Source organism: Oncorhynchus nerka, linkage group LG28 (genome assembly GCF_034236695.1).
Source record: "Oncorhynchus nerka isolate Pitt River linkage group LG28, Oner_Uvic_2.0, whole genome shotgun sequence".
NCBI classification, from domain to species: Eukaryota; Metazoa; Chordata; class Actinopteri; order Salmoniformes; family Salmonidae; genus Oncorhynchus; species Oncorhynchus nerka.
In genome coordinates, this window is record NC_088423.1 from 53560675 (window position 1) to 53632763 (window position 72089).

Genomic DNA, 72089 nt, shown 5'->3' on the forward strand with positions numbered 1-72089 from the left:
GTCATTGAATACTGTAGCGTTAAGACTTCCCTTCACTGGAATTAAGGGGCCTAGCCCGAACTTTGAAAAACTTCCCCAGACCATTATTCCTCCTCCACCAATCTTTACAGTTGATACTATGCATTGGGGCATGTAGCTCTTTCTTGGGAAACAGCAAACCCAGATTCGGCCATCAAGACTGCCAGATGGTGAAGCGTGATTCATCACTCCAGAGAACGCGTTTCCACTGCTCCAGAGTCCAATGGCGGAAAGCTTTACACCACTCCAGCCGACACTTGGCATTGCACATGGTGATCTTAGGCTTGTGCTGCTCGGCCATGGAAACTCATTTCATGAAGCTCCCGACGAACAGTTCTTGTGCTGACAATGCTTCCAGAGGAAGTTTAGAACTCGGTAGTGAGTGTTGCAACCGAGGACACACAATTTTTACGCGCCTCTGCACTCTGTGTTACCATTCTGTGAGCTTGTGTGGCCTACCATTGAGCCTTTGTTGCTCCTATACGTTTCCACTTCACAATAGCAGCACTTACTGTTGACCGTGGCAGCTCTAGCAGGGCAAAAATTTGATGAACTGACTTGTTGGAAAGGTGGCATCCTATGACGGTGCCACGTTGAAAATCACTGATCTCTTCAGTAAGGCCATTCTACTGCCATTGTTTGTCTCTGGAGATTGCATGATTGTGTGCTCGATTTTATACACCTGCCAGCAACGGGTGTGGCTGAAATAACCAAACCCACTAATTTGAAGGGGTGTCCACATACTTTTGTATAAACACTATTGTTAAAAAGTTTGGAGTCACTTAGAAATGTCCTCGTTTTTGAAAGAAAAGCACATTTTTTGTCCATTTAAAATAACATCAAATGGATCAGAAATACAGTTTAGACACGTTGTAAACGACTATTGTAGCTGGAAACGGCAGATTTTTTTGTGGAATATCTACATAGGCGTTCAGAGGCCCATTATCAGCAACCATCACTCCCGTGTTCCAATGGCACGTTGTGTTAGCTAAAAGGCTAATTGATCATTAGAAAACCCTTTTGCAATTATGTTAGCACAGCTGAAAACTGTTGTGCTGATTAAGAAAGCAATAAAACTGGCCTTAAGTCTGGCCTTAAGCAATAAGACTGACAAGTTTCAGAAGAAAGTTTTGTTTCTAGCCATTTTGAGCCTGTAATCAAACTCACACATGCTGATGCTCCAGATACTCAACTAGTCTAATGAAGGCCAGTTTCATTGCTTCTTTAAATCAGCACAACCGTTTTCAGCTGTGCTTACATAATTGCAAAAGGGTTTTCTAATAATCAATTAGCATTTTTAAAATGATAAACGTGGATTAGCTAACAATGTGCCATTGGAACACAGGAGTGATGGTTTCTGATAATGGGCCTCTGTACGCCTATGTAGATATTCCATTTAAAAAATCTGCCGTTTTTTAGCTACAATAGTCATTTAAAACATTAACAATGTCTACATTGTATTTCTGATCAATTTCATGTTATTTTAATTGGCAAAATTTCTAAGTGACTCCAAACTTTCCAACGGTAGTGTATAGTGTATGTTCATATACAGTGGTGTAAAACAAAGTCTTTGGTGATGTTTGTGACATGTCAAATAAAATTCAGTAAAAACACAGGAAGCATCTCTTGAGCACCAACCAACACGCCAGCCTGACAGCTTCCAGAAGTCAATAAATAGCATATCACTCACTTCATATCATATTAACATCATACAAACAAAGCTGTCACTGTATGTCACATGCTATTCCCTATGTAGTGATCTACTTTTGATCAGGACCCATAGGGCTGTAGTCAAAAGTAGTGCGACATATAGGGGATAGGGTGGCATTTAGAACCCATTCATTGTGTACCAGTGGTTGAAGTGGGCCGGTGACATTCATTTAGAATGGGACAGGTAAAAAAAGAAGTCACCATGTTTAGAAAATATAAAAACTCTTCATGCTAAAAAAACTCTTGAAACCCAACATACAAAAAAATATATATTGAAGCTGTTGTCCTACATAATAACATGGTAACGGATAAATTGAACTCTGGAGCTAACAACTCAAACTTATTTCAACAGGGATGTCGTTAAGTGTACTCTACTAACTACACATACAGAGTATGCCGTAAAACTACACCTGTTTGTTTGTATGTGTGTGTTGGCACCAGTGTGTGTTACTGGTACCAGGGGGTCTTGCGGACCCAGCGCAGGGTGAAGCCTGCATCGGTGCGGATCTTGATTGAAGCAGCCTCGGCCTCTCTCACGGTCTCCTTCACTGACAGCATCAGGTTCTGGGCATTATGGACCAGCATCTCTGTAGCCTGGATGTTGGAGGGAGAGAGTGAGAGAGAGGTTAAACACTGTGGCCATTGGGGGAGCAAGGGAGTTGAAACAGGTTTGAAAATATATAGAGTGCCTTCAGAAAGTATTCAGACCCTTGACTTTTTCCACAATTTGTTAGGTTACAGCCTTATTCTAATATCGATTAAATTGTTTTTATCCTCTACACACAATACCCCATAATTACATAGCAAAAATAGTTTTTTAGACATTTTTGCTCATTTATATATTATATATATATATATATATATTATATCACATTTATATAAGTATTCAGACCTTTTACTCAATACTTTGTTGAAGCAGCAAATACAGCCTTGAGTCTTGGGTATGTATTTGGGGAGATCTCTGCAGATGTTCAATCGGTGTTCAAGTCCGGGCTCTGGCTGGGCCACTCAAGGACATTCAGGGACTTGTCCCGAAGCCAGTCCTAAATTGTCTCGTTGTCCTGTTGGAAGGTGAACTTTCCTCCCCAGTCTGACATCATGAACGCTCTGGAGCAGGTTTTCATCAAGGATCTCTCAGTACTTTCCTCTGTTCATATTTCCTTCGATCCTAACTAGTCTCCCAGTCCCTGCTGCTGAAAAACATCCCCACAGCATGATGCTGCCACCACCATGCTTCACCGTAGGGATGGTGCCAGGTTTCCTCCAGACATAATGCTTGGCATTCAGGCCAAAGAGTTGAATCTTGGTTACATCAGACCAGATAATCTTGTTTCTCATGGTCTGAGAGTCTTTAGGTTCCATTTGGCAAACTCCAAGCGGGCTGTCATTTGCCTTTTACTGAGGAGTGGCTTCCGGCCTGATTGGTGGAGTGCTCCAGAGATAGTTGTCCTTCTGGAAGGTTCTCCCATCTCCACAGAGGAACTCTAGAGCTCTGTCAGAGTGACCATCGGGTTCTTGGTCACTTCCCTGACTAAGGTTCTTCTCCCCCGATTGCTCAGTTTGGCCGGGTGGCCAGCTCAAGGAAGAGTCTTTGTGGTTCCAAACGTCTTCCATTTAAGAATGATGGAGGGCATTGTGTTTTTGGGGACCTTCGAGGCTGCATACATTTGTTGGTACTCTTCCCCAGATCTGTGCCTCGACACAATCCTGTCTTGGAGCTCTACGGACAATTCCTTCATGGCTTGGTTCTTGCTCTGACATGCACTGTCAACTGTGGAACCTTGTATAGACAGAGTGTGTGCCTTTCCAAATCATATCCAATCAATTGAATATTCCACAGGTGGACTTCAATTAAAGTTGTAGAAACATCAAAGGATGATCAATGGAAACAGGATGCACCTGAGCTCAATTTCAAGTTTCATAGCAAGCTGTCTGAATACTTATGTAAATAAGGTATTTCTGTTTTTTACTTTTAATACATTTTTTAAAAATTGAAAAACCTGTTTTCGTTTTGTCAGTATGAGGTATTGTGTGTAGATTTGCTGAGGATTTTTTTTCTTAATTTTCTCTCTCACTTGTTCAGACTCCTCCTCGCTGATGTTGGTTCGTCCCAGCATGGTGGCTTTGACTGTTGACAGGATCTTCAGCTGAGTACTGATGGTGGGGATACGCTCACACACCTGGATACAAACAGCATGTTACAGTACACCCCCTGAGTGAGTGAGTGTGCGTGCAGGTGCGTGTTTGTATGTGCGTGCTTGAGTACCTGCAGCAGGTTGGTTCTGATGCGTCGGTCAGTACACTGCTTGGCCACCTCTTTGGCCAACCGGGTGACCTCATCCGAGGCTTTGGCAATGTCTTTAGCACACTGGATCATAGCCCGCTTATTACCGCTGCCGCCACGTACCAACCGAGACATCTCAGCCATCAGCAACGCCATCCTCTTGGCCGCCGCAATGATGTCATTTCCCTGTGGAGGAAGGGGGAAGGGTGAAGGGTGTGATGGGGGAGATTGGGGGGAGGGACAATGGTAAAGAGGGAGTTAGTATTGTGGATGGGTGGGGTATTCCTGAATGCATCTGACGTGTTTCACGTTCCACATCTCCATGCCTCTGTGTTAGTCTTTCATACATGTATGTTCTCAGACATTGATCTTCAGTGGTTGACGATCATGTGTAATGAAAATGTGTAGTCCAAAAGTTAGTTTTCTTGAGCTTGATTTAGAATGTTTTACAACACTCAGGCATGCACGTTCACACACACTCACATACATCGCTGATAGCTTATACCATGTGATGATGGTCAGGTGGAGGTTAATATTTATCATCAGGCAAAGCAGGAAGTGTCATCCTACCAACAGCAGGCAGCTAGGAACACTACATCACCCAGAAAGTATTGAGAAACTGTCATCCTTGGCTTCACAGGTTGGACAAAGGCAGAGTCAGAGCGTCTGGCTCCTCCTCTAAACCACTTAGTTACCCAAGGGAGGGACTTGAGAAGCCAGTATCAGTTTATCCAGCAGGTGCAACAAAGGTGCCATTCCAACAACAATCCTCACAGGCAACCTTAACCCCAACAACGCAATGTAAACACAACTGTGTGTCAACTAAGTGTCCAGGAGTAATGCAGCAGCCATAGCTGATTGGATGTCCCCATGGTTACAGCAGGATGCAGAGCCGAGAGTTTCCATAGTAGCGGTGCAGATGGGATGCAGTCAGGACGTAGTCTACACCTTTCTGAAAACGCAATCCTAGTAAATTACAAGTTCCCATAGTAACAGTAAATTACTTGTTCCCATAGTAACAGTAGGTTACTTTTTCAACAGCAGGATGCAGAGGGGATGCAGTGGCCAGTACCTTGCTGGACCACTTGCGCGCCTCTTGATGAAGCGATTGTGCGGCGGCTAGGATGGGTTGATTTACTGCATTGCCGTTAGACGGCATCATTAACAGCTCTGGCTCATAGTCATCCTCACCGTCAGTAAACTCGTCTTCATCATCTACCTCTACACCCTCCTCTTCCTCAGGCTGGGGGTGGGTGAGGAGAGGAGGGGAGTGGAGTGGAGTAGGAGGGATAGGGGTGAGGAGAGAGGCGGAGGGACGAGGAGAGTGATAAGATGGGAGGCAGCATGTAGAAAGTAGAGCGTTAGTATGACAGGCACTGAATGGAGAGGACAAGAGGAAGTCTACAGTCGGGAGGAAGAGGAATGAGAGAATGGAGGGGAAAAAGCGATACTACCACTGGGGGAGAACGGAAAGAAGAGAGGAGAAGAGGCAGACAGTTCTATCAGGGAGGAGAGAGGAGGGGAAGGAGGAGTTGGGCTAGGCAGGTAGCAATGAGGAGAGCTGTGGTAGGGGGAGAGGGAGTCAGCCTGGGCTACAGTGTTCATTTAGATACAGGTACAACATTATTCTATAATTGTTTCAATGTTGTGTAGCAGACAGAAACCAAACCCATACTGACTCTGACAGAGAGAGAATTGTGTTTTTGTCCATACACTGTAAGACTGTTCTGTTCTAGTCCTCTTGTTTAGGGTTAAACAATTCCCGTAACTTTCCCAAAATTCCCAGGTTTTCCGAAAATCCTGGTTGGAAGATTCCCGGAATCAGAAAGGAATAAGCAAGAAATACGGAATCCTACAATTTCTGGAAAATCTGAGAATTTTGGGAATTTTTAGTAAAGTTAAGGGAATTTTGCAACAGACACCTTTCTCAGATGACAGTTTCCAGTTTTCGTCTGAAATTGGAATCAGCTTCCAGATCTTCATATTTCAACAACACAGTTGTGTTGGAGAAATCCCTTTATTGCACAACTCAGAGTAGAGACACACAGGACATCAGAGAAAGGCATCTGTCATACCCAACCACTCCACATGTCTCCTATATCATAACCATAACCCCTCCATAACTCTCCTATTTGTCATAACCAATCCTTCCTCTGTAGATATTAATACAGTAGCTGAAGTAAAACTCTGCACTAAACCCAATAGATTACATTACCACTGGAACTAAGCCTGCATTACCACAGTAATACCACTGGTAGGGCCTACTAGCACAGCTAAACCGTATACAGTAGGTCTACTCCTGTCTGAGAAATGCATGAACACCTGCACTAACACACATACACACTAGCACATACTTACAGCTGCACTAAAGCTAATGGCTAGCACCCTAACACCAGAGCAGTGTATGTATAGTGTGTGTGTGTTTGTGCTGACCTTGCTGGACCACTTGCGTGCCTCATCGTGTAGTTGCCTAGCAGCCACCATCATGGGCTCACTGAGCAGCTCTCCTGCCTTCTGCTCTGGAAAGTCTTCATCTTTGTCTCTCTCTTTCTCCTCTGGAGGTGGGGGGCGGGGTGGGGCACCTCTCCCTCTGGTAGGGGGGGCTTAGGCGGGGCCTGCTCCTGATCACTCACCTGGAGAGGACAGACGGACGGACAGAAAGACGGTTGGACGGACGGAGAGATGTAGGCCCCCTCTAAGCCCCAGATAGCATTGTTTTTCTTGTTTTAATTAACAATGCCTGACGCTGAAACAGTTCAAGAGTTTGTGTAACACTGCGTGTGTGTGTGTTTGTACTCACGTGTAGCTTGTCTAGGTCTGGGGGTGGAGGGGGGAAGTCTGGTTCCGGGAGGCTGAAGGCTTCTCTGACCTTCCCAACAGCAGCCAGAATTCTGAGGCAAGAATCTAAAAAGGCCTTCTGAAGGGCTGAGTGGGAGAGTATGGGCATGAATTACAGTCAAATTCTGTACATACAAGTGGCAGAAACAAGGCATATATGTGTGCGTGCGTGTAAGTACCTGGGTACTGTATATTTCCGGCCACAGCCTTAGCGTCTATAACCATAGGTGATATAGTGTGGCTAAGTATATCTGATGCACGTTTCACTGCTTCTCTGAACCATGGATCCTCTGAGTTCTCCACCTCTCTCTTCGCTACCAGAAGTACGCGATTGGCTCGCCGAGCTATGCTGGTCGCCCCGGCAACTAGCATCTGTGGCTGTACATTTGCTATGGCGACACGACACTTATCGATGTCCTTCTTTATCGCCTCCTCAGACGCATCCAGCAGAGACTTGGTGTCTATGGCTTCATCCACCAGACCTGCACACACACGCATGCAAGCACACAGACACACAAAGAGACATGAGGAAGAGTGAAACATACAGTATACAGCCTTCAGAAATCTTTGGGTGTGTGTCCACGAGTGTGCGTGTGTGTGGTTGCGGTTGCATATGCATGCATGCGAGTGTGTGTGTGTGTTACCAGTGAGTTTCTCTACATTGTCGATCCACTGGTTCTTCATGGTGTCAAAGTGTTCGTAGGCCGCCTGGTTACCTGGATTCTTCAACAGGATACGAGCTGCGGAGGTCACCTGAACACACACTCATAATCAACATCATTGTTGTGTCTATCTAAAGACTAAGTCCGTGGACACACACACACGTACCTGTGGAGTGAGTTCTCTGGTGTGTTTAACGGTAGCCTGTATTCCCTCAACTGTGTTTTTATTAGCTGATCCCACGGCCGCCGCCTTCTCCGCTGTTGCGCCCAGGCGACCCGCATGGGCCTCAAAGTTACCAGCACGCTCATCAAACACCTGCAACACACACAAATTAGCCTCTACAAACACTGACCGTAACGCAACACAACGTTGTAGAAAGGAAATATACATATATAGACATACACACACATACCTCTTCTCTGTGTGGGGCCTCTGGGGGGGCAGTCGCAGACACAGCCAGTAGTTTAATGGGGGTGGTGGTGTCACTGAACACATCGGATACTTCCTGGGTCATGACTTCCTGCATACGACCCTTCAAGTCCTGACAGCATGGATATTTATATCAGTACATGTTTTTTACATTATGTCTAATGTACAGTCGTGGCCAAAAGTTTTGAGAATTTTTCACAAAGTTTGCTGCTTTAGTGTCTTTAGATATTTTTGTCCGATGTTACTACGGAATACTGAAGTATAATTACAAGCATTTCATAAGTGTCAAAGGCTTTAATAGAGTCAATATTTGCAGTGTTGACCCTTGTTTTTTAAGACCTCTGCAATCTGCCCTGGCATGCTGTCAATTAACTTCTGGGCCACATCCTGACTGATGGCAGCCCATTCTTGCATAATCAATGCTTGGAGTTCGTCAGCATTTGTGGGTTTTTGTTTGTCCACCCGTCTCTTGAGGATTGACCACAAGTTCTCAATGGGATTAAGATCTGGGGAGTTTCCTGGCCATGGACCCAAAATATCAATGTTTTATTCCCCGAGCCACTTGGTTATCAATTTTGCCTTATGGCAAGGTGCTCCATCATGCTGGAAAAGGCATTGTTTGTCACCAAACTGTTCCTGGATGGTTGGGAGAAGTTGCTCTCGGAGGATGTGTTGGTACCATTCTTTATTCATGGCTGTGTTCTTATGCAAAATTGTGTGAGCCCTCTCCCTTGGCTGAGAAGCAACCCCACACATGAATGTCTCAGGATGCTTTAATGTTGGCATTAAGTGTCTTACGTGCCAACATTAAGTGTCTTACGTACTGACCACACCGCTCAAGCGCATGTTGATTTTGTCCACCCACACCAGACGCAATCAGTCCACGCAGGATGAAATATCAAAACAACTGGTCGAAAAGCATTAAACATTTATGGCAATTTAGCTAGCTAGCTTGCTGTTGTTCGCTATTTTGTCCTGGGATAGAACATTTAGTTTTTTATTTTACCTGAAATGCACAAGGTCTTCTACTCCGACAATTCAGCCACAGATAAAAGTGTGAACCGAGTTCGTAATCTCTCCATCAGGCTTCTTCTTCTTTGGACTTTATATGGTGGTTGGCATGCAACTGTAAGGTGCATTACCACCAACAACTGGACTGGAGTGTGGACCTCAATTCATCGTTCAATCACCCACGTGGGTATATGCTGGAGATTGGAGAGGCGGGACTTGCAGCGTGTCAAGTGTCACAAATAGAACCAAGTTCTATTTTAGTTGATGCGCAATGATTGAATAACATGTATGTGTACATTTATTTTGCAACGCACATGATGTGGGTATCCTGTGGTTAGCACATAGGGCTTTGGGCTGCAACAGCTTCAATGTGCCTTGGAATAGATTCTGCAAGGACCTCTACTGGAGGAATGCAACACCATTCTTTCACAAGAAATTACATAATTTGGTGTTTTATTGATTGTGGTGGGAAAAGCTGTCTCAAGTGTCGCTCCAGAATCTCCTAGAAGTGTTCAATTGGGTTGGGATCTGTTGACAGAGACACACACCAACACTTTAAACACCGTATGCTCCTTCGAGACTCCTCTTTCAAAGTCACTGAAATATCTTATTCTAGCCATGGTAGCCAAAATAATGGGCAACTGAGCATTTTTATACATGACCCTAAGCATGATGGGATGTTAATTGCTTAATTAACTCAGGAACCACACCTGTGTGGAAGCACCTGCTTTCAATATACTTTGTATCCCTCATTTACTCAAGTGTTTCCTTTATTTTGGAAGTTACCTGTATCTTTGCCCATCACTGCGTGTGTGTTACCTTCAGACTTTCCTGTAGTTGTAAAGCAGTAGCTTTAGCCTGCGGGGCTTCGGCCTCTCCCCTCCCCGCTATGTCTGCCAGTGATGTCATCAGCGCCTCGTTGCGATCGCAGCAGACAATCATGTCCTGCCGGTACGGCCCCCCCAGCCCTCCAGCCAACCGGCGGCCCTCCGATAACAAGCCCCGGATTGCTGCCTGACCTTAAGGGTAGAGTAATGCATGTGTAACACACTGGATTTGATATACTTTGTTGCAAAACATTTCCCATTTCAAAACGTTTTGCTACGGTGTGCACTAATGCGACTCAGAGTTCATGGCCATGTCTCAAATGACATGATAGTACAACTTTAGTATTGTAAAACGATATACAGTGAGCTCCATAAGTATTGGGACAGTGACAAATATTTAGTTGTTTTGGCTCTGTACTCCAGCACTTTGGATTTTAAATGATGCAGTGACTTTGAGGTTAAAATGCAGACTGACAGCTTTCATTTTAGGGTTTCATCCATATCGGCTGAACCGTTTATAGTCCCCCCTAAAATTGGGGCCTATGTGCAAAAAGTGCAGTAGTTTCTAAACAGTTCACTCAATATGTTAGTTCAGTTCACTCAATAAAGCTGACAGTCTGCACGTTAACCTCAGTCATTGTATAATTTCAAATCCAAAGTGCTGGAATACAGAGCCAAAACAACAACAAATGTGCCACTGTCCCAATACTTTTATGAGTTCACTGTACAGCACAACAGCTTTATGGTTCAGTTCTCTGTAAAAGTAGTTACCTGCGTTGTGCTGTGGCCGCTCACACACTGCACTCAGACGGCAGCATGGCAGAAACAGAGTCCAACATAAACACACATGCACATAGGGGTGTGCAAAATAAATATGGACACTATACTGTATTATCCTCTCCTTTCCTCTCCCCTGGTTTCTCCTCTCCCCACATCCCCTTCTCCCTCCCTCACTCACCCACACCCCTGTCATCCTGTCCAGGGTTGCTGACCCAGCGTAGGGCCTGCTCCATCTTGCCTTGCAGAGTGATGGCTGGTTTGGCAGGCCTCATGTTGGCCACCGCTCTGTTGGTCTTAGCCTGCAGGGTCAGGAGAGCTGCTCCAATGAGTTTACATAGCGCACGCACCTCTGGACTGTCCCCTTTACCCCTGAGATACAGGGAGAGATAGAAGAGAAGGAGAGAAACCGAGACAAAGTGAAAGTGTGAGGGCGAGAAGAGAGAGGATGAGGACAAGAAAGAGATAAGCCTTTGTCACAAAGTGCTTTACAGTAGTCTGTCCAAGACAACAAAGAGCTAGCAGAAGCACAGTGGCAAGGAAAAACTACATAGAAGGAAAAAATCTATAGCGGTACCAGGCTCATTGGCCTCCTGGGAAGAATTTTGTCAGGACTTCAAGTGGAGGGATGACGATGACGCCGACGGAGATGGGAGCATCGCGACTAGCTCTTAGGAAACGCTGCAGTATTTTGTTTGTTTATCTGCTCTTTTTTACGTTATTAGCTCAGGAATTGTTTTGTGTCGTTACATACAGCCGGGAAGAACTATTGGATATTAGAGAGGAGGTAACTCACCAGAACTTCCAGCATTACGACTTCGCTGGAGCAGATCGTTTTTTTGCTCTCCCCAGAGCAATTGAACTTATTCCAGAGGCTGACCCAAAACAACGCTGGCGGAGGAGAGATACTCAGGGACGTCTTCTGGTCCGACTTAGGAAGTGTGCACACCACCTACCACTCCCGAGTATTTTACTTGCTAATGTCCAATCTCTGGATAATAAAGTTGATGAGCTCAAGGTGAGAGTTGCTTTTCAGAGAGACACCAGGGATTGTAATATACTCTGCTTCACGGAAACATGACTCTCTCAAGATATACTGTCTGGCTCTGTAAAGCCAGTTGGCTTCTCAGTACATCGCGCCGACAGGAACAAACATCTCTCCGGGAAGCAGAAGGGTGGAGGTATATGTTTTATGATTAACAACTTATGGTGTAACTGTGAGAACATAAAGGAACTCAAGTCCTTCTGTTCACCCGACCTAGAATATCTCACAATCAAATGCCGACCGCACTATCTCCCGAGATAATTTTTTTAAATAATAGCCACAGCGGTCTATATCCCCCCAAAAAACCTATACCACGACGGCCCTCAAAGAACTTCACTGGACTTTATGCAAACTGGAAACCACATATATTGAGGCTGCATTTATGATAGCTGGGGATTTTAATGAAGCAAATTTGAGGAAAAGGCTCCTGAAATTCTATCAACATATTGATTGAAAAAAAGCTGTCTCAAGTGTCGCTCCAGAATCTCCCAGAAGTGTTCAATTGGGTTGGGATCTGTTGACTGAGACACACACCAACACTTTAAACACCATATGCTCCTTTGAGACTCCTCTTTCAAAGTCACTGAAATATCTTATTCTAGCCATGGTAGCCAAAATAATGGGCAACTGAGCATTTTTATACATGACCCTAAGCATGATGGGATGTTAATTGCTTAATTAACTCAGGAACCACACCTGTGTGGAAGCACCTGGTTTCAATATACTTTGTATCCCTCATTTACTCAAGTGTTTCCTTTATTTTGGAAGTTACCTGTATCTTTGCCCATCACTGCGTGTGTGTTACCTTCAGACTTTCCTGTAGTTGTGAAGCAGTATCTTTAGCCTGCGGGGCTTCGGCCTCTCCCCTCCCCGCTATGTCTGCCAAATTTGAGGAAAAGGATCCTGAAATTCTATCAACATATTGATTGTTGTACTGGCGCTGCTAAAACTCTAGAGCATTGTTATACTACCTTCCAGAATGCATATAAGGCCCTCCTACGTCCTCCATTCGGCAAATCGGCCCACGATTCCATCTTGCTGCTCCCCTCCTATAGGCAGAAGCTCAACCAGGAAGCACCCGTGGTAAGGACTATTCAATGCTGGTCTGACCAATTGGAATCCACGCTTCAAGATTGTTTTGATCATGCGGACTGCCGCATTCCCAGAAGACTGGGAATATGAAAGAATACAAACAGCGTAGTTATTCCCCCCGCAAAGCAATCAAGTAGGCTAAATGTCGGTATAGGGACAAAGTTGAGTCCCAGTTCAACGGCTCAGACACGAGACGCATGTGGCTGGGTCTACAGACAATCACGGATTATAAAAGGAAAACCAGCCACGACGCAGACACCGACGTCTTGCTTCCGGACAGGCTGAACACCTTTGCTCGCTTTGAGGATAATACACTGCCACCGACACTGCCCACTATCAAGGACTGTGGGCTCTCCTTCTCTGTGGCCAACGTGAGTAAGACATTTAAGCGCGTCAACCCTCGCAAGGCTGCCAGCCCAGATGGTATCCCTAGTTGTGTCCTCAGAGCATGCGCAGACCAGCTGGCTGGTGTGCTTACAGATATATTCAATCTCTCCCTATCCCAGTCTGTTGTCCCCACATGCTTCAAGAAGGCCATCATTGTCCCAGTACCTAAGAAAGCAAAGGTAATTGAACTAAATGACTCACCTCTGTCATCATGAAGTGCTTTGAGAGACTAGTCAAGGATCATATAACATCTACCTTACCTGTCACCCTAAACCCACTTTAAATTCCTTAACACCCCAATAGATCCACAGACGATTCAATCGCCTGCACACTGCACTGTCCCATCTGGACAAGAGGCATACATACGTATGTAAGAATGCTGTTCAATGACTATAGCTCAGCATTCAACACCATAGTACCCTCCAAGCTCATCATCAAGCTCGAGGCCCTGGGTCTCGAGCACGCCTCCAACTCAATCATCAAGTTTGCTGACGACACAACAGTAGTAGGCTTGATTATCAACAACGATAAGACCGTCTACAGGGTGAGGTGAGGGCTCTGGGAGTGTGGTGCTAGGAAAATAACCTCTCACTCAACATCAACAAAACTCTGGAGATGATCGTGGACCTCAGGAAACAGCAGAGGGAGCACCCCCCTATCCACATCGATGGGACCACAGTGGAGAAGGTGGAAAGCTTCAAGTTCCTCGGCGTACACATCACTGACAAACTGAAATTGTCCACCCACACAGACAGTGTGGTGAAGAACGTGCAACAGTGCCTCCTCAACCTCAGGAGGCTAAATACATTTGGCTTAACACCTAAAACCCTCACAAACTTTTACAGTTGCACAATTGGGAGCATCCTGTTGGGCTGTATCAACGCCTGATATGGCAACTGCACCGCCTACAACCACAAAGCTCTCCAGAGGGTGGTGCGGTCTGCCCAACGCAAACATTCCGCCCTCCAGGACACCAACAGCCCCCGATGCCATAGGAAGGCCAAAAAGATAATCAAGGATATCAACCACACGAGCCACTGTCTGCTCACCCAGCTATCATCCAGAAGGTAAACTATTGTACGTTATTTTAGTCACTTTAATTATGTGCAAATATTGCATCACCCATATCATATGTATATAATGTATTCTATACTGTGCCGTTGTATCTTAGTCCAATGCCACTCTGACATATGTATATATTCTTAATACATTCCTTACTTAGATGTACGTGTATTTTGGGTATATGTTGTGAAACTGTTAGAGCACTGTCGGAGCTAGAAACACAAGCATTTAGCTACACCCGCAATAACATATGCTAAACATGTGTATGTGACCAATACATTTGATTTGGATTTAATTTGAGTGTCCAGGCTTTCCCTCCGCTTGAACTCCTGAAACTAAGTCTACCTTGAGCAAGACCGAGGCCTGGGCAATACTTCCCATGTACCATGCTCTACATTTGATGACACCAGGGCCCAGCTTAGCGCAGTGCGCACAGCTAGCAGCATCAACGAGCTGCCAAAGTGTGGTCTTTTTTATTTTATTTACTTTTATTTAACTAGGCAAGTCAGTTAAGAACAAATTCTTATTTTCAATGATGGCCTAGGAACAGTGGGTTAACTGCCTGTTCAGGGGCAGAACGACAGATCTGTACATCGTCAGCTCAGTGGTTTGAACTTGCAACCTTACAGGATACTAATCCAATGCTCTAACCACTAGGCTACCCTGCTGCCCCGTCTACGCCAAGGCAAGTAGCACAGAGCTGATGGGAGTCAGACTGGGACACGTAGTGGCCGCAATTGCCGGGGCGAGCCTTGTTAGGCTTGCGTCACTTCCTCTCCCCCTTGATCGGTACGCTGGAGGATATAATTTTGACCGGACAGACGAAACCAATGGAATTACCGGGGAGGAGGCTAGTTAGCAACACCACATGCTGCTGCTTTTCGCCAGGGAAGTCGGACAAGACAAGGGGGAGGGGGTGTTCACAGCTGTGACTATTACTGACGAGAATTCTCTTGGTAGGTAGAATGGCCGACATTTGATCGTAAGGAATTCTAGGTCAGGTGAACACCATGAGTTGTTCATCATAAAACAGAGAGGTGTTTATCTCTGTCGGCGCGATGCATGGAGAAGCCGGGTGACTGGACCAATTCCGACAACATATCCTGAGAGAGCCATGTTTCTGTGAAACAGAGAATGTTAGAATCTCTGATGTCTCTCTGGAAGGCAACCCTTGCTCGAATTTCGTCTACCTGTTGTCAAGAGACTGGACATTGGTGAGTAGTATGCTCGGGAGCAGTGAGCGATGTGCCCGTTTATGAAGCCTGACCAGAAGACCGCGTCATCTGCCCTTTCTGCGTCGCTTTTGTTTTCGGTCAGCTGCTGGGATTAGATCCACTGTCCTGGGTGGTGGTCCGAAGAGATTATCTGCTTCGGGAAAGTCGTATTCCTGGTCGTAATGTTGGTAAATTGACGTTGCTCTTATATCCAATAGTTCTTCCCGGCTGTATGTAATAAGACTTAAGATTTCCTGGGGTAACAAATTAAGTAAAAAAATAAAATGCTGCATAGTTAACTAAGAACTCGATGCTAAGCGACCATCATTGTTGGCACCATTCTATATCAACTTGTTGGGAAATGTTAGATTACTTGTTAGATATTACTACACTGTTAGAACTAGAAGCACAAGCATTTCGGTACACTTGCATTAACATCTGCTAACCATGTGTATGTGACCAATAAAATTAGATTTGATTTGGGAGTAACGGGAGACTGTGTTTTTTAAATGGTACGGTATCATAGTATGACTTTTTTCTATTTCATTTTTTTGCTTTATGAGTAGTGCGTGACCCTAAGGTGGCAACACATACATTTTAAGTGATTTCCATGGATTCTTTCAACTTCAACCCCAAAAATGTTTCTGCATTTTCATACATTTCTGCATTTCCTGCTGTAATTTGAGATAATTTCCACGCTGCCACTTAGGGTTGCACGATATGGGAAAACAACCTAAGCCAAATGTTGCAATTGCAATTTGACTTAAGGTTTAGAGCAAAACACTTGCATGAACTGTTGGAATCATGGACATAGAATGATTATTCTAATCCTATAGTTAGAATTTAATAGTGGGCACTTAATATAATAGTGTTGTTTGACATGACAACTAATTGAAATGTCAGGGAGGAGATATTGTGACAGGGTAGGAACCAAAGTGTGGACAAGCTGGCTAAAAGACTACTGTAGCTCTGCTGGAGTCACTTTTATTGATAACTTTGACACCTTCTGGAAACAGAAGATACTCAATAGGAATGATGAAGTCCATCTAGACAATCTGGACCCTCTCTTTCTAAAATGATCCACCGCAATTGTTGCAACCCCTATTACTAACCTGTTCAAACTCTCTTTCGTATCATCTGAGATCCCTAAAGATTGGAAAGCTGCCGCGGTCATCCCCCTCTTCAAAGGGGGTGACACTCTAGACCCAAACTGTTACAGACCTATATCTATCCTAGCCTGCCCTTCTAAATTCTTCGAATGCCAAGTTAACAAACAGATCATCGACCATTTCGAATCCCACTGTACCTTCTCCGCTATGCAATCTGGTTTCCGAGCTGGTCATGTGTGCACCTCAGCCACGCTCAAGGTCCTAAACGATATCATAGCCGCCATCGATAAAAGACAATACTGTGCAGCCATATTCATCAACATGGCCAATGCTTTCGACTCTGTCAATCACCGTATTCTTATCGGCAGACTCAACAGCCTTGATTTCTCAAATGACTGCCTCGCCTGGTTCACCAAGTACTTCTCAGATAGAGTTCAGTGTGTCAAATCAGAGGGCCGGTTGTCCAGACCTCTGGCAGTCTATGGGGCTGCCACAGGGTTACATTTTCAGGCCGACTCTTTTCTCTGTATACATCAATGATGTCGCTCTTGCTGCTGGTGATTCTCTGATCCACCTCTACGCAGACGACACCATTCTGTATACTTCTGGCCCTTCTTTGGACACTGTGTTAACAAACCCCCAGGCGAGCTGTTTGGCCCTGTCCAGGGGTATCATCGGATGGGGCCACAGTGTCTCCTGACCCCTCCTGTCTCAGCCTCCAGTATTTATGCCGCAGTAGTTTGTGTCGGGGGCTAAGGTCAGTTTGTTATATCTGGAGTACTTCTCCTGTCCTATCCGGTGTCCTGTGTGAATTTAAGTATGCTCTCTCTAATTCTCTCTTTCTTTCTCTCTCTCGGAGGACCTGAGCCCTAGGACCATGCCTCAGGACTACCTGACATGATGACTCCTTGCTGTCCCCAGTCCACCTGGCTGTGCTGCTGCTCCAGTTTCAACTGTTCTGCCTGTGATTATTATTATTTGACCATGCTGGTCATTTATGAACATTTGAGCATCTTGGCCATGTTCTGTTATAATCTCCACCCGGCAGAGCCAGAAGAGGACTGGCCACCCCACATAGCCTGGTTCCTCTCTAGGTTTCTTCCTAGGTTTTGGTCTTTCTAGGGAGTTCTTCCTAGCCACCGTGTTTCTACACCTACATTGCTTGCTGTTTGGGGTTTTAGGCTAGGTTTCTGTACAGCACTTTGAGATATCAGCTGATGTACGAAGGGCTATATAAATACATTTGATTTGATTTGGAGTGCGTGCTATGGGTGGTTGCTGCTATGGTGACCAGTGAGCTGAGATAAGGCAGGGCTTTACCTAGCAAAGATGTATAGATGACTTGGAGCCAGTGGGTTTGGCAACAAATATGCTCCAGCAGGTATATTTCACTGGTCACCCCCAAAGCCAACTCCTCTTTGGCCGCCTTTCCATCCAGTTCTCTGCTGCCAATGACTGGAACGAATTGTAAAAATCCCTGAAGCTGGAGAATTATATCTCCCTCACTAACTTTAAGCATCAGCTGTCAGAACAGCTTACCGATCATTGCATCTGTACATAGCCCATGTGTAAATAGCCCACCCAACTACCACATCTCCTTATTGTTATTTATTTTTTGCTCCTTTGCACCCCAGTATCTCTACTTGCACAACCATCTTCTGCACGTCTATCACTCCAGTGTTTAATTGCTAAAATGTAATTATTTCGCCACTATGGCCTATTTATTGCCTTACCTGTCACGTTCTGACCTTTATTTCCTTTGTTTTGTCATTATTTAGTATGGTCAGGGCGTGAGTTGGGGTGGGCAGTCTGTTTGTTTTTCTATGATTTGGGGATTTCTATGTTTCGGCCTAGTATGGTTCTCAATCAGAGGCAGGTGTCATTAGTTGTCTCTGATTGAGAATCATACTTAGGTAGCCTGGGTTTCACTGTGTGTTTGTGGGTGTTTGTTTCCGTGTCTGTGTTTTTCACCACACTGTACTGTTTTGGGTTTCGTTCATTCCACGTTTATTGTTTTTGTATTCAGTTGTTCATGTGTACTATTTCTTATTAAAAGAACCATGGACACTTACCACGCCGCATATTGGTCTTCTGATCCTTTTCGCCTCTCCTGAAGAAGAGGAGGAAATCCCTTACATTACCTCCCTAATCTTACTACATTTGCACACACTGTATATAGACTTTTCTATTGTGTTATTGAATGTACGTTTATTTATCGCATGTGTAACTCTGTTGTTGTTTTTGTCGCACTGCTTTGCTTTATCTTGGCCAGATCACAGTTTTAAATGAGAACTTGTTCTCAACTGGCCTACCTGGTTAAAAAAAAGGTGAAATAAAAAAAATACAAATCATCTTGGCTTCTGGACTCTGTCCACGCATTTCAAGGCTGCATTGAAACAAGGTCTTGGATCATTTACCAGTCAATCTCAGTTAACCCCTACCATTGTGACAATGAGTCGTCATAATGCTGCATCAAATGTACATGATCATAGGGGCATTGGCAAACACAATGTAAGTAATTTAATTTATGTACCCCTAATTGCACCGAATACATCTGTTTATCCTACAGCTATCATAAGCCGTAATCATGAGGCTATAAACCAGAGTTACACTGTTAGCACTGAGGCGGTGTGCAATAGTAGGACGACCACTTTATGCAGCTCACCCTGCACTATCAGCTCCAATGTAAATAACATGAGTAAGTCTACCTCTGATAAGCTTCCCAGTAAAAGCATTAAAAATAATCAAGCAACCCAGGAAAGTGCAAAAAATTAGCCCATATTAACATATGTAGCCTAATTAAACAAGATCCATGAAGTCAATAACTTGCTTGTAACAGAAGATATTCATATTCTGACTATCTCTGAAACTCACTTAGATAATACCTTTGATGATACAGTGGTAGCAATACATGGTTATAACATCTACCAAAAAGACAGAAATGTCAACAGAGGTGGTGTTGCGGTCTAGAACCACATTCCTGTAAAACTTAGAGACAATCTAATGTTAAATACTGTTTAAGTAATATGGCTACATGTTCATCTGCCTCACCTAAAGCCCATTAGTGTAGGAAGCTGCTATAGACCAAGTGCTAACAGTCAGTATCTGGATAATATGTGTGAAATGCTTGATAATGTATGTGATATCAACAGAGAAGTATATTTTCTGGGTGATTTTACATATTGACTAGCTATCATCAATCTGCCCACTTGGAAAAAACGTCAAACTGTAACAAGTGCCTGCAACCTGGATCAGGTTGTCAGTTAAGCTAACAGTAGTTACAAACAGCACATGAATTAAATCATCAACATGTATAGATCACATCTTTACTAACGCTGCAGATATTTGCTTTAAAGCAGTATCCAAATCCATAGGATGTAGTGAGCATTTCACTAAGGTCTACACCTGTTGTATTCAGCGCATATGGCAAATAAACTTGTATTTGATCACAATATAATAGCCATATCTAGGAAAACCAAAGTTCCAAAGGCTGGGCCTAATATAGTGTATAAGAGGTCATACAATAAGTTTTGTTGTGATTCACATGTTGATGATGTAAATAATATTTGCTGGTCTGTGGTGTGTAATGAGGAGCAACCAGATGCTGCACTTGGTGCATTTATGAAACTACTTATTCCAGTTACTAATAAGCACACACCCATTAAGAAAATGACTGTAAAAACTGTTAAATCCCTTCGATTGATGAAGAATTGAAAAATTGTATGGTTGAGAGGGATGAGGCAAAAGGTATGGCAATTAAGTCTGGCAGCCCAACTGATTGGCAAACGCACCGCAAATTAAGAAATCATGTGACTAAACTAAATAAAAATAAACTACACTATGAAACAAAGATAAATTATATTAAGAATGATAGAAAGATATGGGGCACCTTAAATGACATTTTGGGGGAAAAAGCCAACTCGGCTCCTTCATTCATTGAATCAGATGGCTCATTCATCACAAAGCCCAATGATATTGCAAACTACTTTAATGACTTTTTCATTGACATGATAAGCAGACTTAGGGATGACATGCCAGCAACAAATGCTGACACTACACATCCAAGTATATCGGACCAAATTATGAAAGACAAGAATTGTACTTTTGAATTCCGTAAAGTCCGTGTGGAAGAGGTGAAAACATTATTGTTGTCTATCAACAACAACAAGCTACCGGGGTCTGTCAATCTGGATGGAAAATTACTGAGGATAATAGCAGACGATATTGCCAATCCTATTTGCCACATATTCAATTTAAGCCTACTAGAGGGTGTGTGCCCTCAGGCCTGGAGGGAAGCTAAAGTCATTCAGGACCATGCCCCAGGACCACCTGACATGATGACTCCTTGCTGTCCCCAGTCCACCTGGCCATGCTGCTGTTCCAGTTTCAACTGACCTGAGCCCTAGGACCATGCCCCAGGACTACCTGACATGATGACTCCTTGCTGTCCCCAGTCCACCTGGCCATGCTGCTGTTCCAGTTTCAACTTCCACCTGACTGTGCTGCTGCTCCAGTTTCAACTGTTCTGCCTTATTATTATTCGACCATGCTGGTCATTTATGAACATTTTAACATCTTGGCCATGTTCTGTTATAATCGCCACCCGGCACAGCCAGAAGAGGACTGGCCACCCCACATAGCCTGGTTCCTCTCTAGGTTTCTTCCTAGGTTTTGGCCTTTCTAGGGAGTTTTTCCTAGCCACCGTGCTTCTACACCTGCATTGCTTGCGGTTTGGGGTTTTAGGCTGGGTTTCTGTACAGCACTTTGAGATATCAGCTGATGTACGAAGGGCTATATAAATAAATTTGATTTGATTTGATTCCGCTACCCAAGAATAGTAAAAGCCCCCTTTACTGGCTCAAATAGCCGATCAATCGGCCTGTTACCAACCCTTAGTAAACTTCTGGGAAAAAATAGTGTTTGACCAGATACAATGCTATTTCACAGTAAACAAACTGATAACAGAAATTCAGCATGCTTATACACCTTGACTATTGTTCAGATGTTTGTGTGCCACAAAATAGGACTTAGGAAAATTGCAATTGACTCAGCACGGCTGGCTAATATGCATGTCAATCTTTCCTGGCTGAAAGTGGAGGAGAGTGACTTCATCACTACTTTTATTCATGAGCGGTATTGACATGTTGAATGCACCGAGCTGTCTGTCTAAACTACTGGCACACTGCTCGGATACCCATGCATACCCCACAAGACATGCCACAAGAGAACTCTTCACAGTCCCCAAGTCCAAAACAGACTATGAGAGGCACACAGTACTACATAGAACTCTATTCCACATCGAGTAACTGACGCAAGCAGTAAAATTCGATTTTTAAAAACACCTTATGGAACAGCAGGGACTGTGAAGCAACACAAACATTGGCACAGACACATGCATACACACACACACGATAACATACGCACTATACATACACATGGATTTAGTACTGTAGATACAGTGGGGAGAACAAGTATTTGATAACCTGAAAAATCGGCAGTGTTTCCTACATACAAAGCATGTAGAGGTCTGTCATTTTTATCATACACTTCAACTGTGAGAGACAGAATCTAAAACAAAATCCAGAAAATCACATTGTATGATTTTTAAGTAATTAATTTCCATTTTATTGCATGACATAAGTATTTGATTTATCAGAAAAGCAGAACTAATATTTGGTACAGAAACCTTAGCAATTACAGAGATCATACGTTTCCTGTAGTTCTTGACCAGGTTTGCACACACTGCAGCAGGGATTTTGGCCCACTCCTCCATACAGACCTTCTCCAGATCCTTCAGGTTTCGGGGCTGTCGCTGGCCAATACGGACTTTCAGCTCCCTCTATTCTATTGGGTTCAGGTCTGGAGACTGGCTAGGCCACTCCAAGACCTTGAGATGCTTCTTACGGAGCCACTCCTTAGTTGCCCTGGCTGTGTGTTTCGGGTCATTGTCATGCTGGAAGACCCAGCCACGACCCATCTTCAATGCTCTTACTGAGGGAAGGAGGTTGTTGGCCAAGATCTCACGATACATGGCCCTATCCATCCTCCCCTCAATACGGTGCAGTCGTCCTGTCCCCTTTGCAGAAAAGCATCCCCAAAGAATGATGTTTCCACCTCCATGCTTCATGATTGGGATGGTGTTCTTGGGGTTGAACTCATCCATCATCTTCCTCCAAACACGGCGAGTGGAGTTTAGACAAAAAGCTCTATTTTTGTCTCATCAGACCACATAACCTTCTCCCATTCCTCCTCTGGATCATCCAGATGGTCATTGACAAACTTCAGACGGGCCTGGACATGCTCTGACTTGAGCAGGGGGACCTTGCGTGCGCTGCAGGATTTTAATCCATGACGGCGTAGTGTGTTACTAATGGTTTTCTTTGAGACTGTGGTCCCAGCTCTCTTCAGGTCATTGACCAGGTCCTGCCGTGTAGTTCTGGGCTGATCCCTCACCTTCCTCATGATCATTGATGCCCCACGAGGTGAGATATTGCATGGAGCCCCAGACCGAGGGTTATTGACCGTCATCTTGAACTTCTTCCATTTTCTAATAATTGCGCCAACAGTTGTTGCCTTCTCACCAAGCTGCTTGCCTATTGTCCTGTAGCCCATCCCAGCCTTGTGCAGGTCTACAAATTTATACCTGATGTCCTTACACAGCTCTCTGGTCTTGGCCATTGTGGAGAGGTTGGAGTTTGTTTGATTGAGTGTGTGGACAGGTGTCTTTTATACAGGTAACGAGTTCAAACAGGTGCAGTTAATACAGGTAATGAGTGGAGAACAGGAGGGCTTCTTAAAGAAAAACTAACAGGTCTATGAGAGCCGGAATTCTTACTGGTTGGTAGGTGATCAAATACTTATGTTATGCAATAAAATGCAAATGAATTTACTTAAAAATCATACAATGTGATTTTCTGGATTTTGTTTTAGATTCCGTCTCTCACGGTTGAAGTGTACCTATGATAAAAATTACAGACCTCTACATGCTTTGTAAGTAGGAAAATCTGTAAAATCGGCATTGTATTAAATACTTGTTCTCCCCACTGTATGTGGTAGTGGTGGAGTAGGAGCCTGAGGGCACACAGTGTGTTGTGAATGTATCGAAATCTTTTTTAAATTGTTTAAACTGCCTTCATTTTGCTGGACCCCAGGAAGAGTAGCAGCTAATGGAGATCCATAATAAACACACAAAATACAAATACAAAGTGTTTCCTAGGGGACCCTATAATCTTTGGCTACATTGAATGTTTTCTTTTAGCTACTTCTAATTCACTTTGATACTTAAGTATATATAAAACCAAATACTTTTAGACTTTTACTCAATTACGATTTTACTGGGTGACTTTCACTTTTACTTGAGTCCTTTTCTTTTAAGATATCTTAACTTTTACTCAAGTATGACAATTGGGTACTTTTTCTACCACTGACATTTATTAGGTAGCTAGCCAGTTAACTTGCGATTAGCATTAGTGGCTAATAAAGTTTCGTCCCAACTTGCTAAGAAAAGACAAACTAGCTGTTTACAGATGTAAGAAACACAAATGTATAGCGTAATTATAGAATGCTAGTGGATTTATATGAAGAAGCAAAGTGAAAATAGCATCATTGTCGTCAACATTGTCACATGCAGACTGAACGCAACTGTTTCGTGGTCGAAGAACAACAAATGCACTCCTTGTGTGACATAGGGCAGGGCTAGGTCTGTGTGGAAAGCAGCATGGAGAAAGAGAGAGAGGACTCAAGTAGCGAAGTAAACTATAAAAATAGACGTTACACACAGCGTATACCATTTAACAAATCAAACATTCAAATAGGGGTATAGAAGTAAAAACACAAACTAGTCAGTGCATCAATACCGGTATATCGTAAAATATGGTATACCGACCAGCCCTATTAAAATGTACATATTATTGGTAACAGAAAACATAGCTGAAGAATAACTGTAGATTAAATCATGTTGTAATTGGAAATTGCACACCCCATGTAGGCTACTGCCCCTTTAAGAGCTAGAATAGATTTTTCTACGTTGTGATTCTCACCAAATATGTTGGTGTCTTCTCACACTATTCAAACCCCACAAATAAACAGCTTAGCCTAAAGATCACATATTGAAAACAAATCAATTGAACTAAAAACTCCACACATATTTTGGAATTTCTGTGCCTCGCTAATCAATAGGCTGTTTTTTCAGTGAACCTGCATATCATCATCTTCACTCTTATGTGGCACATGTGAAAGGGTTTATTGCAGGGGAAATGGTGTTGCAGTAGACTAGTGTGTGGTGTGGGAATAATTACAAAATAATTACAAGCGAACCTGGGGAGCTTTGTGTTCACATTGCCCTAAAAAAATGGAACCGGACTGCGGAATTCAAGCGAACCGACCTCAGACCACCTCAGACCTCTGAGATAGTCTCAGTTTGATTCCTTTCGGGGGCTCTTTTGAGGGGTCTGAGTTCCTTTGGAGTGTTCACACTGCACAAAAAAAAGTGAACAAAAATGTATGTGAAAACACCCCGAGATGTCAATAGCAGTCAGCAGGCGCTTTAAAACTAGGCAATTCAGATCAATCAAATTGTTCTTAAACTTTGTTGTCTTGTCTACTGTTGACTTTTTAATCTGGGCTGTCTCCAAACCATCCCAAAGAAAATATGATTTGTGTGTGCACGTGTCCACTCCACATGTGTTGAACCTACTAGTGGGCAGACAGACTCAGCCAGACAGGGCTCCCTGGGAAGGGAGAAGGTTGCAGCATGTGCCTAAAACTGACAAACTGACAATCACACAGATGACAACATTTATACACAGTGTGGCCTGCAAACAGACAACAGTAGTTACCCATAGTATGGCCTGCAAACAGACAAAATATACACACAATACAAAATAGACAACAACAGTTACACGCTTGAAAAAACAGGCAACAACAAAGAAACAAAAAAATGTACCGCTTGCGTAGCTCCACTAGTCGTGCGGTGAGCCCCGCAATCTCATTGATGGATCTCTGGATGTCGTCTCTCTCGAGGAGGTCTTCGCACAGGTCAGCGATTTTTTGGGCATTGGCCAGCAAGGCTCTGATGTTTTCTGCACCCTCTGGACCCCCATTAGGATCTGCCAGCCATGCCTATGAGGCAGACACATATACTCTACATTTTAGGTTTTGTCCTTTTAATATTTAATCTGATATTTCGACCAACCCAGAAACAAAACGTCAAATATTGGTATGTGTGTGCTGACCTGGGCAGCATCCAGTCTCCTAGCGAATGCCAGTTTAGCTTTAGTTAAAGCCTCGAGCCTGTGGGTGGCACCGTCCACTTTCCCAAGCAGCAGGTCCAGACCCTGAGAACACTGACTGGCCCGCTGAACACATGGTGGAGACAGACCATGTCCTCTACAGGAGGAGATTATACACACACACACTTTAACACTTAGCAGGTTTAATGTATTGTAAGATTGTCATGACCATGTACGACACCCTTATAATGTGTTAGAATCAACTCAACATGATTCCAACTAAATACCAGCCATTAGAAAGTTGAAATGCTGATACATATAGACATAACATTAGGGAAGCACGATATATCGGTAAGTATATCAGAATCTGATGATATTAGCTAAAAATGGCAACATCGGCCTCGGCCCAATGTCTAGTTTAACACCGATGTGCAAAACCGATGTCAAAGCTGATGTGCATACCTATATAACGTAGGTAGATGACGTAATGACGCCACAAAAAAATACAGCATTCCTAACCTAGCCCACAATGTCTGCTATGTGGATCTATTTTGATGATGCCATATGCAACGTTTGTGCTACTATTATTTCCCAAGAAGGGGAGAAAGTGAAATATTTCAATACCACAAACCTAATTACTCATTTGAAAGTACATCACCCCCAGATGTTCAGCGACTACTTAGGACAAAAGCCCTTGACAATCAACCGTTCTCTGTCGTGGATGATGTTGGCTTTCACCGACTGGTCGAGCACCTCGAGCCTCGGTACACATTATCAAGTAGGCGCTATTTTTCAGATGTTGCCCTACCGGAGTTAATCAAATACCCTCTATTCAGGGACAACGTTTATTTGTCACGTAGACCTTACAGTGAAATGCATACTTACAGGCTCTAACCAACAGTGCAATAAAAATGTATTAGGTGAACAATAGGTAAGTAAAGAAATAAAAACAGTAAAAAGACAGTGAAAAATAACAGTAGCGAGGCTATATACAGTACATTTACATTTACATTTAAGTCATTTAGCAGACGCTCTTATCCAGAGCGACTTACAAATTGACAGTAGCGAGGCTATAACAATAGCGAGGCTATATACAGGCACCGGTTAGTCGGGCTGATTGAGGTAGTATGTACATGTAGATATGGTTAAAGTGACTATGCATATATGATAAACAGAGAGTAGCAGCAGCGTAAAAGAGGGGTTGGGGTCTTATTGCTTGGGGGTAAAAACTGTTGAGAAGCCTTTTTGTCCTAGTTACGCAGTATTGTTGAAACGCACATCCATGAGCTACTTGCTATGGGTGTCACTGCTATTAGCTTCACGACTGACATTTGAACCAGCGATGTCAACCCCATGAGCATGCTGAGTCTGACAGCACAGTGGGTCGATTTCGTACTGCGGATATGCTCAAGAATGTGCTGGTTCTCATACCGCTGCTGCCATTTCAATGGAATTTGAGAACATGTTTGAAACATGAACACACTCTTAGCTCCATTCGAACAACTGACTCGAGAAATAAGCTCATCAACTGTGTCTGCATCAGACGTGATACTCTCTGTCATGACATTGAAACGCCTGCTCAACAAAACTGCCGAGGCTGCCTAGAGGCTGTGAAAAAGCAATTCAGTGGCATTCTCTCTGAACCTGTTTACTGTGTCGCCACCATGCTTGATGCTAGGTACAAGGACCGCTACTTCGATGCAGACAAGAAACAGGGTTTATGTGAAATGTTACAGACACAGCTACTACTAGAATGCTTAAAGGGCCGCACATTTTCTTTATATCGGTATCGGGTTTTTTGGCAAGGAAAATATTGGATATCAGTATTGGCCAAAAATGTAATATCAGTGCATCCCTACATAACATAATGTAAGCCTTATCATGCGAGATTGGAAAGGCTTATACATGGTTATTATAACAACGAGCAAGCACACACACAGTACCTGACACGTAGCTCTGTGACCTGGTCAGTCATCTGTCCCAGAGTCTTTGCTGTCCCAAGTGTGTCTCTGCGTTCCCTTCCAGCACACAGTTCTCCTACCTTCCCTGCCTCATCCAATATCACACGCACCGCTACATCCCCGGGCTCGCCTACACACACACACAATGAATTAACCATAAGGAGTGCAGTGCTAGTATTGTGAGGATGTCACTATAAGGATGATGTGGCAGGCAGGTATTTGGGTAGACTGTATCACTGGACCATGGCGGATAGGATATGTGTGTGTGTACCTGGTTGTCCATGGGAGTATTTGAGCCAGCCTTTCGCCATGGTCATCTTAGCCTCTATCACCGCCAGAGAACGTTTCATACACTCCATGTCCTAGAGAGACACAAAGAGAGCAGTTATACACTCGCACACACACACATGCACTCACGCACCCACTCTCCTCACACAGCATTTACAGACATACACACACTCACGCTCTCTCTCTCACACACACACTGCAGCATGGCAGAGGGGAAAGAGACAGGCTTACCTTCTACAGGGAGGAAAAGAATGAAGGGAGAAAAAAGAAAATAGTTATAACAGAAGCCCAACAGAAGAAAAGAGTGGAAACTAAAGAGAGAAAGTGAAGTATGCATTAAGACAGGGTTTTTCCAATCTAGTTCCGGAGGTCAATAGTACTGCTGATGTTCACCCTACCCTCTATTCAGGGACTAATTCAGATTTGGAAAACAAGGCGAGTGGACTCTCTGGTCAATCAATTAATTACCGGGGAGAAAAAACCAGCAGACCACCAGACCTGGATAGGAACACCCCTGGTTTAGGAATGCTGCGTCTAGTGTAGAGGAACATGGGAAGGGAGGGACTACCAGAGACTGGTGTGTGTCTGGAAGGGGAGTCAGGGGGTGAAGTGTGTGTGTATGTGTGTGTGTACCTTGTTGGCCCATGTGTCTTCATCCCAGGTGGTAAGCTGTAGGACTCTGATGATCTCACTAATCTCAGCACTCATCTTCTCAAACGTAAAGCATCTGTTTCTCTCTGCCTCATCCACCCCAGCACTATGTGTGCTCTTAGTCGCTACAAATATCTTTATGGCTGGTGAGAGAAAGATGGGGATTACTGCAGAGTACATGGACTAGTGTGTGTGTGTGTGAGTGTGTATCTTTGAGAGAATGAGAGCCTGAGTGAGTGTGTATAGAGAAATGGTGGGCTGGGAGTCATTCTGCCAGAGCCAAGTTCTAATTACCACTGCAATTATCAGTGCTGCTATGACAACTCTGGTATCTGCTGGGCGGCTGTGTGTGTGAGGAGTGTGCAGAGAAGACAGGCAGACACACACAAATAAACACAGAGAGACAAAGCTCATATGAGAAGAGGCAATAGTTGTTTGACAGTGTTCATGGAGGTGAGCAAATTCACACACACACAAACACCAACAGAGAGAGAGAGGGAGGGAGAAAGAGAGAGACAGACAGTCCGACAGACCTGATATGAGTACAGGCAGTAGTTGTTTGACAGTGTTCAGGGAGTTGAATAGCATCTGTCTGTGTTCCTGATGGGTCAACTCCTGCTGTCGCTCCTCAATCATCTTAGACATCTTAGTCATACCTGTAGCCAAACACAACACGGAGTGAAAAATATCCTGAACCAATTAACTTCATTAATAACAGTATTAATGGTATTCTAAGCAATTTAACAATACTTTTACATTACTTTTCACAACTCAAATTGTTAATAATAATAGGGCTCTAATCTATTACCTTCACTGAGAAAAAATACTTGACCTACCCCGGATTTGTTCTTAACTGACTTGTCTAGTTAAATAAAGGCTAAATAAAATAAATAAAAAGACTCCACGAATGGTGGTCCTCATGAACTTTTGATGTTGATTTGGTGGTTCCCAGAAGGGAAAAGGTTGGAAACCGTTGGGTTAGAGGTAAGAGGTTATGGGACAGAGGCTTAAGGTGAGGTCACCTGGTCCCAGTTTCTTTGTATAGGTGATCAGGGTTAGAGGTTAGTTCAGAGGTTAAGGGTCAGAGCCTACAGGTGAGGTTACCTGGTCCTAGGTTCTTGGTGTAGGTGATCAGGTCCTCCATGGTCTCCACAATCTCAGCTACAGTCAAATACTCCAGGATCCCCTTACACACACGAATGATCTTACGCACCTAAAGAAAAAACACACATGCACACACACAGAAATACACACACTTGGATGAGCTTTCATGTACACAACAGATAGTTAAGCTACAGCAACTCTTAACCATAACCTTAACATAACATAGCAGGTGTAAAATAAACGCCTGAAACTAGATCCCCTATATACTGGTCTTGACGCGATGAAAAAAAACTGTTGGGGGAGGTTCTCTTCTGCATTGGAGTTAAGATGGAGTGCCGCCCTGTTAACGTCCAAAAGCGTCCGGTTGTTGGGGTATCGGCAGAGGCTACCATAACCCTGACCTTATCTCTAACCCCCTGGCTCTAACCCTTAACCCATCTAACTGTGTGACACCACAGCACACCCAACAGGACTGACCAACAAAAATGTAAACGCAACTTTTACTGAGTTACTGTTCACATAAGGAAATCAGTCAATTTAAATAAATTCATTAGGCCCTAATCTATGGATTTCACATGACTGGGTATATAGATATGCATTTCTTGGTCACAGATACCTCTTAAAAAAGATAGGGCCGTGAAACAGAAAACCAGTCAGTATCTGGTGTGATCACCATTTGTCACATGCAGCGCGACAAATCTCCTTTGCAAAGAGTTAATCAGGCTGCTGGTTGTGGCCTGTGGAATGTTGTCCAATTCCTCTTCAATGGCTGTGTAAAGTTGCTGTATATTGGCGTAAACTGGAACACGCTGTCGAACTCGTCGGTCCAGAGCATCCCAAACCTGCTCAATGGATGGTGAGTATGCAGACCATGGAAGACCTAGGACATTTTTCGCTTCCAGAAATTGTGTACAGACCCTTGCGACATGGGGACGTTCATTATCATGCACGCAACATGCATGCATCACATTATCATGTGATGGCTGCGGATTAATGGCACGACACTGGGCTTCGGGATTGCTTCACGGTATCTCTGTGCATTCATATGGCCATCGATAAAATGCAATTGTGTTTATTGTTGACATCAGAAAAAGCATTCCCCATACAGTTGAAAACAAGATTCATCCGTGAAGAGCACACTTCTCCAGCATGTCAGTGGCCATCAAAGGTGAGCATTTGCCTACCGAAGTCAGTTATGATGCCGAACTGCAGTCAGGTCAGGACCCTGGTGAGGACAATAAAGTACATAGATGAGCTTGCCTGAGACAATCTGACAGTTTGTGCAGAAATTCTTCGGTTGTGCTAACACAGTTTCATCAACTGTCCGGGCGGCTTGTCTCAGACAATCCCACACGTGAAGAAGCTGGATGTGGAGGTCCTGGGCTGATGTGGTTACACGTGGCCTGCGGTTGAGGCCAGTTGGACGTACTTCGATAGCAAATTTGAATTTACAAAAAAAAAAAAAACGACTTTTTCATCTTTTGAGCTTCTAGTCATGAAATCTATACAGCCTACTCAATCACTTTTTATAGCTACTGTTTACAGGCCTCCTGGGCCATAAACAGCGTTCCTCATTGAGTTCCCTGAATTCCTATCGGACCTTGTAGCCATAGCAGATAATATTCTAATCTTTGGTGACTTTAATATTCACTCGGAAAAGTCCACAGACCTACTCCAAAAGGCTTTCGGAGCCATCATTGACTCAGTGATTTGATTTTGATTTGAGTGGGTTTTGTCCAACATGTCTCTGGACCTACTCACTGTCACAGTCATACTCAATGCTGTCTGATCTAGCTGACAGCTAGATTTTTTGACATAATTTCCGGTCACAACTTGCAGACTTGTTTACATGTTGCTGTGCGTTTTGTTGCCAACCTTACTTTGCTACCTGACAACTTTAAGGTTTTTACTTTTTAATAAACCGTTTATAATTTTAGTTTTTTCCCTCAACTTTTTTACTCCGGACTCTTTATCTGGACATGGTTCGTCAGGACCTCCAACAGCCGAAGCTAAGTAGTAACATTAACATGATACCTTCTAATTGCAGTCGCTGTACTCATAATATACAGGAGAACGATCGACTTACGGCGAGGATAGCTGTGCTACAAGCCCAGCTTCAGACGCAATCGTTAGGCAAGGGAAATTTCAGTGTAGGAAAGGATGAAACAGCGTCTGTGCCACCAGTATGTACAGATAGTAACGTTAGTATAAATCCCCTTTGATCATTCAGAGATCCTCACTGAACTTCTGGAGAGAGTTTGCTGCACTGAAAGTAAAGGGGCTGAATAATTTTGCACGCCCAATTTTTCAGTTTTTGATTTGTTAAAAAAGTTTGAAATATCCAATAAATGTCGTTCCACTTGATGAATGTGTCGCACTTGTTGTTGATTCTTCACAAAAAAATACAGTTTTATATCTTTATGTTTGAAGCCTGAAATGTGGCAAAAGGTCGCAAAGTTCAAGGGGGCCGAATACTTTCGCAAGGCACTGTATGGTGCAGTAGTTTGTTATATCTGGAGTACTTCTCCTGTCCTAGCCGGTGTCCTGTGTGAATTTAAGTATGCTCTCTCTAATTCTCTCTTTCTCTCTTTCTTTCTCTCTCTCGGAGGACCTGAGCCCTAGGACCATGCCTCAGGACTACCTGGCATGATGACTCCTTGCTGTCCCCAGTCCACCTGGCACTGCTGCTGCTCAAGTTTCAACTGTTCTGCCTGTGATTATTATTATTTGACCATACTGGTCATTTATGAACATTTGAACATCTTGACCATGTTCTGTTACAATCTCCACCCGGCACAGCCAGAAGAGGACTGGTCACCCCACATAGCCTGGTTCCTCTAGGTTTCTTCCTAGGTTTTGACCTTTCTTGGGAGTTTTTCCTAGCCACCGTGCTTCTACACCTGCATTGCTTGCTGGGGTTTTAGGCTGGGTTTCTGTACAGCACTTTGAGATACATTTACATTTAAGTCATTTAGCAGACGCTCTTATCCAGAGCGACTTACAAATTGGTGCTTTCACCTTATGACATCCAGTGGAACAGCCACTTTACAATAGTGCATCTAGGTCTTTTAAGGGGGGAGGGGGAGAAGGATTACTTTATCCTATCCTAGGTATTCCTTAAAGAGGTGGGGTTTCAGGTGTCTCCGGAAGGTGGTGATTGACTCCGCTGTCCTGGCGTCGTGAGGGAGTTTGTTCCACCATTGGGGGGCCAGAGCAGCGAACAGTTTTGACTGGGCTGAGCGGGAACTGTACTTCCTCAGTGGTAGGGAGGCGAGCAGGCCAGAGGTGGATGAACGCAGTGCCCTTGTTTGGGTGTAGGGCCTGATCAGAGCCTGGAGGTAGTGAGGTGCCGTTCCCCTCACAGCTCCGTAGGCAAGCACCATGGTCTTGTAGCGGATGCGAGCTTCAACTGGAAGCCAGTGGAGAGAGCGGAGGAGCGGGTGACGTGAGAGAACTTGGGAAGGTTGAACACCAGACGGGCTGCGGCGTTCTGGATGAGTTGTAGGGGTTTAATGGCACAGGCAGGGAGCCCAGCCAACAGCGAGTTGCAGTAATCCAGACGGGAGATGACAAGTGCCTGGATTAGGACCTGCGCCGCTTCCTGTGTGAGGCAGGGTCGCACTCTGCGGATGTTGTAGAGCATGAACCTACAGGAACGGGCCACCGCCTTGATGTTATTTGAGAACGACAGGGTGTTGTCCAGGATCACGCCAAGGTTCTTAGCGCTCTGGGACGAGGACACAATGGAGTTGTCAACCGTGATGGCGAGATCATGGAACGGGCAGTCCTTCCCGGGAGGAAGAGCAGCTCCGTCTTGCCGAGGTTCAGCTTGAGGTGATGATCCGTCATCCACACTGATATGTCTGCCAGACATGCAGAGATGCGATTCGCCACCTGGTCGTCAGAAGGGGGAAAGGAGAAGATTAATTGTGTGTCGTCTGCATAGCAATGATAGGAGAGACCATGTGAGGTTATGACAGAGCCAAGTGACTTGGTGTATAGCGAGAATAGGAGAGGGCCTAGAACAGAGCCCTGGGGGACACCAGTGGTGAGAGCACGTGGTGAGGAGACGGATTCTCGCCACGCCACCTGGTAGGAGCGACCTGTCAGGTAGGACGCAATCCAAGCGTGGGCCGCGCCGGAGATGCCCAACTCGGAGAGGGTGGAGAGGAGGATCTGATGGTTCACAGTATCGAAGGCAGCCGATAGGTCTAGAAGGATGAGAGCAGAGGAGAGAGAGTTAGCTTTAGCAGTGCGGAGCGCCTCCGTGATACAGAGAAGAGCAGTCTCAGTTGAATGACTAGTCTTGAAACCTGACTGATTTGGATCAAGAAGGTCATTCTGAGAGAGATAGCGGGAGAGCTGGCCAAGGACGGCACGTTCAAGGGTTTTGGAGAGAAAAGAAAGAAGGGATACTGGTCTGTAGTTGTTGACATCGGAGGGATCGAGTGTAGGTTTTTTCAGAAGGGGTGCAACTCTCGCTCTCTTGAAGACGGGAGGGACGAGCCAGCGGTCAGGGATGAGTTGATGAGCGAGGTGAGGTAAGGGAGAAGGTCACCGGAGATGGTCTGGAGAAGAGAGGAGGGGATAGGGTCAAGCGGGCAGGTTGTTGGGCGGCCGGCCGTCACAAGACGCGAGATGTCATCTGAGAGAGAGGGAGAAAGAGGTCAGAGCACAGGGTAGGGCAGTGTGAGCAGAACCAGCGGTGTCGTTTGACTTAGCAAACGAGGATCGGATGTCGTCGACCTTCTTTTCAAAATGGTTGACGAAGTCATCTGCAGAGAGGGAGGAGGGGGAGGGGAGGAGGATTCAAGAGGGAGGAGAAGGTGGCAAAGAGCTTCCTAGGGTTAGAGGCAGATGCTTGGAATTTAGAGTGGTAGAAAGTGGCTTTAGCAGCAGAGACAGAAGAGGAAAATGTAGAGAGGAGGGAGTGAAAGGATGCCAGGTCTGCAGGGAGCGAGTTTTCCTCCATTTCCGCCGGCTGCCCGGAGCCCTGTTCTGTGAGCTCGCAATGAGTCGTCGAGCCACGGAGCGGGAGGAGGACCGAGCCGGCCTGGAGGATAGGGGACATAGAGAGTCAAAGGATGCAGAAAGGGAGGAGAGGAGGGTTGAGGAGGCAGAATTAGGAGATAGGTTGGAGAAGGTTTGAGCAGAGGGAAGAGATGATAGGATGGAAGAGGAGAGAGTAGCGGGGGAGAGAGAGCGAAGGTTGGGACGGCGCGATACCATCCGAGTAGGGGCAGTGTGGGAAGTGTTGGATGAGAGCGAGAGGGAAAAGGATACAAGGTAGTGGTCGGAGACTTGGAGGGGAGTTGCAATGAGGTTAGTGGAGGAACAGCATCTAGTAAAGATGAGGTCGAGCGTATTGCCTGCCTTGTGAGTAGGGGGGGAAGGTGAGAGGGTGAGGTATCAGCTGATGTACGAAGGGCTATATAAATACATTTTATTTCATTTGATTTGACTTCCAAATTCCCTAAAACAATGTTGGAGGGATCTGTTTCACCTGTCTTCGTGATTGTCTCTACCACCCTCCAGGTGTCACCCATCTTCCCCATTATTCTCTATGTATTTCTACCTGTGTTCTCTGTTTGTCTGTTGCCAGTTCATCTTGTTTGTCAAGTAAACCAGTGCTTTGGTGTCTCAGCTCCTGCTTTTTCCTGTCTCTCTTTTTCTCGCCCTCCTGGTTTTGACCCTTGCCAGTCCTGACTCTGACCCCGCCTGCCTGACCACTCTGCCTACCCCTGGTCCTGCCTGCCGATCTGTAACTTTGCCCCACCTCTGGACTATTGACCTCTGCCTACCCTGACCCTGCCTGCCGTCCGGTACCGTTGCCCCACCTCTGGTTTTCTGACCCCTGCCTGCCTTGACCTGTCTATTGCCTGCCCCTGTTGGATTATTAAATCATTATTAATTCGACGTTGTCTGTATCTGTGTTTTACCTTCATACCTGATATATGGTAGAGAAATTAACATTAAATTCCCTGGCAATAGCTCTGGTGGACATTTCTGCAGTCAGCATGCTCATTGCACACTCCATCAAAACTTGAGACATATGTGCTGTGTGACAAAACTGCACATTTTAGGGTGGTCTTTTATTGTCCCCAGCACAAGGTGCATCTGTGTAATTATCATGCTGTTTAGTCAGCTTCTTGATATGCCACACCTGTCAAGTGGATGGATTATCTTGGCAAAGGAGAAGTGCTCACTAACAGGGATGTAATCAAATGTGTGCGCAAAATTTGAGAGAAATAAGCTTTTTGTGTGTATGGAGCATTTAGGGGATCTTTTACTTCAGCTCATGAAACATGGGACCAACACTTTACATGTTGCGTTTATATTTTTGTTCAGTATAATAGGCCCTCTTCACTTTGACCGATTCTCCATGGATTTCTTCATGGACATGGATTTAACAGTGGTGAAAACTCCCTCCAGCCAATGCCTGCAAGTGCACACTTAAAGGATGTTGTAGCTTGTGATTGTAAATACAGTTTCACAACTACCTACATCTTTCCTTTTGAAACCTGTGTGTGTGTGTGTGCGTCTTGTGATGTAAGTCTTGTGATCGAGGGGAGTTGTGGTCGTTCAGTACCAGGGCAGCTGGTGATGAAACAGTGTGATGCCTATTACACTGCTGCAGACAGACAGACAGACAGACAGACAGACAGACAGACAGACAGACAGACATACATACATACATACACCCCCCCCACCTCAGCTTCGTCGAAAGTGAGCAGCAGGTCTGAGGTTCCAGACAGGATTCCTCTGGAACCGTCAATGAGGTAGTCTCTGGCAGGGACCGAGTAGGGATCCGCCTTCAACATCTGAGCTGCCTGCACGAGCTTAGAACACGCATTCTCCACCCTGTTAGAACACAGACCATAGAACCAGCTTAGAACACATGCATTCTCCATCCTGTTAGAACATAGACCATAGAACCAGCTGACAATATGTGTTCTCTACCCTTTTAGAACATAGATCAAGCTTAGAAAAGGTGTTCTCCACCCTGTTAGAACACAGACCATAGAACCCTCCTAAAACAGACATTTTCCACTGTTAGAACATAGATACAACTTAGAACAATTTACCTACAGTACTGGATATATAACATTAATTATTATTGACAGCCCAGAGAAGGAAGGAAGGAAGCAATGAAAGACAGAAATATGGAATAAAGTATGGGTAGAAGAAAGGTAAGGAGGGAGGATTTTAAGACTATTGGAACAGGGCCTTCCTGTGACCTCAGTTGGTTAGAGTATCAATGGGTTGAGCCCTCATTGGCCAGAGTATCAATTTTCTGCAAAGATAACTAAATATAGCAGGGTTCACATTCCCTCATAACCCCTGCTGAGAACAGAGTATGATATTTATGATGCAGTGCCAGTTTGTGTGTGTGTGTCTGCGTGGGACTGCGCTGTGGACTTCTCATTTGAAGAGATGTAAAAACTTTACTCCTACAGCAGTTACCAGGAGCGAGAAGAGACAGAGAGTGAAAAAGAGAGAGGTAGCAGCAGGACTGCTGAGTAACGGAGTCTAATCAGATAGCAGATCAGATCAGACAGTCAATAGAACCCCACAGCAGAGTTCTGGACAGACAGACAGAACCACACAGCAGAACTAACATACTGATAGACAGACTCACAGCAGAAGACAGAGCACAGCTACAGTATACACCTCTGGGCAGAGCATTCTCAGGCAAAACAGACAGTCCAGTCAGGCCTGTTATTCAATTACATCAACAACAGACAGACAGAGTTCACATCCTGCTAAGCAAACCTAAAACGAATTATAATTATTATTTCCTCCACCGATGAGAGAGAGAGAAACAGACGCAGAGACAAAAAGACCAGATGGGCGGAGAAGAGAGCAACGTCACTCACTGACACAAGAGAAGGGCATCATTACTAAACCATTTATAAACTAAAGACAGAAGGCCTCTGAAACTGAAGGCTACCAAGGCTAAAAGAGATGGTATAAAAGATGTATAATTAGGCTTTGTTAGAATGAATCAAGTTTGATTTGACATGGGGTGTAAACCTCAGCCCTCCAATCCCCCTTTCCTGTTGGTTTTTGTGTTTCTCTCTGGTACTTTACTGATCAATGAATGCTGCTGTTTGCCTGAAGAGTACACACTGCAAACCCCTAGAAATCAGTCCCAATCATTAGTGTTAGAGGTTAGGGGGTCAGGAGTAGATCAGAGGTCAATGTAAGAGGCGTGACTCACTTTATGAAGGCGGGAGGCATGTCTCTCTTCATCACCTGGTCCTCTGTTGTCTGAACAGTCTCCTTTCCCACCTACACACATACCACACACGCACACATGCATGCACCACACACACGCATGCACGCACACATGCAAGAATGCACGCACACACCCAAGAATGCACGCACGCACACACACACACACACACACACACGCATACACATATAAGAACAGGAAGAGGGGTTGCCAGTGTACAGTAGATTGGTGTGTCAGTATCAAAAGCATCAATAGCAGGGATACATGAGTAATGTAGTGTAGCATATACAGCACTAGAACTACACTGAGTATACAGTGCAACTCATTATTAGGAAGGTGTTCCTAATGTTTGGTATACTCAGTGTACAGAAATAAAGACAGGTTGGAAATCGATGTTTATGCTGTGTAATATCTTCCATGTACACTGTTATTGTTTGAGAGTTAGTTTATTCTTGACTAATACATCTATTAGTTGATTTGAGTGAATGCATTCCTCGTTCATAGAGTACCTCTTTGATTGACTACTTTCATAAATTAGAATTGGCAAATTCTTATTCATTAAGTTAATTACACACACATTGTATTCTTGAGGTACCAACTTGACACCTCTGCTTAAAACTGACTCAATTAATTAATTGATTAATGCTCTTTGTGTCTAGCCTCTTGTTAATTGCATAAAGGTTCATTTTAAACACAAAAAAAAGTCTGGTGATGCCCAAGCTTGCTGCATGGCTAGACCTTGCTAAAATAGTATGTCTATAAACCTTTATATTAAATTGGAGTCAGATTGATGAATGTAGATTATTAAACATATTTCAACCAACTACATCTTATAGCTTTTATAAACCGGCTACCAACATTAAAACAATGACTGACATATTTGAATTAAAAACGTTATTTCGATAAGTACATTTCAAAAGTACCCTTTTTGAGTTAGCTTATTCTTAGACATTGTTTGAAGCAATATACTCTACAAGTACAGCAACTTTTCAGAGTGGGCTTTCTACTAATGAGCACCACCAAAAAAGTGAATGGGAAAATGGATTCAAACTCCCTCTGTTGGTGATTTGCTGAATGGTTAATGACTCTATAAAATGGGTTATATATCTTCAAAAGTACCAGAGAGCACATTTTGGAAATTTGACGTGTTTGAAGAATATATTGTTCCGAACAATATGTAAAAAATCAAAATCAAAATCAAAAATCAACATCAAAAAGGCTGCCTTTGGGATATTAATATTATTATTTTTATTGTTGTATCGAGAAATACTCAATATTTGAGAGCACACTGTAAGGAGTATAATAACACCAAGATGATTTCTGTATCATATACGGTTTACAGGGTCTTACAGCTTCTATCTCAAGGCCATCAGACTGTTAAACAGCCACCACTAACATTGAGTGGCTGCTGCCAACACACTGACTCAACTCCAGCCACTTTAATAATGGGAATTGATGGGAATTGATGTAAAATATATCACTAGCCACTTTAAACAATGCTAATTAATATAATGGTTACATACCCTACATTATTTATCTCATATGTATACGTATATACTGTACTCTATATCATCTACTGCATCTTTATGTAATACATGTATCACTAGCCACTTTAAACTATGCCACTTTGTTTACATACTCATCTCATATGTATATACTGTACTCGATACCATCTACTGCATCTTGCCTATGCCGCTCTGTACCATCACTCATTCATATATCTTTATGTACATATTCTTTATCCCTTTACACTTGTGTGTATAAGGTAGCAGTTTTGGAATTGTTAGTTAGATTACTCGTTGGTTATTACTGCATTGTCGGAACTAGAAGCACAAGCATTTCGCTACACTCGCATTAACATCTGCTAATCAAGTTATGTGACAAATACAATTTGATTTGATTAGATTTGATACAGGAGGCAAGTATAGGTCTAAAAAGGGCCTAGAATATTGTAAAAGTGACATGTAAAAAGCATGTCAAACATCCTTCCTCCCAATAATGTTTCCATGTGAGAATTTACAGAACAATCTAATACCCAAAATATTTTTGTAATGTCCTTGTGTGGCCCTATAAAGAGAAAAAATTACCCTATTAGGGTGTGGTGTATGGCCTTAGCCTATCCGGTATTCAGGCTGCCTGTAATTATATTGTCCTAAGGTATTATGACTTCTGCTGACATTTTAGAAATGTTTCAGATGACAACAAATGTGTTATGATAGAATTTAATCAAAAAATATTTAAAAGATTTGAATGTCCATTTTAGACTATAACATCCATAATGGTAATTTTTCCTTTCTAACGTAATAATGGAAATGACAACTTTAAAAAAATTCTCAGTTTTGAAAAGACTGTAAAAAATAAAAACAATTTAAGACTACTAGAGAGCGTGTGCCCTCAGGCCTGGAGGGAAGCTAAAGTCATTCCGCTACCCAAGAATAGTAAAGCCCCCTTACCTGGCTCAAATAGCCGACCAATCAGCCTGTTACCAACCCTGAGTAAACTTCTGGAAAAAATGGTGTTTGACCAGATACAATGCTATTTCACAGTAAAGAAACTGATAACAGAAATCCAGCATGCTTATAGGGAAGGACAATCAACAAGCACAGCACTTACACAAATTAATGATGATTGTCTGAGAGAAATTGATGATAAAATGATTGTGGGGGCTATCTTGTTCGACTTCAGTGCAGCTTTTGATATTATTGATCAAAGTCTGCTGCTGGAAAAACATATGTGTTATGGCTTTACACCCCCTGCTATATTGTGGATGAAGAGTTACTTGTCTAACAGAACACAGAGGGTGTTCTTTAATGAAAGCTTCTCAAATAAAATCCAGTTAGAATCAGGAAATCCCCAGGGTAGCTGTTTAGGCCCATTGATTTTTCCATTTTTACTAACGACATGACACTGACTTTGAGTAAAGCCAGAGTTTCTATGTATGTGGATGACTCAACACTATACACGTCAGCTACTACAGCGACTGAAATGACTGCAACACTCAATAAAGAGCTGCAGCTCATTTCAGAACAGGTGGCAAGGAATAAGTTAACAGTCTAACCCTAAATATTTATAAAACTAAAAGCATTGTATTTGGAACAAAACACTCACTAAAGCCTAAATAAACCTCAACTAAATCATGTGGAAATTGAGCAAGTTGAGATGACTAAACTGCTTGGAGTAACATTAGATTGTAAACTGTCATGGTCAAAACATATTGATGCATTAGTAGCTAAGATGGGGAGAAGTCTGTCTATAATAGTGATGCTCTGCCTTTTTAACAACACTATCAGCAAGGCAGGTCCTGCAGGCCCTAGTTTTGTCACACCTTGACTACTGTTCAGTCATGTGGTCAGGTGCAACAAAACTTGCAAATTGCAATTGGCTCAGAACAGGGCAGCACAGATGGCCCTTGGATGTACACAGGGAGCTAATATTAATCATATGTATGTCAATCTCTTCTGGCTGAAAGTGGAGGAGAGATTGACTTCATCACTGCTTTTATTTATGAGAGGTATTGACATGTTGAATGCACCGAGCTGTCTGTCTAAAATACTGGCACACAGCTCGGACACCAATGCATACCCCACAAGACATGCCACAAGAGGTCTCTACACAGTCCCAAAGTCCAGAACAAACTATGGGAGGCACACATTACTACATAGAGCCATGACTACATGGAACTCTATTCCACATCAATAAACTGAAATTTGATTTTAAAAACACCTTATGGAACAGCGGGGACTGTGAAGCAACACAAACATTGGCACAGACACATACACACACACACACACGATAACATACATACACATGGATTTAGTCATGTAGATATGTGGTAGTGGTGGAGTTGGGAAATCTATGAATGTATTGTAATGTTTTAAAATTGTATAAATTGTCTTAATTTTGCTTGACCCCAGGACCACAGGAACGGCATGGACACAAACACACCGGGTGCCTTTAGCGTCGATTAGCCATTTTCATATATAATTAATGTTGAGTGGTTTTTGGATTTAGTATTAGCCTGCTCCGTACTGCGGGAGGAGGCGTGTATCACAGGTTCAATAAACAATGAGCAACCCTCAGATCGGAAAGGAAACTCAATATAATTCAACTTAGTCAGTGGTGTATATGTGTGTCCCACAAAAAAAAATCTAAACCCATTAAACCCCTTCCAAATGTCGCAAAATACACGTTTCTTGTAAGTGTAATGAACCATCTGTTGTCAAGGAGTTGCCAAGATCATGTAAACCAGGGATGGACAACTGCAGGTCAACTCCCCCCCCCAAATCAGTCCAGGTCTAAACTTATCGTTGAGAGTTAGAATAGTTGAACACAACGTGCAATTTCATTGTGCATCAGCAGTTTTTTTCTTATGTCAGTCTCTGACAAGTCACTCAATTATCTCATGTCAGCTAAACATTTTTAGATTGTTAAATTAGTCTAGCCAGCTATCCAAACTTGTTGTATTCATGGTCAAATTACCGACCGGGAAGCCCCCATTGATTTTGTTAGTCACTCTCACTCAGATATCATTAAAATCTGCAAACATTTCTTTCCACCCTATGGCAGAATGTGTACAATTGCAGGAAATTATCTGCAAAACCGCTAATTTCTCTCTCCACCCCATAGCAAAATGAGTATAATGGCATGAAATTGTCACGCCTTGGTCATTGTATTTTTGTGTTTTGTTATATGTTTGGGTAGGCCAGGGTGTGACATGGGTTTATATGTTGTTTTCGTATTGGGGTTTGTATTATTTGGGATCGCGGCTGATTAGGGGTGTGGTATAGGCTTGGCTGCCTGAGGCGATTCCTAATCAGTCAGGTGATTCTCGTTGTCTTGGATTGGGAACCGTATTTAGGCAGCCTTAGTTTCGCTTTGTATTCGTGGGTGATTGTTCCTGTCTCTGTGTAATTTCACCAGATAGGTTGTAATTAGGTTTCACGTTTCGTTTGTTGTTTTCTTCTTTATTAAGTTATTTCATGTATCGTAATTTTTCCTTTATTAAAGATCATGAGTAACCACCACGCTGCATTTCGGTCCGACTCTCTTTCAACAACAGACGAACGCCGTTACAGAATCACCCACCACAAACGGACCGAGTGGCGTGGTTACAGGCAGCGACAGCTTGAGCAGCGAAGGGAGGACGTTATGGACAGCAGGAGCATGGAATATACGACGTGGGAAGAAATAGACAGGTGGGCAGCCGACCCAGAGAGAGTGCCGGAGCCCGCCTGGGATTCGCTAGGGCAGTGCGAAGAGGGCTATAGGCGAATGGAGTTAGAGAAACAGACACGGCAGCGCAGAGCGAAACCCGAAAGTCACCCCAAAAAATGTATTGGGGGCTCAGGGAGAGTATGGCTGAGTCAGGAGATAGACCTGAGCCAACTCTCCTTGTTTATCGTGAGGAGCCAAGGAGGAGACCAGAGCCAGTGTTAGAGGTGAGCGAAGCAGAGTTAATGGGGAAAGTGGAGTGGAGAGTAATGAGGGAGTTGCTAGCTTGGTGCTATAGATACGATATTCGTCCGATGGATCGTGTCGGGGATTTGATAGCACCTGAGTTAGCGCTCCATACTCAACCTGAGGTGCGTGTTAGTCGGCTGGTGAAGTTGGTGCCAGCCTCACGCACCAGGCCTCCTGTGCACATCCCTAGCCTTGCACGTCCTGTGCCAACACTGCTCTCAAGATCTCCAGTATGCCTTCACTGTCTAGCCCATCCTGTGCCACCTCCACACTCCAGTCCTCCGGTGGCAGCTCCACGCACCAGGCTTCCTGGGCGTGTCCTCGGCCCAATACCACCAGTTCCAGCACCACGCACCAGGCCTTCAGTGCGCCTCGCCTGTTCAACACAGCCAGAGCCTTCCTTCCCTCCTATGCTGTCGGAGTCTCCCGCCTGTTCAGCGCAGCCAGAGCCTGTCTCCTCTCCTGCGCTGCCGGAGTCTCCCGCCTGTTTAGCGCAGCAAGAGCCTGTCTCCTCTCCTGCGCTGCCGGAGCCTCCCGCCTGTTTAGCGCAGCCAGAGCCTGTCTCCTCTCCTGCGCTGCCTGAGTCTCCCGCCTGTTTAGCGCTGTCGGAGCCTTTCTCCTCTCCTGCGCTGCCGGAGTCTCCAGTCTGCCCAGCGCCGCCAGTGCTCCCAGTCTGCCCAGCGCCTCCAGTCTGCCCAGCGCCTCCAGTCTGCCCAGCGTCGCCAGTCTGCCCAGCGTCGCCAGTCTGCCCAGCGTCCCCAGTCTGCCCAGCGCCGCCAGTCTGCCAGGATCCGCCAGAAGTGCCAGTCAGCCAGTCTGCAGAGAGCTGTCAGCCTGCATGAAGCAGTCAGAGCTGTCAGTCTGCATGAAGCAGCCAGAGCTATCAGTCTGTAAGAAGCAGCCAGAGCTGTCAGTCTGCATAGAGCAGCTAGATCCGCCAGTCAGCCATGATCTTCTAGATCGGCCAGACAACCAGTCTTCTCCAGATCTGCCAGACAACCAGTCTCTTCCAGATCTGCCAGACAACCAGTCTCTTCCAGATCTGCCAGACAACCAGTCTCTTCCAGATCTGCCAGACAACCCGTCTCTTCCAGATCTGCCCGACAACCAGTCTCGTCCAGATCTGCCAGACAACCAGTCTCTTCCAGATCTGCCAGACAACCAGTCTCTTCCAGATCTGCCCGACAACCAGTCTCTTCCAGATCTGCCAGGCAACCAGTCTCTTCCAGATCTGCCAGACAACCAGTCTCTTCCAGATCTGCCAGACAACCAGTCTCTTCCAGATCTGCCAGACAACCAGTCTCTTCCAGATCTGCTTGTCAACCTGAATCTTCCAGTTCCGCCAGCCAGCCAGTATTTATCTCAGTACTGGGCTTCATCTCAGTGCTGGGCTTCATCTCAGTGCTGGGCTTCATCTCAGTGCTGGGCTTCATCTCAGTGCTGGGCTTCATCTCAGTACTGTGCTTCCGCCTGGTACTGGGTTTCCCCTCAGTCCCGGGCTGCCCTCTGTCCCGAGCTGCCCCTCTGTCCCGAGCTGCCCCTCTGTCCCGAGATGCCCCTCTGTCCCGAGATGCCCCTCTGTCCCGAGATGCCCCTCTGTCCCGAGATGCCCCTCTGTCCCGAGATGCCCCTCTGTCCCGAGCTGCTCCTCAGTTATGTGGGGATCTGGGTGAGGACTATTAGGCCATGGTCGGCGGAGAGGGTGGATTATCCCAGGACGCGAAGGGGAGGAACAAGGACATTAATGGAGTGGGGTCCACGTCCCGAGCCGGAACCGCCACCATGGACAGACGCCCACCCGGACCCTCCCTATGCTTTTGAGGTGCGTCCGGGAGTCCGCACCTTAGGGGGGTTCTGTCACGCCTTGGTCATTGTATTTTTGTGTTTTGTTATATGTTTGGGTTGGCCAGGGTGTGACATGGGTTTATATGTTGTTTTCGTATTGGGGTTTCTATTATTTGGGATCGCGGCTGATTAGGGGTGTGGTATAGGCTTGGCTGCCTGAGGCGATTCCTAATCAGTCAGGTGATTCTCGTTGTCTTGGATTGGGAACCGTATTTAGGCAGCCTTAGTTTCGCTTTGTATTCGTGGGTGATTGTTCCTGTCTCTGTGTAGTTTCACCAGATAGGCTGTAATTAGGTTTCACGTTTCGTTTGTTGTTTTCTTCTTTATTAAGTTATTTCATGTATCGTCATTTTTCCTTTATTAAAGATCATGAGTAACCACCACGCTGCATTTCGGTCCGACTCTCTTCCATCAACAAACGAACGTCGTTACAGAAATTTGTTCTAAAATTGCTAAATCTTCTTTCTACCACATGGCAAAATGTGTAGAATTGCTGCAGACTTGCTTTAAAACTGCAACACTTTCTCTACGCCCCATGGCAAAATGTGTAGAATTGCAGGAAATTAACTAAAACATAGATGATTTCTTTCTGCTGTCAAAAGGGAGGAAACTCAATTGTTTTGCTTAGGGCACCCAAAAGGCTAGGGCTGGCTCAGACTACATGTGTGGGTATGGATGTGGGTACACTGCGGCCCCTTATGATGAGTGCCTCCACCCCCATCGAAGTTACCCATCCCTGAGGTAAACAATATATGTATGTAAATAAAATATTACTGTTTAGTCAATTGTTGGTCAACTTTAGTTCTGTAGTTGCTGACAGAAATCCCTGCTTTCCACAGTAGTAACAGTCCAGTTAGGACTGAACACTCTCTAGCTAACCTAGAATGTTTACAGGCAGAAGGACACTCCAGCAAGTGAACTGATCCTCTAGCAACCACTGCATGGTTCCAACTCGCAGAGACAGGCCAGAGATTGCATATTTGGACCAGCACAAATGTGACACGGGACTGGAGGAGGAGGAGATTGTATCTGCAATGGAGTTGTGGAAGTCCCACTCTTCATTCTTCCAAGATGGTGTAGCAGTGCAGTTTTCTTTGTCCTCTTGTGTACTTTTGTATTTTTTCATATTTCTTTGTATATATTTCAATTTTATTTTCAATCTCTTCTCCATTTTAGTTCAATTATACCTTCCGGTAACCTGCCTCACCCAATGTGATACGGAACCGCTATTATTTTTTATTTCTAGACCTTATAGAAAGAACCACCTAGCCATCAGAAGCTAACCAGCTAATTAGCTACAAGATATTTAGTCATTGTTAGCCACTGCTAGCGGCCTTTACCTTCTGCACAGGTACCAGCCCTTTTTTAGCTTGGATAATACTTGCCAGCCTACCAGTAACGGACTGTCTCTCCTCTACAACACCGTATTCCTGCCGTAATCCCTGGACCATTCTCCCGATCTTCACAACTAGCTAGCACCGACTAAGTTACCCAGTACCGAAGTACCCTGAGGCCCACCTCCCGGCCTACTCAGTTGTTCACCCGGACTCCACCCAGACACGGTTATAACACACTACTCCACCGGATCCTTGCCGCAAGCTCTAGACCTTGGCACTGGATCACCGCTGCTACCGAGTGGCTAACGCCCCTGCCCCGGTTAGCCGTGAATCAGGCGCATCTCCCGGATAGAAAAGTAAATTACAACAACTATAATATCTCTTTCGCCATCTGGCTTGGATCCTTAGTCGACACGGCGCCCCTCCACACCACCAAGACAGGTCTGCCGACGAATACTCCATCCGCTGTGCCTTCAACCGGCCTCCGTCGGACGTAGGAGCAGACGCGTCTACAAGCCCCGGGCTACTAACTTTAAACGCCGTGTCGCCCACATGCTAGCATAGTAGTGACTACTCCGCGGCTTCCCTGTTCCATCTATTGCTGCCCCCTGGACCCTATGATCACTTGACTACATAGCTGATGCCCGCTGGACTGTTCATTAATCACGGTACTCCATTCTGTTTATTTTATTTTATTTTATTTTGTTCATCTATCGGCCCCTGCCGCAAACTCAGGCTCTGTGTGTAGTTAACCGACCCTCTCTGCCCATTCATCGCCATTTTACCTGTTGTTGTTTTAGCTGATTAGCTGTTGTTGTCTCACTCGTTGTTGTCTTAGCCAGCTCTCCAAATCAACACCTGTGATTACTTTATGCCTTGCTGTATGTCTCTCTCATATGTCAATATGCCTTACATACTGTTGTTTAGGTTAGTTATCATTGTTTTAGTTTACAATGGAGCCCCTAGTTCCACTCATTATACCTCTGATACCTCCTTTGTCCCACCTCCCACACATGCAGTGACCTCACCCATTTTAACCAGCTTATCCAGTGATACAACCTCTCTTATCATCACTCAGTGCATGTGCTTACCTCCGCTGTACCTGCACCCAACCATACCCCTGTCTGCACATTATGCCCTGAATCTATTCTACCACGCCCAGAAATCTGCTCCTTTTATTCTTTGTCCCCAACGCTCTAGGCGACCAGTTTTGATAGCCTTTAGCCATACCCTCATTCTACTCCACTCTGTTCCTCGGGTGATGTGGAGGTAAACCCAGGCCCTGCGTGTCCCCAGGCACTCTCATTTTCTGTCTTCTGTGATCAAAAAAACCTTGGCTTCATACATGTCAGCATCAGAAGCCTCCTCCCTAAGTTTGTTTTACTCACTGCTTTAGCACACTCCGCCAACCCTGATGTCCTTGCCGTGTCTGAATCCTGGCTTAGGAAGGCCACCAACAATTCTGAGATTTCCATACCCAGCTACAACATTTTCCGCCAAGATAGAACTGCCAAAGGAGGAGGAGTTGTAATCTACTGCAGAGATAGCCTGCAAAGTTCTGTCAAACTTTCCAGGTCTATACTGTGGAAGGACCACCAGAGGGCAGGCTGGGCTCATGGATAGTAGCCCAACAAGGCATGGGAGACAAGGTAACCAGAGGCAATTAAGCACAGCTGACGGTACTAATGACATACTCTCCTTCCCCTATAAGAGAGAGAATGGAACCAGCAGAGAGGAGGGGGGAAAACTATCTCTGGAAGATGGCCACCGAGAGAGAGGAGCTATCCAGGAAGAACCACTAAGACGGTGACAATCCCGTGACTTTTTGTTGTAGTTTAAAGATAAGCCTATTGTGTTCCTGTTTCATCTGGAGAAGAAGATGTATGTTTTTCCTTGGAAGATTTTCATTGATTATGTTGGAGTGTTTGTGTTGACCAAATGCCCTCAATAGAGAACTGTGTTCAATCAAGAAAACCTACTCCTGACTCGTTTATTCCACCTTCCCGCTTTAGAGTGACGCCCAATTACTTGGTCCACTCACAATACCCAAACAGTTTGAACTTCTAATTTTAAAAATTAACCTCTCCAGAAATAAGTCTCTCACTGTTACCGCCTGCTATCGACCGCCCTCCGCTCCCAGCTGTGCCCTCGACACCATTTGTGAATTGATCGCCCTCCATCTAGCTTCAGAGTTGTTCTGTTAGGTGACCTAAACTGGGATATGCTTAACACCCCGGCAGTCCTACAATCTAAGATAGATGCCCTCAATCTCACACAAATCATCAAGGAACCCACCAGGTACAAACCTAACTCCGTAAACATGGACACCCTCATAGACATTATCCTGACCAACTTGCCCTCCAAATACACCTCCGCTGTTTTCAATCAGGATCTCAGCGATCACTGCCTCATTGCCTGTGTCCGCGGTCAAACGACCACCCCTCATCACTGTCAAACGCTCCCTAAAACACTTCTGCGAGCAGGCCTTTCTAATCGACTTGGCCCGGGTATCCTGGAAGGATATTGACCTCATCCCATCAGTTGAGGATGCCTGGTCATTCTTTAAAAGTAATTTCCCCACCATCTTAGATAAGCATGCCAAGAACAGATATAGCCCTTGGTTCACTCCAGGCCTGACTCCTTTGACCAGCACAAAAACATCCTGTGGCGGACTGCAATAGCATTGAATAGTCCCCAAGATATGCAACTGTTCAGGGAAGTCAGGGACCAATACACGCAGTCAGTCAGGAAAGCAAAGGCTAGCTTTTTCAAGCAGAAATTCGCATCCTAACTCCAAAATGTTTTGGGACACTGTAAAGTCCATGGAGAACAAGAGCACCTCCTCCCAGCTCCCCACTGCACTGAGGCTAGATAACACGGTCACCACTGATAAATCCATGATAATCGAACATTTCAATAAGCATTTCTCAACGGCTGGCCATGCCTTCCTCCTGGCTACTCCAACCCCAGCCAACAACTCCGCCTCCCCCACAGCTACTCGCCCAAGCCTCCCCAGCTTCTCCTTCACCCAAATCGAGACAGCAGATGTTCTGAAAGAGCTGCAAAACCCGGACCCGTACAAATCAGCTGGGCTAGACAATCTGGACCCTCTCTTTCTAAAACTATCCGCCGCCATTGTTGCAACCCCTATTACCAGCCTGTTCAACCTCTCTTTCTCTCTTTCGTATCGTCTGAGATCCCTAAAGATTGGAACGCTGCCGCAGCCATCCCCCTCTTCAAAGGGGGTGACACCCTAGACCCAAACTGTTACAGACCTATATCCATCCTGTCCTGCCTATCTAAAGTATTTGAAAGCCAAGTTAATAAACAGATCACTGACCATTTCGAATCCCACCGTACTTCTCCGCTGTGCAATCCGGATTCCGAGCCGGTCACGGGTGCACCTCAGCCACGCTCAAGGTCCCAAAAAATACAACCGCCATCGATAAAAGACAGTACTGTGCAGCCGTCTTTGGCCAAGGCTTTCGACTCTGTCAATCACCGTATTCTTATCGGCAGACTCAATACCCTTGGTTTTTCTAATGACTGCCTCGCCTGGTTCACCAACTACTTTGCAGAAAGAGTCCAGTGTGTCAAATCGGAGGGCATGTTGTCCGGACCTCTGGCAGTCTCTATGGGGGTACCACATGGTTCAATTCTCGGGCCGACTCTTTTCTCTGTATATATCAATGATGTCGCTCTTGCTGCGGGCAATTCCCTGATCCACCTCTACGCAAACGACACCATCCTGTATACTTCTGGCCCTTCCTTGGACACTGTGCTAACTAACCTCCAAATGAGCTTCAATGCCATACAACACTTCTTCCGTGGCCTCCAACTGCTCTTAATTAAACGCTAGTAAAACCAAAAGCATGCTTTTCAACCGTTCGCTGCCCGCACCCGCCCGCCCGACTAGCATCACCACCCTGGAGGGTTCCGACCTAGAATATGTGGACAACTATAAATACCTAGGTGTCTGGCTGGAATGTAAACTCTCCTTCCAGACTATTATTAAACATCTCCAATCCAAAATCAAATCTAGAATCAACTTTCTATTTCGCAACAAAGGATCCTTCACTCACGCCGCCAAATTTACCCAAGTAAAACTGACTATCCAACCGAACCTCGACTTCGGCAATGTCATCTACAAAATAGCTGCCAACACTCTACTCATCAAACTGGATGCAGTCTATCACAGTGCCATCCGTTTTGTTACCAAATCACCTTATACCACCCACCACTGCGACCTGTATGCTCTAGTCGGCTGGCACTCGCTACATATTCGTCGCCAGACCCACTGGCTCCAGGTACTCTATAAGTCTATGCTAAGTAAAGCTCCGCCTTATCTCAGTTCACTGGTCACGATAACAACACCCACCCGTAGCACATGTTCCAGCAGGTATATCTCACTGATCATCCCCAAAGCCAACACCCCATTTGGCCGCCTTTCCTTCCAGTTTTCAGTTACTGGAACGAATTGCAAAAATTGCTGAAGTTGGAGACTCTTATTTCCCTCACTAAATTTAAACATCAACTATCTGAGCAGCTAACCGATTGCTGCAGCTGTACATAGTCCATCTGTAAATAGCCCACCCAATCTACCTACCTCATCCCCATACTGTCTTATTTACTTTTCTGCTCTTTTGCACACCAGTATCTCTACTTGCACATCATCATCTGCTCATTTATCACTCCAGCATTAATCTGCTAAATTGTAAATATTCGCTCCTATGGCCTATTTATTGCCTACCTCCTCATGCCTTTTGCACACACTGTATACAGACTTTCTTTTTTCTACGGTGTCATTGACTTGTTTATTGTGTTATTGGCTTGTTTATTGATTACTCCATGTGTAACTCTGTGTTATTGTCTGTGTCACACTGCTTTGCTTTATCTTGGCCAGGTCGCAGTTACAAATGAGAACTTGTTCTCAACTAGCTTACCTGGTTAAATAAAGGTGAAATAAAAAAAATAAAACAATTGTCGACTCCAGACAGGTAGATTATGACGAGTGTCAGTGTAATGTAGGGATGTGACAAATGTAAAAGAAAATGTAAATATATAAACTACCATTATTTTTGTTTCAATGTTTTAAAAAAATAATGTGAATTCACAATGCAGATATGGTTTTCCAAATTCTGTCACATCTACAGCTCCTCCCCTCCGGTGTTCGACGTTGCCAGTGTCCAGCGGTCCTGACGTCCATCATTACACACACCTGGCACCAATCATTATGCGCACCTGCACTTCATCATGAGGAACACCTGGACTCCATTACCTCATTTATTACCTCCCCTATATCTGGAATTCCCTTAGCTTCTTTCCCCAGTCAGTATTGTTTATGTGTAGACGCCACTGCTATGTTGTCTTGTTCCATGTTTGTTGCTTTGTTAAACGTACCACCTGCACCTGCTTCTCGACCCTCAGCGTCTTCGTTACACTATCCCAGCCTGCTCTCTTCCAGTCTCTGTGTTGCTGTCCAGTGGTGTAGTGGAGGGTACACTTATATGACGTAAGCCCATTTATTTTTCAGTGGGTATTGCATATATTCACTACTTAATCCCCATGGTGTGTATCAAAGTAGTGTAGTGGAGGTAAAAGCCATACCAATTAATAAGGCTGATGGAACAGGTCAGAATGTTTAGCTTAAAATGTTGTAAACTATTACTTCTTAAAAAAAAAAGCATGAGCTGGCGCAAACGCAGAGAAAATTATTTTGTGTAGAGGTGCTGACAAATGGCGAATACACTGTAAGCTATAAAATACATTAATTAATGGGAGAGAGCGTGCAACTCGCTTTATTTATTATTATTTCTTCACATTTTAGGTGCAGAAATGTGCACATAGCAGTAGGTGTATGCACAAATGTTTCCAAATGCAATTTGAGGGAAAACACTGTTCTAAAATGCACACTGCACATGCAAGCGGATTCATGGACAGGGATGGAAATATCTGTTTGAAATTTAGAAAGAGGGAAGATCTAAATATGCAATAACTATCATGGGTTGCTAATATGACTAGGATAATGCTTTTGGGTGCTACACAATGAACCAAAGTTGTAAGAAAACCAATAGAGCAGGAGAATGCATATGAGGAAGTGCTTATAAAATAATTGCCTATACATACCAATGTGGGATTTTGGCTATAGGCTCCATTGAAGCAAGGTAAGACATGCCTCATAATATGTAGAAAAAGTTCAGATTTCAAACAATTAAGGAACAGGTAAAGTATAGTGATGCTAATGATAGGCCTAACCATATCTGGTAGATGGAGAGGCTTTCCCAAAGCCTTCTAAATTACATGTAAACTCGACACAGAGTAGCCTATGCCTACCAGGCAGAATGATATGATTATTTGCATCAATCCAGTGGCTATTTGTTTTGCAAACTCCCTCTCATGTGCTACAGAAACACCACCATACAAACAGAGCTAGGTGCCTGCACACTTGAATTAAAGGGTAACTACACAAGTCCTCAAAATTGATCTCCTGATGTGGTTTAAGCAAGTTATGACTTACAACATCCAATTTGTTGTTTTCTATTAAAAAGTCTGACTTTGAGAGAAAAAAAGTGAAAAAATGAACAAATCTGAAACACAAAGTATTTCCGACTCAGTTCACAGCCTCATTTATCTGTTTCAATAATATACCTTCAATTAGCCTACTTGCACAGTACAACATGGGTTGACGTGACTGTGAATTACCAATGTGGAATTTTTTATTTTAGGTAATTCAGAGTGTATGACACGGTTTCTCATAACTTTTTTCACAGAGCATTTTTCCTTTGGAGGGCCGTTTGGGGAATCATTTAGAAAAATTTGAATATATGCACTTCTCCAGGAAACACTACACCACTGTTGCTGTCTCACTGAAAACAACGAGACATGACTCTGTTTATTACGAGGAGCGAGAGTGAGGGGGAAAGAAATAGTAAGAGAGAGAGAGAGCGAATGAGTGACAGAGAGAGAGAAAGAAAGAGGGAGCATTCTTAATGCTGTTTCCTGTGAGGGAAACCAGCAGAATCCTCAAGTCTAATAGACTCACTCCAAGAGGGGAGACACACACGTGCACATGCACATTCCCGCACACACACCACACCACAGTGTACACTGCCATTCACATGTGCTGAAAGGTTAGGCTATTCTGTTGCTAGCTCAGTTTTCCAGAGATAAGATTCTTCCAATGTACACTACTGTATGACATGGCATTTATGACAATACTATTACACTGTTTTACACTGCCTTCTTTCTGCTACAGATGAAGGTTTATTCAACATGAATGGATACTGCCCTAACCCCATTTGACCAGTCCACAGTGACAGCAGTGCCTGTCTAGATTGTCCCTGTAACAAAGTGTTTACCACTACAACAAACAATAACAACACTCCCGTTTCATTCTGCCGCACAAACTCCTCTCAGTTCATTACCATCCAGTACATTACAAAATCACTACACCAAACTGAGTTGTGAGGGGAGAGAGAGAGGGAGACACACTTACCCTGACAAGGTTGCTGACCGCTGCTTGTACCGCGGCCACCGGGCCGGTCAGATCCGGGATGGCCTTCCCGTCCACCTCCCCGTCCTCGTGCATGATGACCAGGTGGGAGATCTGCTGGGCCACCGGCTCAAGGATGCCCTCGATGGTCTTCGTGTGGAACACTGGCATGGTTACAGCTGTTAGCCTGCTCAAAGAGACCTGAAACACGGCTGCTGCAGCTCCAACACCCCGCTGTTAAAATCCTGCTCTATTCCTCCGCCGTCTTTACCCGACAATAAAAATTGACAAACAAAATGCCTTTTTCTTCTTTAGTTCCACTCCTGGAGTGCGTATTCCAGCGTGGACGGTCTGCAATGCGCGGTGTCAACACCTTGTCCGCGATTGTGAGACGAACACCGAAAATCGTAACAGGAGAAATCACAGTTCGAGATCTCAGCCAATGACTGACTGCACGAGATACATCTGTTAATAGGATTGGTGGGCACAGACGGCTTCTCATCACACTCACACGCACACATGCACGCACACCGTTATACCACTGCATGTGAAAGCTATTCCCAAATGACGTCATGCATTCTGGTTGCCGAAAAAGGGAGTGCTAGAGTGAGATGGTGGGGGGTCGGGGAACGGGGGTGGGAGGGAGAGTGAGAGAGACCTGGTATTAATATGGAGTTATTGCAACATTTCATACCAGAGCTGGATGGTAACAAAGTAACTTTCGGACATGCCATCATATACCTTCAACCAGACCATAGGTAAACCACAAGTAGACCTCAACTTAAACCGTACCCACTCCAAGCCACTGGGGGAAAAAAACACTCTCTCTGGTCTATGAGTCTGAGTGTTAGGCTGCTTTAGAGCTGGTGTCAATCCCAAATGGCACTCTATACCCTAGTGCACCAATTTTGACCAGCGCCGTATGGGCCCTGGTTAAAAATAGTGCACTATGTACAAATAGGGTGCCAATTGGGACTTCTCCTGGTCTGTCACCTGATCTGGGTTAGCTAAAAGGAGGGTCAGGAGTTACCGTTAACGTGTCTCCAGCCTGTCGTTTTTGGCCACCAGCTCTATAATAAGAACAAGGGCTCCTTCTGCAGCTCCTAGCTGCCCCAGATCAAGCAGCTCAGCTATCTTCTGCAGCCCACAGGAGCTGGGAGGGGGAATGGAAATGTAACACTGCACTACTACCCCACCCAGTTACCCCAGCCCAACTTTCCTTACTGCTTGCTGGGTTAATAAGGACATTGGAGGCTTGTTCTCGCAATGGCAAATGGACTGCCTGGGTTTAGACTTGGCCAGAATTGGTTGTCTGTTTGGTTAAAACCTTGTTCCTCTGTAGAGCCTGCCTGACTGTCTAGTATGCTGAAAATGAAGGAGATGGAGTAGGTGGATGAACTACCAGGAGGATATTGACATTGGTATAACTCCAGTTCTCCCCTTCTCCAGGAGGTCTGTAGTGTCTGGTCAGTGCATTTGTTTTCTGGGCAGGCTTATACGTTTGTTGAGTGTTTGGGGAATGGTTTGGGGTTAGATGTATGGTGTGTACACTGTACATGTTTAAGTTTGGGTGGTCTGTGTGTATAAGCAGTGGCCCATAGAGGTTCATCTGAATCTAGGGTTGGAAACCAGAAACTGTAGCAGGTGCTGAAGGACTTGACTCTCTAGTGTGACCAGCTGCGCAAAGAGATGGGCTCCTCCTGATTTGAAAACGAACCAGTAGTACTTGGTAACTTAGTAGCCTTGTGGTTAAGAGTGTCTGCCCTAAGATTGGAAGGTTAGGGGTTAGAATTATCCCAGTTGAATCAACCCCGGCCTAGTCTTATTAAATACTTTAAAAAATTGGACCCCAATGCCTCTCTGCTTGGCACTCAGCATTAAGGAGATGGATTGAGGGTAAGGCCCTGTGATAGACTAGCGTCCTATCCAGAGGGTGTACTTGTACATCAAGCTGCCTCACACTACAGAAACAGGAGATAGACTCCTGCCCTATGGGTCATTCAGGTTATTTACCTACAGTAGTATTTTGGTATTAAGGCAGTACGGGTTTTATAGCAAGGCCTGCTAAGCGATCTTGATGTTCTGTCTCCCTGTTATGTTCCTGTCCTTACAGAGCTCAGAGAAAGAGTTCTATACCTCAAGCCTCTCAGAGCCGTATAAGGGTAGTTCTCTCAGAGAAACTAACATAAATTGCATCATCTACTGATGTAAACTACATTAGCTACTGTAAACTATATTACTCTGTCGCAAACTGTGTGCATGCATATGTGTGTGTGAGTGTTGTGTGTGTGACACAAACAGCACTTGTTAATGTGGGGGGGTGATAGGTGAGAATTGTCTGTTAATTTAATGATTAGAATATTCCGCCCTGAAACATATAATTGTATGGAATTGATTAGAATGTATCAAATCATAATCAATAAATGTGTAGTCCTAGTCAGAATTAGGGTAAAACAATATGTCTTTATGGTATTTTAAACACAGACTGTCTGAGCTTTGTGCCGACCTGACTAGAGATTTGGGAGAGAACGGGTGTAAGGATTTTTGTTGGTGGAAGAAGGAGTGGACCAAAGCGCAGAGTGGTACGTGTTCATGATGCCTTTAATAAACTGAACACTGAATACAAACGAACAAAATAATAAAGGAAACCCGAAACAGTCCCGTATGGTGAAAACACTGAAACGGAAAATAATCACCCACAACTCAAAATGGGAAAACAGGCTACCTAAGTATGGCTCTCAATCAGAGACAACGATAGACAGCTGCCTCTGATTGAGAGCCATACCAGGCCAAACACATAGAAAAATAAAATCTAGACCTACAACATAGAATACCCACGCACATCACATCCTGACCAAACTAAAAATAGAAACCTACAAAGCAATCTACGGTCAGGGCGTGACAACGGGGAGTACGTCTCAAGGACAAGGTCACTATCTCTGTCAGATGGGAAGTGAGACAGACAGTGTGTGCGTAGCAGGACATGTGTGTGCGTCTGTTTGTGTGAATGTGCGTCTGTTTGTGTGTGTGTGTGTGTGTGTGTATGGCTGTGTGAATGTGTGGGTGTGAGAAGTGTGTATAAAATGAATTATTTTGTATTCTTGACTTTAGAATGTTCCGTGAATAAACATTTAACTGTGGTAGACTGGGCCTCTGTCTGTTTTCATTTCTATCAGTATCTTACAAATCCTGATATAGCAGACTTAGTAATCACAATTAAAGTTATGAACCTGGAGAACAAAATTCTCTTATCAGGGGGTTGTTCGACGTATGGGGTATTAGACATGGAATTGTGAGGGGGTTGCTATAACAGAAAGAGGGACACACACACCAAGGATGAAACATTGCACCATGCACAGCTGTGTAACAAAAAAAAAATCCTTCTTTTGTAAATTACATGTAGTTCTGTCAAGTTTTTTGTAGCAAAAGAGACACACTTGGATTTAACAGACCTGTTATCAAATAGAATTTGTTTTCTTCGCACGCTTGTTTGAGCTTGTCAGGTGGACAGGGTTTGTACAGTACTTTTGGGACTATCCCACTGCCAGACGAGCTCAATCAAGCTAAGATTTAGTATTTAGGATCAATTCTAACACAGATGTGTCTCATAGAGCAGGACCACACGCCTCTGTGCACTGACAGGAACAACAGCAGTTTACAGAAAGGCGTGGAAAAGCGAAAGAGAGAAGATTTGATTGGGTGGTGGTTCAAAAAGAAAAAAATAGGTTGGAGAGGGGGGACAAAGTGAGTGAGAGAAAGAGAGAGAAAGAGAGAATGTGTGTGTACATGTGTGCGAGTGAGGGAGGGAGTGAGTGAGTGAATGAATAATTGAGTGATTGCTTTTAGATTCCATGTCTGGTCTGGTGTTCCCAGAGGTCTAGAGTTGGGTCTATATCTGTAACTGTCCTTGGTATGAACGGGCTGTTAGGACTTATCTCTCAATCATCCTTACCAACCTGACCACTGCTTAACACTTATTTTGGATTTACCGTGTGTGTGTGTGTGTGTATGCATTGTCTGTGTCAGTCTGTCCTTAAACCACTGGTAACAGGAAAGTCGTCCCCTCTCGACCCCTGAATTCAGTTCTCCCTCATATGCCCTATAAATATGTCATAATCATGAAATAACCTGAAATACCCCTGACATATAGAGACCTCAAACTTGACTCTGCTGTTTGACTATGTGTCACGCCCTGACCATAGAGAGCCCTCTGGGTTCTCTATGGTGTTTTAGGTCCTTGTTGAAGGAATTTTATTCCTCTGAGTTAATACCCAATTAAATTAAACACTCTGTCAATTCATAAGAATTTGTAAGACCCTTATTTTATTGGAATGGACAGAGTCCGGTCTTAAAAGTCAAGTAACAGCCTTTATCCAAGAGAGTACTGAGTTCATACACATTTTACCACAGGTTATAAACTGAAAATGACGTCAGCGTTTTCTAAATGTTCCGTCTCTTCTTGACACTGGTAGAAAGGCTCTATAGCTCTCAAGCCTTCCCTCCTCGCCTAGAGCCAAGGTCAGTCAGTGTAGTTAAGCATTCTAGACAGTATGGATTTATAGTTCATTAATTTGTACCAAAGGAACAGACCGTCATTGTTCTAAACTCTTGACTACATTCACTACATTATATTCAATACTGGGAGCAAGAGAGAAAATTCATACATGTACAGTAGCATAATAGTATTCGGATTAGTCAGTCCTGATTGAAATGTATACATAATTAGTCATCATTGATAAAAATTCCCTTAACAGTCCTTTGGGTTTTCTATGGTGTTTTAGGTCAGGGCGTGACTAGGGGGGTTCTAGGTATTGTGTTTATATGTTGGTGTATGTGTATGGTTCCCAATTGGAGACAGCTGATAATCATTGCCTCTAATTGGGGATCATACTTATTGTGTTCCTTTTCCCACCTGCGATGTGGGATATTGTTTTTGTATGTGCGCTACGTATTTTCACGTTCGTTATTTCTTTGTTGTTTTTTTGTAGTTTCACAATCAATAAAATGTGGAACTGAGTATAGTCTGATTATTTATATAACGACCGTGACACTATGTTGTCATACACTGTCACACTGACCATTATTTGCATTGTTTGTTCCTATGTTTTGTTTGGTCAGGGTGTGATATGAGTGGGCATTCTATGTTGTATGTCTAGTTTGTCTATTTCTATGTGTTTTGGCCTGATATGGTTCTCAATCAGTGGCAGGTGTTTGTTGTTGTCTCTGAGTGGGAACCATATTTAGGTAGCCTGTTTTGTATTGTGGTTCGTGGGTTATTGTCTATGTGTTAGTTGCCTGTGTCAGTACTATATTTAGCTTCACGTTCGTTTTGTTGGTTTGTAAGTTTGTTTAAGTGTTCTTCGTTTTATTAAAGAAGATTTATTCATTTCAGGTCGAAGGTAGGATAGGAGGGAGAGTTTTTCCATTCTAAAAATCAGATTTTATCAGATTTTTCATTTTTTGTTTCTATTGGCTTCTGTGTAAAAGAGCTTTTTTGTGAAGATGGCACAGAAAAATCCCCACATAGGGGTACCTGGGATTGGTCTGGTTAATACCGTGAGGTTCTCTTGGACAGATAAGGAGAAGGAGCCCTGGGGGAGAGAGACCTTCGGGAGAAATGTTCTGATGGGATGCCTACAGCTGGAAGTAAAAGATGTACTATGCCTTCAAGGGAATCCCATTGAGAAAGGATATGATGTGACGTTACAAGTGGAAGAAAAACACGATGAAGTTATGAAGAAGGTGAGAGAAGGAAAAGGAGCGAAACCCCTGTGCCATTACACGGTGACCAGCCTGGCAAGGAACAACTTCATGGTGGTCACCGTAACCATGTACAATCCGCACGTGAAGGATGAAGAAGTGAGGGCCTTTCTGGGGAGGTACATGGACAATGTCTCCTCAGCGAGGTACCTCAGGGACTCCCTGGGTTTCTGGAACGGGAGAAGAGGTTTCCAGGCGTTACTCAGGGAGTCCCCGAAGAGTGTGGATGGCCTACGGCCATATCCTGGCCTCGTGCAGCTCCAAGAAATGTCGTTTTTGTGGGTCGGAAGAGCACGAGGCCAAGGAATGTGACGAGCCCAAGGCTTGCCACGGGTGTGGCTCGAGAGCACACCTGTGGCGTGATTGCCCGGCTCGGGGGGGGTACATTGGCCTCCCTGTTTGCCTCTGTTTGCCTCAGCCCCTTACATCCTAGTGGGGGATGACTCCAGTGAGGGGTCTGTGGGCGGTGTGCTAGAGGGATCCCAACTCCTGTGTGGGGAGTTGGGGTCCCCTACATACGGCCCCGAGGCAAACAGGGAGGGGGGAGGGTGGGTGGTGGTGAGAAACCCAGGGTGCTGGGAACCCTGCCTAACACACTGCCTGCATCCTGGGTTGGAGAGATGGAGGAGGACGGGGGGGCGTCAGGAGTGGAGAGGACGTCCCCGCCGGTGGAGATGGACCAGGGGAGCATCGGGTGAGTCTCCTGGTTTTTCTTTGGTTTTTGGGGTTTATTTGTTGTAAATAATTAAATGAATAGTTATGTTTCTTTTTTTAGTCTAAATGTTAGGGGGTTAAGGGATAATGTTAAAAGGAGGGCGGGTTTTTGTTATTTAGAGGGTGTGGGGTTTTATTTCTGTTTTTTACAGGAGGTTCACCTGAGGGATGGTGGGGATGTGTGTAGATTTAGGAGGGAGTGGGATAAGGGGGAATCTTTTTGGGGCATAGGAGGGGTGCACTGAACAGGAGTAGGGATTCTGTGTGGGAATAGAGAGGTTAAGGTAGAGAGCACTTTTGTTATAATGCAGGGTAGAGTATTGGGGATAGATGTAAAGTATAGAGAAGCTAGATATTGGTTAATTGGGGTGTATGGGCCACAGGTGGCGGCAGACAGGAGGGAGATGGTGGACTGTCTGGCGCCCCTGTGTGTTACAAATAGGCACTTGGTGATAGGAGGGGATTTTAATATAGATTTAGGGGTAGGTGGTGATAGCAGTGCAGGCGCCATCACTGGGCTAATGGCTTGCCATGGTCTGGTTGATGGTGGCCTGCACACTACTCCGGCAATGGTCGGTCCTACATGGCGCAACTCCAGGGGGGTTGCGCGGAGGCTCGACTACATTTTTGTATCCAGGACTTTGGGTCAGTTGTCTGGGCGGCTGGTGCCTGTTTTCTTCACGGATCACGACGGGGTGTTCCTGCAGGTAGGGTCGCCAGTCTGCCTCTTCGGTAGGGGGTACTGGAAGTTAGATCGGGATATACTGGAGGAGCAGGCTTTCGTTGACGCATTTTTTTGTTTCTTTTGGAGGCTTGACGGCCTCCGGTCCATGTGCGAGGGGGTGTTAGAGTGGTGGGATTTAGTTAAGGTGAGGATTATGGCTTTTATAATAGGATATTGTAGAAGGGAAAAAAGGGAGGAAAGGAGGGAGGTGGATCGTATCCAAAGGTTAATTGAACTCTAGTACGAGGCAGGCAACCTCGGCGGGTCGATTGAATGGGAGAGATTCGCAGCCCTAAAGGCGCAGCTCAGGGAGCTGCAGGAGCAGAAGGCTCGAGCTTTCCTGGAGCGTGCGCATAGTGGCTTTCTAGAACATAATGAGACTTGTTCCGCTATGTTCTTTAAGTTGGTTAGGGCCAGGCAGAGTAGGAAGGTAATGCATGGCGTTAGGGAAGAAAATGGTAGTATAGTAAGTAAACCAGAGGAAATGGTCAGGGTGACAACTGATAATTTCCAAGGTTTATTTAAGGAAAGGGAAATAGATGTAGAGCAGGGAAACGTGTTTTTAGAACACTTGTCCCGGCGGTTGCCAGAGGACATTAGAGTCATGATGGAGGCCCAGATCTCACTAGAAGAGGTTGAGAGCGCTCTTAGGAGGATGGGAAAAGGGAAGGTGCCTGGGATGGATGGGCTGCCGGCTGAGTTTTACCTCAAGTTTTGGGGTATACTTGGACCAGTGGTTCTCGAAGTCTTGAAGGCCATCCTTGAGACGGGGGTCCCGGGGGGATCAATGGCTGTTGGTGTGCTGTCACTTCTTTATAAGAAGGGGGAAGCAACTGACCTTGGCAACTGGCGGCCATTGACCATGCTGTGCGTAGATTACAAGATTCTTGCAAAGGTTTTAGCAGACCGATTGCGCACAGCCCTTCCCTACGTGGTCCACGAGGATCAGACGTGCGGGGTAGAGGGCCGCTCTATAAGATGGAACCTACAGTTGATCAGGGATTCCATCGCTTGGGTTGAAGATAGAGGGTTGCCTTTAATGGTAGCAGCGCTAGATCAGGCGAAAGCTTTTGATCGCGTGAATAGATCTTTTCTATTCAGGGTGTTAGGTAGATTAGGATTTGGGGAGAAGTTTATAGGATGGATCCGTACATTATATGTCGGAGCGGGGTGTCGAGTTAGTGTAAATAGTCACTTAGGTGACGTTTTTGACCTCTCGTCTGGGGTCAGGCAGGGATGCCCACTCTCGGCTCTCCTCTTCATTCTGTACATGGAGCCTCTGGGGGCTGCCATTAGGGCAGACACAGGGGTGGAGGGCTTGTTGATCCCTGGGAGCGGTGGGCTGCGTGTTAAGATGACGCAGTACGCCTAAAGGTGGATGTATTGCCATCTCTTTTGTATTTGGCATACATCTACCCATTGCCGGTTTGTCTGAGAAGGTCTCTAGTGAGGCTTGTGTTTCAGTTCATGTGGGGTGGCAGGTACGAGTGGGTCGCCAGGGAGCGCATGCTCTGTCCCATCGGGGAGGGAGGTAGGGGGGTACCACATCTCCCCCTCGATTTTTGTTTCTTTCTTGTTGACGGAGCTTGCTCATCCGGTTATACACCCGTCCGGTTACCTCCTGCGGGTGTTCTTCTCGTATCAGGCGAGAAGCGTAATGGTGTGGTCTAACGCGGGTCCTCGGGCGGAACAGCTGCCGTGGCACTTTGGCCATGCGGCCAAGTGGCTGCGTGCGCACCCCGAGGTTGAAGTTGCCCGAGTAGGTTTAGACCACAGGCACCTGTACGAGGAGGTCAGGCAGGCAGGGAGTCCTGCGCCTGTAGCGGGCATATCGTCAGTGGTCTGGGAGGGAGTGTAGGCGCGGGGCCTGGACAACAGGCTCAAGGACCTGAATTGGTTGAGCCTCCACAAGTGCTTGCCGGTACGTTCCATCATGTACCGGCATAGTTTGTCGCGATCCCCCACCTGTCCAAGATCTGCTTGTGGCAGGGAGGAGACTGTGCGCCATGCCTTCTGGGACTGTGCCTTTGCCGGACTAGTATGGGCTAGGGCACGGGTGTTGCTAGGTGTGGTTAGGAGTGACTTTGTGTTGACATGGGCTAGGCTAGAGAGAGGGGTAGGGAGAGTGAGGGGAACGGATAGGGACAGGTTTCTGCTCTGGCTTCTCATGAGTCTCTTTAAAAGGGGACTGTGGGAAGCCAGGCAGAATTTAGTCAAGACAGGGATAGATTGGGGGGTGGAAGGGATAGTGAGGAGGGTGGAAGGTGATTTGAGGGGGAGGATGAAGAGGGAGGAGAGGAAGTGGGGCCAGCATGCGAGAGGTGAGAGGTGGAAGGGGGGATTAGGGCTGGGAGTGTTAGAGTGAGATTTGTAAGGGGATAGATTAGGGAAGGGGAGATAGGGAAAGGGTTAGGTATTGGTTAGGTATGACGGGGAGGGACAATGCTCCCCTGAGGTTTGTTATTGTTTGGTGTTTTAGTAAATATAATTAATTAAGAATGAATGAGAAATATGATTTTGTAAAGTATGAATGGTATAGATCAGACATGGGCAAACTACGGCCCGCGGGCCACATACGGCCTGTTAGGCTTTTTAATCCGGCCCGCCGAACTTGTCCAAATTATAGTAAAAACCTCCTTTTTTCCCCTTTCCCTGCAATGCCCACGTTTCCCCAATAGATGGCGCACTCAAAACACATTGACCGTTGTTGGAGTGGCGCGTATTTCTCTTTATTTCACTTTAATTTTCACTTCGTTTCACGTCACCATTAAGCCCTTCTGTGAAAATGAGCGGACCAAAGAGAAGGAAAGTGGACAGCGAATGCAGAGTGTTTAATAAGGAGTGGACAACAAAATACTTCTTCACTGAAGTCCGATCAACGGCTGTATGTCTGATATGCCAAGAAGCTGTTGCGGTTTTCAAAGAGTACAATATCAGCCGTCACTTTGCCACGAAGCATGCAAACTATGCTAGCAAGCAGTCAACACAAGAACGGGCGGCTACTGCTCAGAGGTTGGCAGCTAATTTACAGAGTCAACAGAACTTTTTCACCGACAAACTGCAATTCAAGAGTCAAGTACCAAGGCAAGTTATTTGCTGGCATTCAAATTAGCAAAGGCTAGCAAGCCTTTCTCCGAAGGCGAGTTTTTGAAAGAGTGCATGGTAGAGACAGCAGGTCTCTTGTGTCCGGAGAGCAAAGCCAAGTTTGAAAAAATCAGTTTAGCACGCAGGACAGTGACTCGCCGCGTGGAACTGATTGACGAAGATATAGTCAGCGAGTTAAACAAAAAGGCGGAGTCCTTTAAGTTATATTCACTAGCACTGGATGAAAGTAACGACATAAAAGACACTGCTCAGCTCCTAATTTTTATCTGAGGGATTAACGACAGTTTTGAGATAACGGAGGAGCTTTTGAGCATGGAATCACTGAAAGGGAAAACGCGAGGAGAGGACTTATATGAACAGGTGTCTGCTGTCATCGAGAGAATGAAGCTACCTTGGAGTAAACTTGCCATTTAACTGGAAAAAACATCGGGCTGCTGAAAAGAATCCAGGATAAAGTGAAAGAAGAAAACCCTGACCAGGATGTTATTTTACTTCACTGCATCATTCATCAGGAGTCTCTGTGTAAGTCTGTATTGCAGCTTAATCACGTCGTGGATCCAGTTGTAAAACTTGTTAACTTCATACGAGCAAGGGGACTTAATCATCGTCAGTTCATTACGTTCCTGGAAGAAACTAATGCGGATCACCAGGACCTAATTTACCACTCTCGCGTCCGCTGGTTAAGTTTGGGGAAAGTGTTTCAACGAGTCTGGGAGCTCAAAGACGAGATTCGCTCATTTTTTAATTTAATGGGGAAATCCGAAGAATTCCCCGAGCTGAGCGACACAAACTGGCTTTGTGACTTTGCGTTTGCTGTGGACATATTTTCACACATGAATGAGCTGAACGTGAAGCTACAGGGGAAAGATCAGTTTGCGCACGACATGTACACAAATGTGAGAGCCTTCAAATCCAAGCTGGTTTTATTCTCCAGGCAAATGTCAAACAAATCTTTTGCACATTTCCCCACACTAGCCGTGCAGAAAGAGGCCGCCCGAAATGCGAAGAAATACTGCAAATCACTGGACGATCTGCACAGAGAATTTTGCCGTCGGTTCTGTGATTTTGAAAAAATTGACAAGTCACTTCAACTGGTGTCCTGTCCCCTGTCACAAGACCCCGAATCAGCACCGCAGGAGCTGCATTTGAACTGATCGATCTTCAGTCTGACTCCGTCTCAAAGGAGAAGTTCAAGTCTCTTAAACTGAATGACTTTTACGCTTCACTTAACAAGACTGCGTTTCCAAACCTCCGGAGGACGGCGCAGAAGATGCTGGTGTTGTTTGGCTCGACCTACGTGTGTGAGCAGACGTTTAGCGTCATGAAAATCAACAAAGCCCATCACAGATCCAAGTTAACTGACCAACACCTCAGATCTGTCCTGAGAATTGCCACAACAAAACTAACTCCAGACTTTGATGCACTGGCAAAAAAGGGAGACCAACAACACTGTTCCCACTGAAATGGTGAGTTTTTCTGCTGTGTTATGAAAAAATGCATATGGAAAGTTTAGAAGTGCGTCTTTTAATTAAGAGCAATGCACATTTACGCACAGCAGCGGTACAGTAGCTTAATTAACACGCCGCACATCGCTCTTAATTTAAATTTAAATTTTCAGCTGCAGGTAGGATATTTAATACAGCCTATGTCTGTGTGCTTGGCAACGATACACGTGTACTGTTTGCGCGTGAAGGCGAGGGCGTCCGTGGCGAGTTTGTAGAGCGCGCGGTCAGGACAATCCATCCATGATTTTGCGGAGTTTAACACAAGTAGATATTATTGAGCTTGAGTATTTCGTTGTGTAATAATATGTTTTGAATGTTGAAAGTGATTCCATTTTTCAATAAATGTTGATTTCTTTAACTTTGCACCTTCGATTGAAACTTATTAAAAACAGACGCAATCTTGATAAATCACAGTGCATATGTTATTTTAATCTATTTACATTTCCTCCTCCCAGTATCTGCGAAATAGTATGTAAATGCCATATCTTGCATATTCCTTGAGACAAATTTATTAACTGATAAGGGCTATTTTTCACATTTGAAAGACAGTTAATAAATTGGGTTGTAGTGTTCTTACTGTGCTATGAGGTTTGCACACACTACATTTAATGCTTTAGTATATCCGGCCCAAACACTCCCTCCAAATGCTCCTGGCCCGGCCCCTCTGTCAAATTTTAGAACCCATTGTGGCCCGCGGATGAAAGGATGTATTCACATCACACTGCGCTTTGGTCTCCTCACTACGACGATCGTGACATACACCTTGTAACATTCTATTCTATTAAAGAGTTTTTACTCAGCAAAGTAACAACACAGTGTGGTCAAAGACTACGTTTTAAATTTTTTTATTTAACCTTTATTTAACTAGGCAACTGAGTTAAGAACAAATTCTTATTTTAAAATGACGGCCTACCCCAGCCTAACCCGGACTACACTAGGCCAATTGTGCACCGTCCTATTGGACTCCTGATCACGGCCGGTTGGGATACAGCCTGGGATCGAACCAGGGTCCATTGTGATGCTTCTAGCACTGAGATGCATTGCCTTAGACTGCTGCGCAACTCGGGAGCCCTCGGAAGTAACTTAGTTGTAGTCACGATCTGTTTACCTATAACTATATCCAAACACAGTTATGTTTGTGTTTTTACATATTTATTAACTTCTCTTAAAAACTACCCACAATACACTCTTTCTCAATGTCATATGGAGAATCTATTCTGAGTTAGATGCTGGCTAACATTAACCACTAGCCATGCAGACCAAGTTTTGGCCGTGGTGAGCTACAATCCACCAATCACAAGGAGGTGTGTAGTAAACAACCAATCAAATTCCCCACACGTGGGGGCCACTTAATCTCTGTGAACATGGCCGGCCTGCCCATTAGTCAGGATTAGGCGGCTGCCTATGGCGGCAGATTGACAAGCTAAACTGACTAAGACGCACCTCCAACAACACATAAAACCTCACATAATTCTGCCCAAAAACAATAACAATTTATCTCAAAAATTGGCATTTGGGCTTTTAAGGTGAGCGCTGAATCTGCCCTGTGATAAGCAGTGACGACTGGCACAAAATGTTTTGCTTGTCCATTCCCAGTGCGCCTCTCCAAGGTGCTGTTGGAGAGATTCATCGCTGGTGCGCTACACCAACGTTCCGTAAAAAAATGCTCTTACATAAATCATGTAGCAGATATAGCCTATTATATTTCCTTTTCTGTAGCCTACAGGCCGGAGATGACATGTACAATGTAACGAGATGGACACTTTTTTACATCATGCACGTTTCTCAAATCAAATAGCCTAACCTAAATGGTTCCCAATGAAATAAAAAATGCATTGACATGTTAACAAACACTATATCCTAAAAACAGTACAGGTCAAGGTAAAATGGACAAAATGGAATGGACAATCAGGTGTCATGACTCACCTGTGAGGATCCAAAAGTTCAGGCTTCAGTGGATAAACTCCACAGAGCTCTCTCTCTCTCTCTCTACCGCAGAGGGGGAGAGGGATGGATGTGGGGGTTTTATGACACCTCACGTCGATCATAAACCATAGGCAGCAGACGATGTCTTTGTGTCTTATGAAGAGTTTGCCGACCAAAACTACAACATCAAACCATGGACACTGGGACAATATATTTCAACATCCGAATATTGGGAATGATGAGAGATGGAATATGGAAAATGAATGTCTATTTTGTGATGCCATTAAAAGTTTCATGAAGACGTTATAACGAAAACACTGTAACTTGAAGAGTTTTCATACTGTGTATGTCATGTTACATGCTTTACGTTGTGTGGAAAATATCCAGAATAAAGATAATGTTATTGTGACAATAAGATTGTGATTTTAGTTCTCTAAGAAGATCATAGTAAGTTGTGATACCTTGCCTCGTACATAGCCACGCCCCAGGGAACCCAGAGAGCGTGTCAGCCTGATGTAAAGGCCCCCTTTTTATCCGAGGGCATAAAGCATTTGAGTTAAGAAATAACATATCAGACTAAAACGGACCACAGATAGTCGCGACCCCGAAAATGCAACACGAAGTTGAAAAATACTAAATAACCTCTTAACAATTAATGCTATGGTTGAGTAGTACTGTACTGTATCTAAGAAGGTGAATTTAAGTAGGACAATCCAGTTAATCTCTTCAAATCATTGTGTCCTACACTGCTTTCATCACCACTCTGGGATCATTAACACGGCTGATTAGCCGTCCTCAGTAGGCCACTTGTCCAGAACGAGTGCAAGTAAACAGACAACTAAGGACATTGTGACCTCTTGTGGACAATCAGAGACTTACACCTGAGAATGAAAGACAAGGCCATCCGAAGAGGGCCCAACAGAGATACACAACAAAGACCTTCCACACGTAAATACATCCTTACATTACTTCTTACCCAAAGGAACGGCTGTTCAGGGCAAGGTATTAGGGCTAAACTAAGCGTTGTTTACAAATGTATCCAAGTGTTGCTTCTCTTTCTCTCGCTCACTCTTTAAATCTCCATCGTGTGTTAATACAACAACAAATCCCTAGCGGACTAAGTTTCCAATCAATAACCTATATTGTGTGTATGTGTTGTGTGTATGTGTGTGTGTGTGTTATCTTATGTTATCATTTAGCTTGTTAATAAATAAATAATAAAAATCAATTTGTGTGGTACAGAATGATTAGTATGATTGTGCAGATTTACGAAGTCAACGACGTTCAGAATGAAACTGATGAGTAAATTATTATTTAATGACTGGTATGACTTTTCATGTGGTGCCCCAAATTCCTAATGAGTTCATTCTTACATGATTAATTGAATCGAGTAATAATTAAATGTAGTAGGTAATTATTCGATAAGTAGCATCACATTAATTATAGTCATGTCACAACACAGGCTACTCAAAACTACTGTCCAGGAGTTTCACCCCGTGAGCTAAATTGTCATGATCAATAGTTTCAAGTTTGTATCCGTAAATGTTTTTATACGAGCAGATCATGGCGAAAAATAAAATAAACTATTGATTCTCATTGCAAATAGGCTCACTCGGGATAACTCCTGATAAAGTTGGGTAGCTGATATTAAATAGCCAAATTGATTAGTCACAGGAATCAGGACTAATAATGCAACTGCCTGGGAGGGTCTGAGGTACCTGGAATGGAGGAATATCACACACAGAGCATTAGAGTAGAGGCACTTACAGAAGTTATATACACACAGTGGCGTGTATTCATGGATGCCAAGGGAAGCCAAGCTTCCCCCCAAAATTGACCAAGATTTGTTTTTTAAATTAAATAACAAATTTTTCGTCTCTGTGTTTTCATAATTTCCCTTCAATTCGCAAGAGGTTGAATGTATCTCACAGGAGAAAGCATCCGAGCGAGTGAAACAGTGCCTCACTGTCTCTGTAAGCCATCCATCTATCATCTGTCTGGTCATAAAGAGTATGACTGCCACCTGTAGCATTGAATACAAGGGAAGTCAGTGAGCATTGGCCTCACTTGATAAAATAATAGCCAATCAGCTTTGAGGTAAACTGAGTGAGCTCAACTGTGAATGGTCCTGGCTTACCAAAGAAAAGTGTTAAGGGAAGCCGGTTTGGATTTGACTTCACCCCTATCACGTAAAATAACTGAAACAACTTGAATTGTTGCACCTTGTTGTGTTGTTGTCCTCCAGTGGCTAGCAAGTTAAAATTGACCCTTTCCTTAAATTAGCCATGGATAGAGATAGGGATTTGGACTTGTGGTTTTACTCAATCCTCCATAATGGCCATTTTAACTGAATAGGTCATCGTTGTAAATAAGAATTTGTTCTTAACTGACTTACCTAGTTAAATAAAGGTTAAATTAAAAAATCTGATCAAACCATAAAAGTACACATTGTGCCCCTGGACTGAGAGGATGGAAGTAGCTAGATGTAGAAGGCTAATGTTACCTAGCTAACATTGCCATGAAAGGAAGTTAGGATAGCGAGCAAGCATTTTCGCTAGGTAGCTTGGGACAACAAAAAATAAACAGTATGACAGTCATTGACCGTTTCATCAACATGAAAGAGAGGAGGATGGCAGGGTGAGTCAACATGTTTTTTCTACACGAACGCACTCAAATCAGAACCATGGACAGCCATATCATATTTAGCTTTGATTGATTGAATAACTTGTTTTTGGTATATTAAAAACTGTGTGCATGCAATACGAGGAGGACATTATAGTCCTAGAAAAGCTTTTCACTTTCACTGACTCACCCAATGACCCGCAGCTCGATTGCCCGCGATGGCGATAGGCTTTTGGCACGAGACTCTATCAATTGGCCTATTTGGAAGTTGATAAACTATTTTGGCATCCAACAGTCAGACTAGAGTGTTCTCTTTTAAGTAGAGGCCATTTGTTTTCCAACCTATGTTTTCTCGCAATTGTATCTGAAATATTGCGAAAGGCTTGTTCTGGCTGCATGCTGTTCACTGACAGATTTTCCGTGCGTTCCTGGGCCATGCCTTGTGATTGGGCTGCATAAACACAATCCACAGATAGACAATAAAAACAATAAGCTATTGGTCCTGTGTGGCAAAATTATAGGTCTACTCCAATGTAGTAATCTGCATTATTTCAATTATTTCTGAACAGACAGGAGCAATTCTATAATTTTGGCAAGATATTTCAATTAGCCTAATTAGTGGTGCTGCAGCTCCTCCAGCACTCTTCCCGCTGCTATGATTGAAAATAAATGATGAAGTGCAACACTGGAGAGTTGAGAGCTGCAGGCTCATGTCTTGCAGAGAGAGTGAGAGAAATCATAGAAAGTATGGCATGGGGAGTCTTGTTCTGCACACAGATTGCGGCGACAAACGCGGTGACGCCAGGAACCATGGTAGTCCACCAAAAGCGCTGTTGCACAAAGGCCAGGGTCCGACGAGAGCCTGGGTGGCAGGCAAGCTTAGAGGAGTGGGCCCACTCTAGGACCGAGGAGAGGACAGCATCAGGAACAAACATCTGGTTATCTGGGCCCCTGTGCGGGGTTTCGATTGGGAATGCTGCGCCTCACGAACCTGCTTCCCTATTCCCCAGCTGAGTGCCGTCACCAGGCACGAGGTGGGAAGGATGGTTTTGGGTTCCGATAGCCACAGGGCTATAGCGGCATGACAGCGCATCTGGCTTGGCATTCTTGGATCCCGGTCAGTATGAGATGGAGAAGTTAAACCGAGTGAAAAGCAGGGCCTACCTAGCTCCCTGGAATTGAGACATTTGGAGATATTCCAGGTTCTTGTGGTCTGTCCACACAATGAACGGATGTTCCGCCCCTCCAGACAGTGCCTCCATTCCTCCAATGCCAGCTTCACCGCAAGAGAACATAATTCACCAGAGTCTAGAACACAGCAGGGGCGTTGGTAAGGCCAACTGACATGACCAGATACTCGTAGTGACCGTGTTGTAGGGAGTCTTCCACTCTTCTCCTTCCCAATCCGCACCATGTGGTAGGCGTTTCGTCCAGCTTGGAGAACACACTGGCCCCCTGAAGCAGCTCGAAGGCCAAGGAGATGAGCGGTAGAGGATAGTAGTTCTTCACCGTGATGTCGTTGAGGCGCCGATAGTCGATGCATGGGTTCAGGGTTTTGTCCTTCTTCTCCACAAAGAGGTACCCTGCACAGGTGGGGGAGGAAGAAAGACGGATGAATCCTGCAGCTAGGGAGTCCTCAAAGTACTTCTCCATAGCCTTGGTC

The 72089-nt window shown here is 44.6% G+C and overlaps 1 protein-coding gene across 1 annotated transcript; it reads right to left on the reverse strand.

The window, feature by feature from the left end:
* Positions 1–1400: 1400 nt before the first annotated feature.
* On the reverse strand, positions 1401–54602 carry LOC115113429 (vinculin-like). Its single transcript, XM_029641045.2, is given in 23 exon segments — positions 1401–2322; positions 3804–3908; positions 3995–4198; positions 5085–5255; positions 6446–6591; positions 6594–6645; positions 6813–6937; positions 7030–7332; positions 7495–7603; positions 7679–7828; positions 7926–8054; positions 9773–9972; positions 10739–10929; positions 25411–25586; positions 25700–25853; positions 27640–27787; positions 27929–28019; positions 28579–28739; positions 29130–29252; positions 29701–29809; positions 36411–36561; positions 37922–37992; positions 54074–54602. Coding segments are annotated over 23 exon segments (3384 nt in total). The 5' UTR covers positions 54242–54602; the 3' UTR covers positions 1401–2175.
* Positions 54603–72089: the final 17487 nt, after the last annotated feature.